General features: G+C 46.4%; 4 protein-coding genes and 1 pseudogene across 5 annotated transcripts; 4 read left to right on the forward strand and 1 right to left on the reverse strand.

Moving 5' to 3' along the window:
* The window catches only part of LOC109734156 (uncharacterized), a 6979-nt pseudogene extending 1091 nt beyond the window's left edge, over positions 1-5888 (forward strand).
* An 8485-nt stretch (positions 5889-14373) lies between these two features.
* LOC109734152 (uncharacterized) lies at positions 14374-19083 on the forward strand. Its single transcript, XM_020293370.3, has 4 exons — positions 14374-14578; positions 14722-14836; positions 15637-18638; positions 18820-19083. Exons 2-3 carry the CDS (start codon positions 14825-14827, stop codon positions 18616-18618), a joined length of 2994 nt encoding a protein of 997 aa, XP_020148959.1. The 5' UTR covers positions 14374-14578; positions 14722-14824; the 3' UTR covers positions 18619-18638; positions 18820-19083.
* Positions 19084-20378: 1295 nt separating this feature from the next.
* On the reverse strand, positions 20379-22110 carry LOC109734149 (noroxomaritidine synthase 1). Its single transcript, XM_020293368.4, has one exon. It carries the CDS (start codon positions 22057-22059, stop codon positions 20515-20517), a length of 1545 nt encoding a protein of 514 aa, XP_020148957.1. The 5' UTR covers positions 22060-22110; the 3' UTR covers positions 20379-20514.
* A 14114-nt stretch (positions 22111-36224) lies between these two features.
* Positions 36225-41239, forward strand: LOC109751895 (probable N-acetylglucosaminyl-phosphatidylinositol de-N-acetylase). 2 transcript variants are annotated; one of them, XM_040400152.3, is made up of 11 exons: positions 36271-36543; positions 36622-36827; positions 37619-37962; positions 38266-38336; positions 38982-39046; positions 39130-39174; positions 39261-39341; positions 39833-39900; positions 40058-40106; positions 40567-40724; positions 40954-41239. In XM_040400152.3, the coding sequence occupies exons 3-11, from the start codon at positions 37778-37780 to the stop codon at positions 41015-41017; spliced, it is 786 nt and encodes a 261-aa protein (XP_040256086.1). In that variant the 5' UTR covers positions 36271-36543; positions 36622-36827; positions 37619-37777; the 3' UTR covers positions 41018-41239. The 2 variants fall into 2 exon arrangements, with proteins under 2 accessions (XP_020166360.1, XP_040256086.1); XM_020310771.4 differs by lacking the exon at positions 36622-36827 and having other exon boundaries at positions 36225-36543.
* Positions 41240-42065: 826 nt separating this feature from the next.
* Positions 42066-44440, forward strand: LOC109751894 (probable polyol transporter 4). The gene is made up of 2 exons (XM_020310770.3): positions 42066-42567; positions 42780-44440. Exons 1-2 carry the CDS (start codon positions 42330-42332, stop codon positions 44150-44152), a joined length of 1611 nt encoding a protein of 536 aa, XP_020166359.1. The 5' UTR covers positions 42066-42329; the 3' UTR covers positions 44153-44440.
* The last annotated feature ends 27446 nt before the right edge of the window (positions 44441-71886 follow it).

The following is a 71886-nucleotide window of genomic DNA, read 5'->3' on the forward strand; positions in this document are numbered from 1 at the left end:
CTATGTGGGGGACAAATACACATGGCGCAATCAGAGTTGGGATGCTAAACGCTTTGTTAAAGAAAGATTGGACAGAGCAGTGGGGACGAAGAGTTGGTGCACAAGATTCCCTAATTAACTTCAAAGTTTTGGGGACCCATACCACTCAGATCACATGCCAGTAACCATCCAAATGGAAGAATATGGGAGATCACATATGCCTAGGAGAAGGATTCATGGCTTCAGGTTTGAAGCCAGATGGTTACAAGAAGAGGAGCTTGTGGTTAATAATGCTTGGGCCAAAGCTAGCATGCAAGGGGAACATAATACCCAAGGGATGTTACATAGGGTAGAAGGAGAGCTAGGACTGGGATGCTAATGTTTTAGGCGATCTCCAAAAGCGTATTAAAACCCTTAAGAAAGAACTAGAGGAGGTACGCAGAGGGGACATGAACCAAGAAGGGGTCAGCAGAGAGCACTTATTAATGGAGAAGCTAGACTGTTTGGAACAACAACAAGATACGCATTGGAAACAACGAGCCCATATTAAGTGGTTGCAAGATGGTGACAAGAACACATCCTTCTTTCGTGCTTTTGCCTCCGAAAGAAAGAAAAGGAATACCATTAAGAAGCTCAAAAGGGAGGGTGACAGTTGGGTGGAGGGGCAGGAACATTTGAAAGAGCGTATTGCAAACTATTTTTTAAACATATTCTCCTCCACGACGGCAGGAGATAATGGGGAAATTATGAGAATGGTGCAGCCAAAGGTGATGCCAGAGATGAATGACATGCTATGTGCTGAATAATACAGAAGAGGACGTGAAAAGAGCCTTAGATAACATCGGTGACTTAAACACCCCAGGACCTGATGGTATGCCAGCCATTTTCTTTAAAAGAAGTTCTTTACATATTGAGAGGAGGAGATATGCCTGAAGGATGGAACGATACTCTAATAGTGCTTATTCTAAAGAACACCAACCCAGTGAGCATAAAGGATCTAAGACCTATAAGTCTGTGCAATGTGGTGTATAAGGTGGTCTATAAGGTAATCACAAATAGACTCAAAGTAATTCTCCTCGACATCATCTCCCCTAACCAGAGCGCCTTTGTACCCGGGAGACTAATTTCAGATAATATTCTATTGGCATATGAACTAACACATTTCCTACAAAGAAGAAGAATGGGTTTCGTGGGCTATGCGGCTCAAGCTGGACATGAGCAAAGCCTACCCAAGATATCTTGGTGTTCCATCCTATGTGGGTAAGGCCAAAGCACGAACCTTTGAGTATGTAAAAGAGAGGGTGTGGAGAAAGATCCAAGGATGGAAGGAAAAACTCCTATCGAAAGGTGGAAAAGAAATCTTCATTAAAGTGGTAGCACAAGCAATCCCGGCGTATTCCATGGCTTGCTTTGATCTAACTAAGACCCCATGTGAAGAGTTGAGCACTATGATAAATAGATACTGGTGGAGCCAAGTGGATAAAGAGAATAAAATACATTGGGCTAGTTGGGAGAAGATGACGAAGACGAAGAAAACATGAGGCTTGGGACTTAGGGATCTCCATGCCTTCAATCTGGCCAAGACAAGCATGGAGGCTCATTCAAAACCCAGCTTCCTTATGTGCGCAGGTCCTGTCAGCAAGATACTACTCAGATGGCTCAACTCTTGAAGCCAGGCCTAGAAGCGGCATATCCTACACATGGCGCGGTATACTAAAAGGAGTAGATCTGCTCAAGAAGGGGATCATATGGAGAGTAGGCAGTGGTAGCAACATCAATATTTGGTCTGATCCCTCGATTCCAAGAGGATGTACTAGGAGAGTCATCACATAATTAAAGTAAATGATTTGATTGATCCTACACAAACAATTGGGATGAAGACTTAGTTAGACAAACCTTTCTCCCTGAAGATGCAAATATTATTCTACAAATCCCAATTCATACACATGATGATGATTTTATAGCATGGCATTATGATAAAAAAGGTATATTTTCGATGAAATCTGCCTATAGAGTTGCTGTAGACACCGCGGCTCACGAATCCATTTCAGGACTAACTTGTTCCTCAAGTGCAGATGAAGATACATGTGGTTTCAATTGGCCAAAGTTGTGGTCGCTTCCCCTCCCCAACAAGGTTCTTCAATTCTTGTGTGGCGCAGGTCCACAAATACCTTACCGCTGTGTATGAAGCTCCAGCAAAGAGGTATGCATATTGACACTCGTTGTCCTGTCTGTTTTCGGTTGGATGAGGATGGTGGCCATTGTTTCATTAAGTGTAAGAGGGTAAAGGATGTGTGGAGGAAAGCTCGGTTGGAGCATGTCAAATTACAAATTCTAGCTTGTACAGATGCCTTGAGCTGTATGGAGAAAATTTTGAACCTCAATGAAGAAGAAAAATAAATAAATCATGCCTGCTTCTTTGGCGATGGTGGCATGAGAGGAATAGAGCAAATGCAGGAGATGAAATTAAACCTTCTGATGAAATATGTCACTCTATTAACTATCTTCTTATGAAATTTTCTAAGGTAAGGCGAGAAGGGAGAATACAAGAGCAACAACAAAAAGAAAGATGGTCTAGACCTCCACCGAAGATCTTGAAAATCAACACTGATGGCGCCTACCTGAAGGAATCAAATTTTGGAGGTTGGGGCTTTGTTATCAGGAACGATTGTGGTATGGTAATAGCAGCTGGTGCAGAAAACTTGGAGCAAGTTTCGGATGCGCTTCATTCGGAGGCAATGGCAATGTTGCATGCCATAAACACAGCTATCCAGATGGGTTGTCACTGTGTGATAATGGAGACTGACCCTGTGCAACTTGAGTCAGCAGTGAACAAATGAAGACTATGATCTCTCTACATTAGGAGCTATCTTCAAAGATATTAAAGCCCGTTTGGAATCTCTCCGCTCCTCCATTCCGCGGAGTTGGTGGAGCTCGGTTTCGACAGCTCCGTTGAAGTGAGCTGAAGTGTGGTCTGCTCCGGGAGTGGAATTAAGAGGAGCCGATAGGAACCGAACACTGCCTAAGTTTAAGCTGAGAGTGGGCTTCAATCATGTACCTGTTGTGTCTTGTCCTAGAACTTTTAATGTAGTGGCACACTGTTTAGCAGCGTATGGTACTAAACTAGGAGCTGACATATGTGAGATTTGGCTCGATGAGTGTCCAGACTTTGTAAATGACGCTGTTGCTGGCGACTTGTCCAGCGCTGGTATTTAATGGAATGCTTCGTGTCCTCTTTCAAAAAAAAAAGCTCTAGGCAAAACCTGCTTCTACGTATGGCCCACCTCTTCTGAACTTGTGGGCTTTTTTTTTGGGTTGGTCTGAGATCGTGTGGCCCTTCGAGCTGGGCCTGACAACAATAAAGATGTTGTGCACCATGGCCTGCAGATCCCCGACGCCGCCGACCTCCTCCGCCTCTTCGCCGCCGTCCGCGCCGCCTCCGGCTACGCGTCGTCGGCCCCCGCCAGCGCCGGCGCCTGGATTCACCGCCCTCGCCTCGCCCGTCAAGCTACTTTACGCCTAGTACCTCGGCGCCACCACCGTCCGAGAAGCAGAGGATGGAGCTCCTCTCTGGCGCCAATGGAGATCCGCCCATGGACTGCAACGGAAGGGGGAAGTAGCATCAGCATCAGCATCTGAAGGTGGTGTTCAAGAGGAAGAGGGAAGACGTGGCAGGGATGCTGGACTGGATGAGGGGGGCTCGCCGAGACTGTGCGGCCGCCGGATTGGCAGATGGATATTTCTCGGTGGCGTTGGCGGTGGCCAGGGAGGCGGCTCAATGCGCAAGCTTGATGAACGGAGCGCTCTTACAGGTGATTCCGATGCTTTTGTCGAAAATGTTTGGCATCTTCATATTCAGTCATTGCAGATGTAAACATAGCAACTGAATTGGTTATCATGTAGGAGTATTGTACTAGTATAATATACTCCCTAGAGCATTCAGATCATATTTCTTTACGGAGGGAGTAATTGGTAATGCTGGTTAAACAGCATGGTAATGCTTCTATGTGATAGTGTGAATGGCACACTTACAATGACCTAGTCTATTCATTCAATCATTCAGTCATGACTTAAAGAATAAACAGCCTTGTAAACTTCTTTCTTGGCTAAAGAAACCCTGCAAATGGACCGTTGCTATTCTTTTATAATTTTGATTGATAGCGTAGGTTGGATGATGGGAAAGGAGCTTTTATTTGTTTTTTACGGATATATATTTGTTTTTTTAATGAAATTAACTACTTCAATCTTCATCTGGTGACCTAGTATATAGATAGAGCGAAAATGCGTAAACTTGTCCCATTGCCATCTCAATGTGTTAGAACTTCTGGAGGGATATGTGGATGCTGGCAGAGGGCAAAAATCTGTCCTAACCCTCCTTACGCATTACACTGCAGACAAGTGAAAACTACAGTATACCTTTAGTTCTCTATTAAATTGCCAAATCATTAAAACTGGATTTCGCTCTCCCTCCCTACTGTTTGGTGCATGAGTCAAAAGGGAGAGATATATAGGGTGAAGGGGTCAAAAATAATTTACTTGCTTCATTTCTTTAGAGATGATAGTCTTTAAATGAAGCAAATATATAGGGTGATAGTCTTTAAATATATAGGGTGAAGGGGTCAAAAATCTTATCTTTCTAGTTAGATAAGTCCAAATTTGAGTAGGCCTGTTGACCTTACTTCAACGATGGTTGGTGTTCCCGCACATGAAAAGCTTTGCTTTGTGATGTTTCATGCATAACTTTCCAGAACCTATACATTCCACACTCATATCACTGATCTATTTTTTTTCCTGGCGCAGGAAGTGAGTTGCAACTTGCAACTGCTGCAGGATACCACTAATGCCAGAGTTGATGTCCAAGGCAGTCAAAACCATCAACTTCTGGTTCGGCATCCTGAATGGTTCGGATACTAATAAACAAACAGTTGTTGAAATTATGAATGGAGCCTCATTGGTCATAGAATGGGAGAGCAATTTGAATGGACATAGTGCAAGAAGCAGCTAAACTCTTCTGGTGGTTGCCTTTCTACAACTCAGCGAAGGAATAAAATACTAGTGGGCTCCAATTATCAAGCAGGGTGCCACAGTGGACCACGTCCTGCCTGCAAATTGCGATGATCCGAAAACCTTGAAATGGTTGGGCACAGAACTCTGGCCTGCAAAATACAAGAACAACAAATCACCATTTTACGTTGACCCAATTGGTGAAGGCAGTGAAGATGTTTGCAGCTGCAACGTTCCAGGATCAGTCGAATGTGTTAGGTTTCATATTGCAGAAAGGCGACTTCAGCTGAGACGTGAACTCGGTTCGGCTTTCTACCAGTGAGGATTTGATCGTATGGGTGAGGAGATCGCACTTTCGTGGCAGATGAAGAGGAGGCAAATTTTAAGGCTGTAATGCAGAACAACATGCCATTTTCAGGAAGAAATCTATGGAACCATCTCCACTCATCATTCCGCTGGAAGCGAAGGCAAGAACTCGTGAGCTATTATTTTTTATTTAATTTGATTTCTGCTTAGGTGGAGGTGTTACCAGAATAGGATCACACCAAAGAAGATAGATAGTGATGATGAGGAAGAGACAAAGTTTAGATTTTTAGGAAACCGTCTTGGGCAAAGTGCAACCAAGTATGACAGCACCAAGCGCACCGTTTGCATTCAAAGTACTCACTGCATGTCGTTGCTGATCAACATTCTAGGAGGCTGGTTGAAGCCTGTTAATTCCAGTTTTCTCCCTCCCTGTTATGCCCATTCAATGATTTGGTTATGCCCATGACATTGCACATCAGTTGCTGTGAGCAAAGAATCAGACCATTTTGCTTACTGTTTTCAGAGCCTTGCCAGCAATCGAAGCTTTGACACTGATCTGTCAGCTCTCATATGGACTTGTATCCCAGAAGTAAAAAATGCACTGGTATTTTTTGAACAGGGAACTGCAGGGGAGGCCCCGACAGTAAACTTCATTTGTACAAGTGAGAGAATGGGAGGATATATAGAGCTGATCCAAGGCAGTTGTAATGGGCTGAGAGGATTAACAAGTATACATTGTGGAATAGTATGTTTAATGTTCAAAAAAGCAGAAAGCGTAAACGAAGCAGAAGGCCACAGCTTAGAGCAATGGGCGCTTAAGCGTTTTATGAAATTGGCTAGAATTTGACAGATTTTGAATAATATACACAGTAAAGTAGGAAACATGGCACATGGGTAATTGATATAGCATCTAAAATACAATTCACACCATAGCAAATACACTTCAGGTTCACATTGGCAAGCAAAATAACAACTAAAATGCAGTCCAGTTCAAATAGTCATAACCTAATATAGATCATGTGCCAGAATTCTGCCAGAATATGAATGAAATAGTTCCCGAACAGAGTCTAATAATAATGGCATATTGCCATTATTGCGCAAGCAGACAAGCAAAAGCAGTTCAAAACCAGCCAAATTTAAGAAAAAAACGCTTAACCTACCGCTTAGGGCAAAAGCTAAGCAGTTTGCCATCGCTCAGCGCTTAAGCACGCTTAAGCGTCGCTTAAAAACGCTTTCTTGAACACTTAATGTTATTATAAGAAAGAACCTGACTGACTGGTATCATCATGTATACCTGCTTTCATCCCCTCACTTTTTATCCTCTGTGGATTGACATGTACATTGACCAGTAGGTATAAGTATAACTGACAGTAGCCCGTTCTGGTTGTATTTCTCTAGAGTGATGGCATAGGAATAGTATGTTGAGGTTAGTCTTCTGCAACTAATGTTGCAGTTGTTCTTTGTAAACTCAGCATATTTTATTTCTTTGGGAATTTGTTCTTTCAGGCAGCAACATTTTTCTTTTCTTGTGAGCTATAAATGTCGAATATCATCAACCTAAGCAACTTATTTACTCCTCTGTCGCAACTTATTTGAGTCAGCATTATTATAGTCTGATGTACTCCCTCCGATCCATATTAATTGTCGCAGCTTTAGTACAACTCCATCGGAGGGAGTACTACAATTTAGTTCCAATCGAACAGCTTGCATACTTTGAATTTTGTCCATTAGCAGTCTGACGTACAGTTTTCACTTTTAACCTATCAATTGATGTTATTATTGGCCTAAGTAACTTAGTTCTCTTTCGTCAATCAATCGATTGTCAGTACCATGACCAACATTTTATCATCATTTTGGCCACTAGCAGTCTGATGTACATTTTTCATAGTACTGACGCATTATGTCAACATTTTATCTCCTTTTTTGTGGCAATTCAGTAGTGTAGTCTGCTGTGCAGTTTCGCTGATTCCAACCAATCAATTCCAGTTACACCTTTTTATATTGTACTAACAATGGTGCTTGCATTCTTCGAATCTTTGCACTGCATCACATGTATTTTCATCATAAAAGTCTAGAATTGGGATTATGTATGCAAATTGTTGGATATACTTCCTCCACGGCTGTTTGCGGCAGTCTTATTTTTATGTTTTTCATAAAATAGAGAAGAAAATAAATCTGTGAGTCCCTCAAGCACACCTTTTTGTAGAGAATGATTTGGTGCATCGATAATTGATTGATCGTGCACTAGGCACATATATATAGGTGCGACCGGTATCTTGTCTCCTAAGATACACGTACATACAGAGGGAGACAAATACTACAGGTACTGCATACAGAACCCGGACCTACGTACATGTACACATGTTCAACACCCCCCCGCAGTCGAAGCGTCGCCGGTGACGCAAAGACTGGACCGAAAGCCCTCGAAAGTCGAGGTGGGTAGTCCCTTCGTCATCACATCGGCGAACTGCTGATCGGTGGGCACATGGAGAACACGAACACGACCAAGTGCGACGTGCTCCTGGACGAAGTGGATGTCGACCTCAATGTGCTTCGTCCGTTGGTGATGGACAGGGTTGGCAGCGAGGTACACCGCGGAGACATTATCACAGTAGACGAGCGTCGCCTTGGTGACCTCACATAGCAACTCCTGGAGTAGCTGTCGTAGCCAGGAACACTCCGCGACGGTGTTGGCCACGGCCCGATACTCGGCCTCGGCGCTCGATCGTGAGACCGTGGGTTGTTGTTTAGACGACCACGAAATCAGAGAGGGCCCGAGGTAGACGCAGTAGCCGGAAGTGGAGCGTCGAGTGTCAGGACACCCAGCCCAGTCGGCGTCGGAGTAGGCAACAAGGCTGGTGTCTGGCGAGGCCGTCAGGGTGAGACATGGCTGTGGTGCCACGTATGTACCGAAGTATACGTTTCACGAGAGCCCAATGGGTGTCACGAGGAGCATGCATGTGAAGGCACACCTGCTGGACAGCATACTGAATGTCCGGACGCATCAGTGTGAGGTACTGAAGCGCACCGACGATGGAGCGGTACAAGGGAGCGTCGGACGCCGGAGAGCCCTCGACGGCGGACACCTTAGCCTTCGTATCGACAGGCGTGGAAGCAGGCTTGCAGTTAAGCATGTCCGCTCGCTCCAGAAGCTCGTAGGCGTACTTCTGCTGGTGCAGGAAGAAGCCAGTAGCCCGGCGCACTACCTCGATGCCGAGGAAGTAGTGGAGAGCCCCCAAGTCCTTGAGGACGAACTCTGTGCCGAGGCGAGCTGTGATCTGCTGAAGAAGTGCTGGCGAGGACGCAGTCAGGATGATGTCGCCGACGTACAGTAGGAGGTACGCGGTGGCGGGGCCCTGGTGGTAGACAAACAGGGAGGCATCGGACCGTGTGGACCGGAACCCCTGTTGCTGAAGGAAGGCCGCGATCCGCTGGTACCAGGCCCGAGGTGCCTGCTTCAACCCGTAGAGAGAACGGGAGAGCAAGCACACGTGGTCCGGATAGTCGGTGTCGACGAAACCAGTCGGCTGCTGACAGAACACCTGCTCGTCGAGATGGCCATGCAAGAAAGCATTAGACACATCGAGCTGGTGGACAGGCCAAGCGCGAGAAACAGCAAGCTGGAGAACAGTGCGAATCGTGCCCGGTTTAACGACCGGGGCGAAGGTGTCGGTGATGTTGGAGATCGTTGCAGAAATTAAAAAAATTCTACGCATCACCAAGAACAATCTATGGAGTCTTCTAGCAACGAGAGGGAAAAGAGTGCATCTACATACCCTTGTAGATCGCGAGCGGAAGCGTTCAAGTGAACGGGGTTGATGGAGTCGTACTCGTCGTGATCCAAATCACCGATGACCGAGCGCCGAACGGACGGCACCTCCGCGTTCAACACACGTACGGTTGGGGAAGACGTCTCCTCCTTCTTGATCCAGCAAGGGGAAGGGAGAGGTTGATGGAGATCCAGCAGCACGACGGCGTGGTGGTGGAAGCAGCGGGGATCTCGGCAGGGCTTCGCCAAGCTCAGCGAGAGGGAGAGGTGTCACGGGAGGGAGAGGGAGGCGCCAGGGGCTTGGGTGCGGCTGCCCTCCCTCCCCCCTCTTTATATAGAGCCCCTGGGGGGGCGCCGGCCCTAGGAGATCCAATCTCCAAGGGGGGCGGCCAAGGGGGTGGCTTGCCCCCCAAGCCAAGTGGGGCGCCCCCCACCCCTAGGGTTTCCAACCCTAGGCGCAGGGGGAGGCCCAGGGGGGGCGCACCAGCCCAACAGGGGCTGGTTCCCCTCCCACTTCAGCCCATGGGGCCCTCCGGGATAGGTACCCTTCCGGTGGTCCCGGTACAATACCGGTGACTCCCGAGACTTTCCCGGTGACCGAAACTGGACTTCCTATATACAATTCTTCACCTCCGGACTATTCCGGAACTCCTCGTGATGTCCGGGATCTCATCCGGGACTCCGAACAACTTTCGGATTTCCGCATACTAATATCTCTACAACCCTAGCGTCACCGAACCTTAAGTGTGTAGACCCTACGGGTTCGGGAGACATGCAGACATGACCGAGACGACTCTCCAGTCAATAACCAACAGCGGGATCTGGATACCCATGTTGGCTCCCACATGTTCCACGATGATCTCATCGGATGAACCACGATGTCGAGGATTCAATCAATCCCGTATACAATTCGCTTTGTCAATCTGTACGTTACTTGCCCGAGATTGAATCGTCGGTATCCCAATACCTTGTTCAATCTCGTTACCGGCAAGTCACTTTACTCGTACCGTAATGCATGATCCCGTGACCAAACACTTGGTCACATTGAGCTCATTATGATGATGCATTACCGAGTGGGCCCAGAGATACCTCTCCGTCATACGGAGTGACAAATCCCAGTCTCGATTCGTGCCAACCCAACAGACACTTTCGGAGATACCCGTAGTGCACCTTTATAGCCACCCAGTTACGTTGTGACGTTTGGTACACCCAAAGCACTCCTATGGTATCCGGGAGTTGCACAATCTCATGGTCTAAGGAAATGATACTTGACATTTGGAAAAGCTCTAGCAAACGAACTACACGATCTTGTGCTATGCTTAGGATTGGGTCTTGTCCATCACATTATTCTCCTAATGATGTGATCCCGTTATCAATGACATCCAATGTCCATAGTCAGGAAACCATGACTATCTGTTGATCAACGAACTAGTCAACTAGAGGCTCACTAGGGACATGTTGTGGTCTATGTATTCACACATGTATTACGATTTCCGGATAACACAATTATAGCATGAACAATAGACAATTATCATGAACAAGGAAATATAATAATAACCATTTTATTATTGCCTCTAGGGCATATTTCCAACAGGTGAAGTCCACGTTGGCGCGCTGGCGAAATCCGTGCACCACCCAACGCGCCTTGTAGCGCTCGAGAGAACCGTCGGGGCGAGTCTTGTGGTGGAAGACCCACTTGCCAGTGATGACATTGGCACGGGGTGGCCGCAGGACAAGCTGCCACGTACGGTTGCGCTGCAGGGCGTCAAACTCCTCACGCATCGCAGCTAGCCAGTTTGGATCCCGAAGGGCTGCGCGAGCGGAGGTGGGGAGCGGGGACGACGTTGAGGTAGAAGCCGCGCATGCGTACTCGTCCGATGAGTAGCGCGTGCTGGGACGCAGGGTCCCAGTCCGAGCCCGAGTGACCACACCGGTGAGGGGTGCGGCCACGGCGACGGGAGCCGCCGAGGGAGCCACGGCGACGGGGGCCGCGGCGGGGCCGGCCGAGGGGGCCACGGCGACGGGGGCCGCGATGGGGGCCGCGGCGGGGGCGGCCAAGGAGGCCGCTGCGTCGGGGGCCGCTGCAGGGGCCGCAGCGCCAGGGGCCGCCGGCGCGGGGAGCGCGGGCAGGGCCGAACCCGAGGCGCGGCTGGCGGTCCACCAGAAGACTCCGAAGGTGATGGTACCTGCTGAAACGGGAACACGAGCTCATCAAAGTACACATGCCACGAAGTGAAAATGCAGTGGGATACTGGATCATAGCACCGGTAACCTTTGGTGTTGGGAGGATAGCCAAGGAAGATGCAAGGGAGTGACCGGGGTGCGAGTTTGTGAGGAGCAGTGGACGCGGTGCTAGGATAATAGAGACACCCGAAAATGCGAAGACCATCATAAGATGGAACCGCACCGAAGAGGAGCTGGTGAGGGGTGTAGTTCCAGCGGGAACGACAGGGGCGAATGTTAATGAGGAGGCTGGCAGTCGCGAGCGCGTTCGGCCAGAACCGAGCAGGCACATAGGAGTGGAACAGCAACGTGCGGACACAGTCATTAAGCGTGCGAAGGACGCGCTCGGCGCGACCATTCTGCTGAGACGTGTAGGGGCAGGTGAGGCGAAAGATGGTGCCGTGGGACGCAAGTAAATTGCGGACGGCAACGTTGTCAAACTCCTTGCCATTGTCAGTTTGCAAGGCGAGAATGGGACGGCCGAACTGTGTGGTGACATATGAATAAAAAGCGGTGAGTGTGGCAAGAGCGTCGGACTTGCGATGGAGAGGGAAGGTCCACACATAATGAGTAAAATCATCCAATATCACCAAATAGTATAAATAACCCGTGTTGCTAGCAACCGGGGACGTCCAAACATCACTATGCAATAACTGAAACGGAAAGGTGGAAATGTAGACTCGCTAAAGGGAAGACGAACGTGCTTGCCAAGACGGCAAGCCTCACAAGTGTGATCGTCGACCTTATTACATGAGAAGGAAAAACTCTGAAGAATCTGACGCATAACGGTGGAGTTGGGATGACCGAGACGGGCATGCCAAAGATCGACACTGGCGGCGAAGGCGGCGGGGCGACGGGTGGTGGTGGCGCCGGAGAGATGCACTGGATAAAGCTCGTCCGGGCTATCACATCGGTGGAGCACCATCCGTGTACGGGCATCCTTCACAGAAAAACCGATATCGTCAAATTCAACAGTTATAGGATTCTCACGAGCAAGGCGACGAACGGAAACAAGATTAGTGACCAAGTCAGGAGACACAAGAACATTAGACATATGCACAGGAGTGGAAGTAGAAGGAAAAGACATATGATCGACGTGAGTAATGGGTAGGGAGGAACCGTTACCAACGGTGATATGGGTGGGAGTATGAACGGGAGTGGTAGATGTGAGGTTACCGGGATGAGCAGTCATGTGAGCAGTGGCGCCCGAGTCCATGTACCAGTCACCACCGCCACCATAGGAGCTCGGTGACGGGGCGGAGTGCAGTGCAACGAGCAAGGCCGGGTCCCACGGCGGCGGCACCTGAGGAGGGTAGCACCCTCCGTAGGCCGGCGCGGGAGCAGCCCCGAAGGCCGGAGCGGCGGCGGCGGCGCCGTAGGCGGGCGCGGCCCCATAGGCCGGCGCGGCGGCGCCGCCATAGGCCGGCACGGACCCGTAGGCGGGCGCCGGCCGGGGGGGGACCATAGCCGCTGTAGGGAGCGGCGTACTGCGCGGCGAAGAGGGCCTGGTGACCCGCCGGGCGGGGCCCAAGGATGCCCGGAGCCGGAGCCCGAGGGACCGGCATGGAGTACGCGTGGACGACGCCGGTCCACGGGTTGGTGCCGTACGTCCATGGGGGAGTCACCTGCTGCTGCTGACGAGGCCCCCCCCCCCGCCCCCCGGCGCCTGTTGCTGCTTGCGGCCGCCCCCGCGGCGGTTGCCGCGGCGCCTGCCGCGGCGCCTGCCACCCGGCTTCTGGGGGGCAGCGGGGAGGGGCGGGAGGCGCGGGCGGGAGGGGGAAGTACCCCGGAGGCGCTGGTGGCGGCGGCTGCTGGCACGGCGCGGGTGGGGCGGTCGGTGGAGGGGCGCCACGGGAGGTGCCGGCGGCGAGGGCGTGGTGCTGCACACGCTTCTTGACCCCCTTCATCCGGCGCTCCTCCAACCTCAAGTACGCCACAAACTTGGGGAAGGAGGGCTCCGGCATCAAGGTGAGGTTAGAGGCGGCGTTGCCGAAGTCCTCGTTGAGGCCGGCGGTGAGCGTGCTGAGGAGGAGGTCGTCGTCCACCTTGGCTCCAATGTCACGGAGCTCATCCGCCAACGTCTTCAGGCGACGGCAGTAGTCATCAATGGACTGTTCATCCTGGTGACAGTCAAAAAATTCCTGCTGCAAAAAAACGCGGCGCTGAAGCTTGTTGTCGGTGAAGAGGCCGTTCAGCTTGACCCACAGGGCGCGGGCGTCGTCGCCGGCGCTCACGACGGTGTGGAACAAGTCCTTGGAGATGGTGGTGAAGAACCACCGGATGATCGTGGCGTCGATCGTGGTCCACTCGGCGTCGTCCACCATGGCGCGTGAGTCCATGGTGCCATCCACGTGATCCACGAGATTGTTCTCGCGGAAGAGCAGCGTGAAGTACGTATTCCACGCGAAGTACGTGGAGTTGGAGGCGTCGAGGATCACGGGGACGCGTGCATGGACGTTGATGTCGCGGATCTCGGCAGGGTCGACGGCGAAGGGGTTGGAGTAGGTGGAGGCGTTGGATGACATGGCGAGGAGATCGTGGGGAGGGAGGCGGCGGCGCGGCTGAGGAGAGGCAGCGCGGCGGCGGGAGGCAGGCGGCGCGGCGGGAAGGGGCGGCGCGGCGCGGAGGGGAAGGCGCGCGGTGGGGAGGAGGGGTGGTGGCGGCGGCTTGGGGCGGGGGCGGGAGATCGCAGCGGCGGTGGCCCGAGGCGGCGGCTAGGGTTAGCGGAAGCTGGAAGATCGACTTACGATAGATACCATGTAGAGAATGATTTGGTGCATCGATAATTGATTGATCGTGCACTAGGCACATATATATAGGTACAAGGAGTGCGACCGGTATCTTGTCTTCTAAGATACACGTACATACAGAGGGAGACAGATACTACAGTTACTGCATACAGAACCCGGACCTACGTACATGTACACATGTTCAACACTTTTGATACTGCTTCGAATCCAGTCCAAGGTCTAGACCCCTGCTTTATTCAAAGCAAAAGAAAAGGAAAAGGAAAAGGAGGAAGAAGCTGATAGTTCAATCTTTATTCTTGAAGTAGCTCCAGCCTCAAGCAAAGAACCAGCTACGGATGCTTTGGCCAGAACTAAAGCCAAAGGAAAAACAAAAGCAAGCACGGCATTGCATACCAGCAAGTCGATCGGCAACACTTGCACAACTGTTCCCCACTATCCTCATTCATTCGTTGCTCCTCCTTCACCTGTCATAAACGTATAAATTGTTTCTTCTGCAACCTCATCATAGATCAGATCATGAGATGTGCCAGCCAGCCTACTGATTAAGGTACTATCAAAACTATTAATACGATTCTTCTGCTACATATATATATATTTCCCATCTTAATTGCTTTGCAGTTTCTTTTCTTTTCAAAAGAACCAGTATTTTAATTATGCATTGACTAACAATTACGCTCTTCTGGTAACTAGGTGCCACCTGCTAATTGATTCATCTGGAGGTGCAAATTAATCAATGGGTTAGATTTCCGGAGCTTCTTGTCTCTGCAAGGCCTTCACTCAAACATCAGTCATCATGCGTCGGCAGGTATTAATTTCTGTGCTACACATGCATGCATGCAATCCTCACGGTGCAGATTAGTACTGTATTACTTTCCTCTGGTGGCATGTTATGTTAGAGATGTCTTAGTTGGCTCTTGAATAAAATTGTCACACCTTCAAGATTTAATTATGTGTTCATTAGCTCCAAGGATCAAGCAACGATGGCTTAATATTAACACACACACACACACACACACACACAAATAAAGGATGCAACTATTGCTGAAATTAATTAACCCTTTAAATCTTGAGGCTTAATAATAATATTACAAGAGCTAGGAGGCTTAGATAGAAGGGGACGGACCCTCCTCCAACCGTCATCAGATTAATTATGTGCCCCATCCCCTGGATGCAGGACCTTGCTGTCCTCCTTTCTCTAGGAGGTCATGACTTGGCCCTCCTCCAAACGCCACCAGTTTAATTAACATCTCTGCCTCCTCTCCCAGCTAGCTCAGCACTGCCACTGCTATGCTCCGGTCTCTGGCGGGTGGCTGCTAGCACTGACCTTCAAACCAGAGCATACTGGATTTGGGTCGCACACCAATGATGACCTGCCGCCTGCCATGGCCGACAGTACGACTGGTGGTCCATCTGATTAACACATATACACTGGAACTATGCTCCTGGGTTACTGTGGGCCTACATGAGTGCCTGCAGTCCATAACTCCATATAATTAGTGCCGATCCTAATCAAGAAAAGTAGGTGCACCTTTTGCATATATGTTGCTAGACGAAAACTGCTGTAGTGAGTGACCTCAACTAATTACCATCAACTTACTAATGCAGAGGATTTATGTGGACAACATTGAAGAAGCAGTGCAACAGTTAATCCCTTATCTGGAGGATACAAGCAGTACTGCACACAAGGCCATCTATTTTGATGGATGGGATGGGTTGGCTGCTTCGGCGGTGCTTAGAGCTATAGCTGAAGACCCTCCACCATCTCTGCTGAAGATATTCAACAAGATCATCCACATCGATTGCTCCAGGTGGAAAAGCCGAAGAGCTCTCCAGAGGACAATTGCACAAGAAGTTCTTCCTCATCGGGTAATGGATATTTTTGATAGGCAAGATGAAGAAGATGATTTCTGTGGGATAGACGAAGGCTCAAGAGCTGAAATAGGATTCATTGGGAGAGAGATCCTTCAAGTCCTTATGGCGCACAGATGTTTAGTGGTCTTTCATAACGGAAGCAATGATATGGTTAATTTAAGCGCTTTTGGCGTTCCTCAACCAGAGTTTTTTGGTACTAAGATATTGTGGTCATTTCGAGAAAGGCTTCGGCTCAACCCAGGAATTAGTGAGAAGGTGGATGATTCCAATCTTTTTCTTTATGCACACAATGATGAGCTGTGGAATTTTCTGCTTAAAATAGAGGCTAGAGAAATTGTTGGGTACACAAATAAGCTTGGTGAAGCAGTTGAAGAGTGTTGCTTGTATTTGCTGTCATTAAATTCTCAGGGAGGCAACATCATGGACTATGACTGGGCTACCCATGCTTCTAACTATTGGGTCTGTGATGGGATTATAAAAGGAGATCAGGATGATGAAGCATGGGAGGTTGCAGCTGCTCTGCATCAACAAATAAATATAAAGGATTATTCATCTAATTCACTGCCCACTTTTGGTGATGAACTGAACACGCCTCTTGAACGGTGGATATTATCCAGGTATAACTCTGTTTTGTATCCATGGTCAACGTCCTTTTTTCTTGCTGGAACCGCAAGCAGATCTGATCCTCCATCAAGACCCTTACCTAATGACACGTTTCATCAATCGAACATGCTTCGTGTGCTCAAGTTATGCCGTTGCACCTTCTGTTTTTCTGCACCTCCTTTCGGTTGTTGCCGCAACTTAAGGTTCCTCGGATTAGATGGCTGCAAGGATCATCGAGTAGAAGAAGATGAGAAGCAAGATAGACCAGCAATGGAATGTTTTCAGAGCCTATGGGTACTAGACATATGCCACACAGATTGGGAATTTGCCTTGTCACCGGAGATAACAGAGCAGATTGCTCGGAACATTAGAGAGGTACACATAAAGAAGGGAAGAATTTGGCAACACAGTTTTACATGGCGACAACTGCAAAACCTTCACAAGCTTCGAGTAATTGAGCCTACGTCACCTTGGGGGACAGGCCAAAATGATGAATTCACCAATATGGTTAAGTTGGAGTTCCTTGACCTATCTGGGGATAGTACAATACAAGCTTTGCCAAGTATGTCAGGGGCTACTAGCCTCAAGATTCTGATTCTCGATGATTGTGTTAAACTGGAAAGTGTGGGCCCGGAAGGACTACCGCCATCACTTGAATCCTTCAGCTTAGATTGTTGTACAAGAGGGGATCAGAATAACAATGCTCAAATTTCTCATATCTCTTTGGCTGGTTGTGCAAGATTGGTGAACTTCAAGTTGCGTGGATCGCTTCCAAATCTTGAGGAGCTAGATCTATCAGGCACATTGGTCAAAACACTTGACCTGAAAGATAAGGTGGTGCAGGCCCCATGCCTCAAGCAAATTATTCTGTTGGGATGTCTGCAGCTCCTTGCCATATTATGGCCTAAAAATGGTATGCCAAAACATACAGTGTTGCGCATTGATTCTTTAGTCTGTCTTGTTCAAGCAGAACTTCTTCAAGCATATGCTACTATAATGGACATAAGGTTTCTTCAGACCTTGGTATTAGAGAGTAATGTTGAGTTCTGTTGGAAGAGTAGTAGGTTTCATCTAAATTTATGTGTCCCATGTACCAACAAAGTTGAGGAGCAAAGCTATAAGAAGACTACCATTGGTAGTGGTGGGCATATAATGGGTCCTCCTCGGCTGAAGTCAATAATACCCAATGCTTACATCACCTACATGGATGTCGTTGTTGACAACATGACTATTGATGATTGCTATAATAGTGCACCGCAGTTTCAGCCGTTGGGCTCCCATGTGGAGATTGGTGATGGAATTAGTTTCACTAGAATGGAGAGCACACAAGTAGTGAAGGCTATCATCTTTGTGATGGACAAGACTGAGTTGTTGCATGCGCACGACAATTCTTCCATCAGCACTGTCATCCCTGAACATATGATGTCCATGGGAGGTGAGAAACTTATATGGAAACATCTGAAATCTTGTCACATTGTGAGATGTCCCAAGTTGCACACAATCTTCAATATTATCTGGGGATACAACAAATTTAGAGAACTAGTAAACTTTTGGGCAGCTGATCTCCCGATGGCCCATTGCATTTGGAGCAGACAAAGGGCACGGGATATTGAGGACCCTGTTTCCTTTGCGAAACTGCAGAGCATACACCTGTCCTCCTGCCCAAGGCTCACATTTGTGCTCCAGTTTTCCAGGTTATACACCTTGAGAAGGTTGGAAACCCTCCACATCGTCTTTTGTGGTGATCTAAGGCAGGTGTTCCCCGTGGAGCCAGAGATTCTGACAAGCATAGCTACAAGCTACCGTAAAGATGTTCTGGGTTTCCCAAACCTGAAGCATATCTACTTCCATCAGCTCTTCAAGCTGGAACATATATGCCAGGCCAAGATGTTTGCTCCCAAGCTTGAGACTATCAGGGTCAGGGGATGCTGGGGTCTCAAGCGCCTCCCCTCTGTTGGCCGAGATAGCCGCCCTATCGTGGACTGCGAGGAGGACTGGTGGGAGGCGCTGGAGTGGGATGGGCCGGAGGCTGGCCACGACCCTTCCCTCTTCCGGCCGCGCCACTCGGCGTATTACAAGAAGCCCCTGCCTAGAGTCTCAGTTCTACGGTGAGCTGACCAGGCGCTATTCAGGTACACACAGTCATGTGTTCTCTCTTATTTTTGATCTTGTTTCATGCATCTGTCATAGTATATTCATGGTGCACAGAGAGAGAGAGAGAGAGAGAGACCTTGGGTGATTAAATACCCTGTTACATACTATCTAATTTGCTTCCATTTAATCAATATTATCATCATTACATGTGCTGTGTAGGTTTGGTTGTTGCAAAAAGATGGCGACATCTTGCTGCCGTCGACTGCTGCTGTTGCCGCAACGGTTCAGGTGTTTGCTTCCGAGATTGTGGCTGTGTATTTTCCCAAGAATAAATTGGTTCTGGTTTGATGCTGTGTGTGTGTGTGTGTGTGTGTGTGTGTGCAGGCTTAATTATTTTCAGGTGAGGAACAATATATGTGTGTTGTTTGGTTTGGTTTGGTTTGTGGTTGCAATAAGAAGTGCTTGATGTGTCTGTGGGTGTAATGAGAGTGCTGCTTGCCAAAGCTAGTGAAACAGCATAGTTAATATAGTGTTGCCTCTGAGTTTCAATCAAGGGCAGGGATTGAAGTTGTGGAATCCAATCACGGTCCTTTTGGCTTGCTGTGTGTGTTACTTGGATCTTCAAGTGGCCGGCCGGGACAAGCGATCATTTCGTACCAGAGCAGAGCAGAGCAGAGGAGAATCAAGCAAGTGCAATGTGTGTCCCATATCCCGTACGTACGGCACAGGGTACAGCTTCAAGCTGCATTTCGTTCCAGTAGCTAGCTTTAGCCTTTGTGCAGATGGGTGTTGCGGCCAGTCTCTGCTCTCTGGCAGACAAGAAGCACGGCGCACGAGACGACGGGCCTTCAGATCTGCACGGCAACTCCGGCGAGGGTATGGAGAGAGAAGATCAAGGCCCTCACCAGCAACTGCTGTGGCAGGTATCGACCTGCTCTGATTCCTGGACGGTCCGGCGGGAACGAACTCAGTTTGTCATCGTTAGCTGAAGCGAACTCAATTTGCAGATGGGATGTTTATGTTTTGTAGCACTGACTGACCTGTTGATGATTATTTCAGTTGTCCAAAAAAAAAGGTTCATATCCGGTTGAATTCCATTGAACAAATCAAATCCTGTCAGATTGTTGGTCACACCTTCCCGCAGAAAAAAAAAAACGAAGTTTGTTGCTCACACCTTAGGGGAAGTTGTAGTCATCAGTATCTACTTCCTCCGTTCCTAAATATAAGTCTTTCTAGAGATTCCAATATGAACTACACACGGATGTATATAGACATAGTTTAGAGGGTAGATTTACTCACTTTGCTCCGTATGTAGTCTATATTGAAATATCTAAAAAGAGTAATATCTAGGAACGGAGGAAGTATCTCACATGCAGGCACCGGCGATTCTACTCAACAGGCTTAAACAGGCTCAAGCCTGCCCTAAAAAATCACAAAAAAAAAAATTACTACCAAGCACACTAGTTAGGCCTAGCCAAGAAAATAACAACTCCCAGCCATCTTATCGCATCACGCTGCACTACCTCCAATAAAAATTAGCGTATTTGAAGTTGAGCCTACCCTCCATTTGCATCCTAGATTCGCCACTGATGCAGGCTATAAGTCAACAAACTTTAGGTTATATAAGTAATAAGTTGTAGGCCTTTAGGTTGTACTCACTCCGTCCCAAAATAAGTGACCCAACTTTGTACTAGCTTTAGTACAAAGTACAAAGTTGAGTCACTTATTTTGGGACTTAGAGAGTATATGATACGTAGGGTCTATGTATACATATCAACTTTTATTTGTACTCATATATAGCAAAACATATACACACAAAAATCATATAACAGTACACATACAAATACTCTGAGGTCCCGAACCCCGAAAGGCTCACGCAAGGTACAATTGCAGACAAGAAAAAGAGACAAAATGTTACATATCTCGCTTCTTCAACTTCACTATGAGTCCATTTTTCATCTGCAGCACACAAGACATCTTCGGCTGGACTCTCTGCCCTTCAACCACCTCCATGTCGAAGTTCCACACCATTGCCGCAACAATAGTATTCATCTGCATAAATGAGATGTCCTTGCCAAGGCACAGCCTCGGGCCCGAGCTGAATGCCAAAAATTTGTGAGACGGCACGTACCGCAGCTTCTTGCCATCCTCTGAGAGCCATCTATCCGGGTTATACTCCAGGCAGTCTTTTCCCCACACGCCTTCCATTCTCCCCATGGAGTGGAGAGAAATCAATAAGGTGTCACCGGCGTGCACTACATGGCCAGTCGGCATCACGTCGTTGGCGACCGCCGTCTTACGCTCGATGGGGACCGGCGGATGCAACCTGAGAGACTCGTGTAGGGCGGCTCTCATGTAGACGAGAGATTTGGTCTCCTCCGGTTCAAAGATTACCATGGTGCTGCTGTTGTTGGCGCCTGTGGCTGCTTTCCGTGATGCGATGGGTGATAGTTCGTTGCGGATGGCCGACATGACATGAGGGTTTTGGGCGAGGTTGTAGAAGACCCATGTCAAAGCTGTGCCGATCGTGTCCCTCCCAGCGATCATGTAGTTGATGAGCGTCGCGTGGAGCAAGCCATCGTTCTGCTGGTAGTCTAGATCGTCGATGTAGGAAGACAGAATGTCCACGGAAGAAGGATCTCCCTCGTTTGCAACATGTTCCTTCTTCCTCCTCTCCACCATCTCCTCAATGAACCCACCTAGAACCGTGTGCGCTGCGGCGAGCTTCCTTTCCGGGCCGATGTTTAGCCGCCTCATCGCCTTCCAGCAAGAGGCCGGCACGGTGTGCCGGAACAAGGCCACCTCCATGACCGTGTCCATGGCGGCCGCTGCGTCCATGGGGGGCATGTCCGGGGAGAGGAGGCCAGGGTCCACGCCGAAGAGAGGCGCGGCGGTCATGTCGAACACGAGCCTCGTTGTCAAATCTTGCAGGTCGAACGGGGTCGCGGCGGTCGCCATGTGCATAAGCACCGGGAGGAGGCCATTCTCCACCTTGTCACGGCAGCAAGCGGTCATACGGACAAGCAACCGTGGGTTGCTCAAGACTCTCTGGGCTCTTGCCCGCTGCCGACGCCAGGGCTCGCCTTCAGTCGTGAAGAAGCTGCCACCGGCGATGTCAAAGATGGCGGCGAACTCCGCGCCCTTGGGGAAGTTTGCGTGGTTCGTCGTGAAGATGTGCCGGACGTTGGCCGGCTCGCATGTGATGAAGAACCGCAACCCGGTCCCAGGCGGGCCGTGCGCCCTGAAGTTGTGGCCTGCTTCGGCGAGGACGGCGGCGAGGTAGTCGTGCAGGTTGTGGAAGTTGGCAATAAGGTAAGGGAACACGCCCACTATTGGCCAGTTTGTGGGGAGCGCTGGTGGGTTCTTTGGTCTACTAGACCTGAGGTACAACATGTAGAGGGGAACAAGAATGATGGCGAGTGTGGAGATGAGCAGCTCTTGCGAGAACGAGATCGACATTTTTTTCAGTAGCTAGTGTGGGGAGATGCTAGTGCTTGGGTGTATGCTCCATGGACATGGCGATGGCTCCATTTATAGAGAGAAGTTCCCTCTGTGTGTTTATTCATAAATGCTAAGGGCCGAAATTAGTAAAAGTGTGGAAGGTTTAGTGCTGTCAGTTGGTTCGATGGATGCATTAATAGAGTCAACGATGAGAGTTCCTTAACAAGATGCTGGTAATCCTTGATACATATCTCCAGAACGCCAAATCCTTTTTTTTTCTTAACCCCATGCACTAACTAAGATGTTATAATCAATGGAGCATGATCTATATAGTCCCTGGTATAGAAGACTACATTGTCTTCAATTAATTTGATTTCGTGTAGGAGTATCGCTATCCAGTCCATGATGCATACCCGGCCCCCGGCCATCTTCCACCACGATCTCAAGTCGATGCATGCATATGCATATGGTCTACCATTCGGCATTTGCCCATGCTGCTAGTTCGGGATGAAAACAACGTATATGCATGCAGCTGCTATATATCATGGCCAGACTTATTTCAGGCATTAATCGCCGCTGGTCGGTGCATCCACCCCCCTAATCGCCATTTTATATTGTACTCCCTCTGTAAACTAATATAAGAGCGTGCTAAACGCTCTTATATTAGTTTACAGAGGGAGTATCAAATATTCAAATGGGGTATGTATTGTCATAAAAATGGGATGTGAACATAAGGAGGTTTAAGGGTGTTGATCACAGATCAGTGCAATTACAAGGCATCTAACCAGAATTGCATGCCTTCTTTAAGGCTAGTCCTAGGCTCTATGTATAATGAGTGCAACAATGTTTTAAACAGTCCTCTGCAATCATTTTTTTAGGGATTACAAATTTTTTTTAGGTGGATTTGTTATCAAGGACGAATCCATTTTTGGGCCAGATACTCCAACAGCCCATGATCATGATTTTCATGAAATCCTCGTAATTATATCCTCTTAGCTTCTTGTACAATCAGTCACCACTGACGGGTCGACAAAGGCTCGTCGGTGGTTGGTCTTGGCACCGTCGACCAAAAAGTAGGTTGTTGGCGATGACTATCAGGCGATAGCTATAACACCCTAATTTGTGCTCATTTGATTTTTAAGTTTTTATTTGGCTTTTAGGATTTTATGTGGCAATCGGATTTCATTTGGGTTATTCAAACTTTTGACCAAGTGATGGTGTTGAAGCACCTTTGATCCAAGACTAGTCCATTCTATTATACAGAAAGTTCCTGTGGAGGTCCAGCTACATGGAGCCCCTCATCCCTTTAATATTGATTTAAGATCGGTGCTCTCCAACTAACTTTCTACATGAAAATTTCTCTCTTTTATTTCTCTCAAATGAATCAACATATGGACTCCAAACTTTGCATATCAAACAAACTTTAGAACTTCAATGTATGAGAAAACTTTCAAATTTTTTGGTCCGACAAAAATATAAAAAATAAGATTTTTACTGATTAAAAATTTATTTTAAGCATTTAAAATGCATGTAAAAAATTCAAAAGTTTTTTCTCCACATTGCAGTTACAATGTTTTGTAGTCCTGCAAAGTTCGAAGTTAATATGTTGTTTCGTTTGAGAGAAACAAAAAAGACAAATATGCCTGCACGGATCATGATGCAAAAATAAATGGTTAAGATAAGGGGTACCATGTAGCTCGACCTACAAAAAACCATACTGCTATATTATATACTAGAGGTTAACGCGCTCCAGCGCACCATTATTCATTAATGGGATTAACTATTTTTTCTATAGCAGGTTATTATGGCCAGTGTCTTGTTTTGGTTCCTCTAGCAGATTAACTGTTTTGTTATTGTGTACATGAGCAGCTCTTGCGAGAACGTAATCGACATCATTATCAGTGTTGTGAGGATCATATGCTTAGTACTTGGGTGTATGCTGCATGGACATGGCGGTGGCTCCATTTAGAGCATCTCTTTACAGCGCCGAAATAGCATTTTAGCCCGCTGGGTTGGTGTTTTGCTTTACGAGAAGTGTAAAAACACGGAGCCCAATTCGGCGGCCTCACCTGCAGCAGCCCAGATTTTGCAGGCAAGCGGGCGCCCTAAATAAGCAGCGCGTGATGTCGTTTTCCCAGCGCGCGCTGAACCTACTTTGCCGCATGCGGGATTATGGCGGGGCTGCTAGAGCGCCAGTTTCGATCGCGCGCGCAATATACTCGTTTTTTCCAGCGCGCGGCTAATCTAGCGCCTCTATTGGAGATGCTCTAATGCTAAGGACAGAAATTAGTAAAAGAGCGGTAGGTTTGAGGCTGGTCATAGTGGGTATGTTACTAGTCTAAGTTACTAACTCTATAGTGCATAGTACATTTATTATGTTACGGTATCTATCTATGTTACTATAACCATCTCTCTCTTCTTTAATTGCCTGCCACATAAGCATGTTTGCAAGTCCAAGTGCATGATACTACTTATGTTACCCCACTATGGCCAGCCCGAGGCTGGCATTTTGTTCGATGGTTGCATTAATAGAGTCAACGATGAGAGTTGCTTAACTCGATGCTGGCAATCCTGATAGAGTCGACTATGCATGCCAAATCCATTTTTTTATGTGCTTAACTCCATGCTGCATTAACTAAGATGTTATACTCAGTGGAGTATGATCTATCGCGGAGATCCATAAGGCCTTGGTTTAGAAGACACTGTCTTTGATTAATTTGGTTCCATATATCACTATCCAGTCCATGATGCATACCCGGCCCCCGGCCATCTTCCACAACGACCTCAACTCGATGCATGCATATGCATGGTCTACCATTTGGTATTTCCCCATACTACTAATTCGGGATGAAAACAACGTGTATGCATTCTGCTGGTAGATATCATGGCGAGATTTGTTTCAGGCATTAATCGCCTCTGGTCGGTGTATCCACCGCTACAGAAAATTATAGCTGATCGGTCACGGCGGCGAAAAACAGTAGGAAGGCCCATAATCTCCATTTTATATTATATCTAATGCCTAATGAGATATGTATGTATTATCTCAGTGCTTGTAGGCGTCGCTAGGTGGTCTGCGGATCTGGATGTAATTTTTATTATTTTTAATATTCGTTGTAATATCATGCTTGATAATGATTAGATTGGAAGTTTTTCCAAAAAAAAGGTGTTGATCACGGATCAGTGCAATTACAAGGCATCTAACCAGAATCGCACGCTTTCTTTAAGGCTAGTCATACCTCTATGTATATTGAGTGCAGCAATGTTCTAAACAGTCGTATGCAATCAATTAAAAAAATTGAAAATTGAGGGGTGGCAATCATTTGTTGAGGTAGATTTTTTTACAAGGCACCTATGAACATCCAGAAATTGGTACAGGGTGTAGAAGAGGAGTTCGAGAACTATGATGCCCATAAGCTTTTCAAAAGCTTTATGACATTGCAAGCAGTCATGGTTGAAGTGATGAAAGATCAAGGAGGAAATAACTACAAGATGCCGCATCTGCACAAGGATCGCCTACAGAATGGTGGAGAGGAAATAATCGGTGTATACTGCAACGCTGAGCTACTTGCTGACACGAAGGCCATTATAGAACAAGGGGAATAGACAAAGGAAAGGGTAAGGGAAAAGGAAAAGGAAAAGAAAGGATAGGAGTATGCCATGTGTCATGTGTATATTTTGTGTATGCCATGTGTATGGATTTATTGGATTAATTTGAATTATTTGAATTTATTAGATTTATTTGGATTTGTAGGGAGTAAGAAGAAGAAGAAGCTAAGAACTTGTAAGAAGAAGAAGAAGAAGAGAAGAAGAAGAAGAAGCATATGCTAGGAGCTATTCTTCTTCTTCTTCTTCTTCTTCTTCTCATGTTGTATAATGTTGGAATTTATTGGAATTTGGATTATTTGAATTAATTTTTAATCTGCTCCTAGATGATGATCTAGAATACTCCCTACTCCTTAGTTGAATAACCACATAGTCCAATAATCATCTTCTTAGTTCAAAACATTTTATTCACATAGTCCTAAAATTTCCACACACAGATTGGACAAGCAATATTCCTAAAATGTCTGTGATTATAGTCTATTTGGTCAATGCAAATTAAGCACTCGTGAAACAAGTCTATTTGGTCAATGCAACTATGTGGTGCTAGTGCCTTTCGTCTTTGTGGTTGGGCACAATTTGGCACAATCTGGTCAACTGACCAAAACAAAAGGTGGGCAGATGTCTTGAGATGCTGTAGTGTATTCTGAATTTCTCGAGATGCTACAGATTGTTGGAAATATGCCCTAGAGGCAATAATAAATGGTTATTATTATATTTCTTTGTTCATGGTAATTGTCTATTGTTCATGCTATAATTGTATTGTCCGGAAATCGTAATACATGTGTGAATACATAGACCCCAAAGTGTCCCTAGTAAGCCTCTAGTTGACTAGCTCGTTGATCAACAGATAGTCATGGTTTCCTGACTATGGACATTGGATGTCATTGATAACGGGATCACATCATTAGGAGAATGATGTGATGGACAAGACCCAATCCTAAGCATAGCATAAAAGATCGTGTAGTTTCGTTTGCTAGAGCTTTTCCAATGTCAAGTATCTTTTCCTTAGACCATGAGATCGTGCAACTCCCGGATACCGTAGGAGTGCTTTGGGTGTGCCAATCGTCACAACGTAACTGGGTGACTATAAAGGTGCACTACGGGTATCTCCGAAAGTGTCTGTTGGGTTGGCACGGATCGAGACTGGGATTTGTCACTCCGTGTGACGGAGAGGTATCTCTGGGCCCACTCGGTAATGCATCATCATAATGAGCTCAATGTGACTAAGGCGTTAGTCACGGGATCATGCATTGCGGTACGAGTAAATAGACTTGCCGGTAACGAGATTGAACAAGGTATTGGGATACCGACGATCGAATCTCGGGCAAGTAACATACCGATTGACAAAGGGAATTGCATACGGATTGATTGAATCCTCGACACCGTGGTTCATCCGATGAGATCATCGTGGAACATGTGGGAGCCAACATGGGTATCCAGATCCCGCTGTTGGTTATTGACCGGAGAGGCGTCTCGGTCATGTCTGCATGTCTCCCGAACCCGTAGGGTCTACACACTTAAGGTTCGGTGACGCTAGGGTTGTAGAGATATATGTATGCGGAAACCCGAAAGTTGTTCGGAGTCCCGGATGAGATCCCGGACGTCACGAGAGGTTCCGGAATGGTCCGGAGGTGAAGAATTATATATAGGAAGTCCAGTTTCGGCCACCGGGAAAGTTTCGGGGGTTACCGGTATTGTACCGGGACCACCGGAAGGGTCCCGGGGGTCCACCGGGTGGGGCCACCTATCCCGGAGGGCCCCGTGGGCTGAAAGTGGAAGGGAACCAGCCCCTAGTGGGCTGGGCGCCCCCCCTTGGGCCTCCCCCCATGCGCCTAGGGTTGGGAACCCTGGGGGGGAGCTTCCCCCTTGCCTTGGGGGGCAAGGCAACCCCTTTCCGCCTTGGCCGCCGCCCCCCCCCCCCCTTGGAGATCCCATCTCCTAGGGCTGGCGCACCCCCCCAGGGGCCTATATAAAGGGGGGGGAGGGAGGGCAGCAACACACAGCCTTGGGCGCCTCCCTCCTCCCCTGCAACACCTCTCTCTCTCTCGCAGAAGCTTGGCGAAGCCCTGCCGGAGACCCGCTACATCCACCACCACGCCGTTGTGCTGTTGGATCTCCATCAACCTCTCCTTCCCCCTTGCTGGATCAAGAAGGAGGAGACGTCGCTGCACCGTACGTGTGTTGAACGCGGAGGTGCCGTCCGTTCGGCACTCGGTCATCGGTGATTTGGATCACGGCGAGTACGACTCCGTCATCCATGTTCATTGGAACGCTTCCGCTCGCGATCTACAAGGGTATGTAGATGCACTCCCTTCCCCTCGTTGCTAGTACACTCCATAGATGCATCTTGGTGAGCGTAGGAAAATTTTAAAATTATGCTACGATTCCCAACAGTGGCATCATGAGCCAGGCCTATGCGTAGTTACTATGCACGAGTAGAACACAAAGCAGTTGTGGGCGTTGAGTTTGCCAATTCTTCTTGCCGCTACTAGTCGTTTCTTGTTTCGGCGGCATTGTAGGATGAAGCGGCCCGGACCGAACTTACACGTACGCTTACGTGAGACAGGTTCCACCGACTGACATGCACTAGTTGCATAAGGTGCTAGCGGGTGTCTGTCTCTCCTACTTTAGTCGGAACAGATTCGATGAAAAGGGTCCTTATGAAGGGTAAATAGAAATTGGCAAATCACGTTGTGGTCATACGTAGGTAAGAAAATGTTCTTGCTAGAAACCTACAAACCACGTAAAAACTTGCAACAACAATTAGAGGACGTCTAACTTGTTTTTGCAGCAAGTGCTATGTGATGTGATATGGCCAGAAGATGTGATGAATGATATATGTGATGTATGAGATTGATCATATTCTTGTAATAGGAATCACGACTTGCATGTCGATGAGTATGACAACCGGCAGGAGCCATAGGAGTTGTCTTTATTATTTTGAATGACCTGCGTGTCATTGAATAACGCCATGTAAATTACTTTACTTTGTTGCTAAACGCGTTAGCCATAGAAGTAGAAGTAATCGTTGGCGTGACGACTTCATGAAGACACAATGATGGAGATCATGATGATGGAGATCATGGTGTCATGCCGGTGACGAAGATGATCATGGTACCCCGAAGATGGAGATCAAAGGAGCATGATGATATTGGCCATATCATGTCACTATTTGATTGCATGTGATGTTTATCATATTTTTGCATCTTATTTGCTTAGAACGACGGTAGTAAGTAAGATGATCCCTTATAATAATTTCAAGAAAGTGCTCACCCTAACTGTGCACCGTTGCGAAGGTTCGTTGTTTCGAAGCACCACGTGATGATCGGGTGTGATAGATTCTAACGTTCGAATACAACGGGTGTTGACGAGCCTAGCATGTACAGACATGGCCTCGGAACACATGCAATACACTTAGGTTGACTTGACGAGCCTAGCATGTACAGACATGGCCTCGGAACACGGAGGACCGAAAGGTCGAGCATGAGTCGTATAGAAGATACGATCAACATGGAGATGTTCACCGATCTTGACTAGTCCGTCTCACGTGATGATCGGACACGGCCTAGTTAAACTCGGATCATGTTTCACTTAGATGACTAGAGGGATGTCTATCTGAGTGGGAGTTCATTAAATAATTTGATTATATGAACTTAATATCATGAACTTAGTCTAAAATCTTTACACTATGTATTGTAGATCAAATGGCCCATGTTGTCCTCAATCTCAACGCGTTCCTAGAGAAAACCAAGCTGAAAGATGATGGCAGCAACTATACGGACTGGGTCCGGAACCTGAGGATCATCCTCATAGCAGCCAAGAAAGATTATGTCTTAGAAGCACCGCTAGGTGAAGCACCAATCCCTGAGAACCAAGACGTTATGAACGCTTGGCAGCAGCGTGCTGATGATTACTCCCTCGTTCAGTGCGGCATGCTTTACAGCTTAGAACTGGGTCTCCAAAAGCGTTTTGAGAAACATGGAGCATATGAGATGTTCGAGGAGCTGAAACTGGTTTTTCAAGCTCATGCCCGGGTCGAGAGATATGATGTCTCCGACAAGTTCTTCAGCTGTAAAATGGAGGAGAACAGTTCTGTTAGTGAGCACATACTCAGAATGTCTGGGTTGCACAACCGCTTGTCTCAGCTGGGAGTTAATCTCCCGGATGACGCGGTCATTGACAGAATCCTCCAGTCGCTTCCACCAAGCTACAAGAGCTTTGTGATGAACTACAATATGCAGGGGATGGAAAAGACCATTCCCGAGGTATATTCAATGCTGAAATCAGCTGAGGTAGAGATCAGAAAAGAACATCAAGTGTTGATGGTGAATAAAACCACTAAGTTCAAGAAGGGCAAGGGTAAGAAGAACTTCAAGAAGGACGGCAAGGGAGTTGCCGCGCCCGGTAAGCCAGTTACCGGGAAGAAGTCAAAGAATGGACCCAAGCCCGAGACTGAGTGCTTTTATTGCAAGGGAAGTGGTCACTGGAAGCGGAACTGCCCCAAATATTTAGCGGACAAGAAGAAGGCCGGCAACACCCAAGGTATATGTGATATACAAGTAATTGATGTGTACCTTACCAGTACTCGTAGTAGCTCCTGGGTATTTGATACCGGTGCGGTTGCTCATATTTGTAACTCAAAGCAGGAACTACGGAATAAACGGAGACTGGCAAAGGACGAGGTGACGATGCGCGTCGGGAATGGTTCCAAGGTCGATGTGATCGCCGTTGGCACGCTACCTCTGCATCTACCCACGGGATTAGTTTTAAACCTCAATAATTGTTATTTAGTGCCAGCTTTGAGCATGAACATTGTATTTGGATCTCGTTTAATTCGAGATGGCTACTCATTTAAATCTGAGAATAATGGTTGTTCTATTTATTTGAGAGATATGTTTTATGGTCATGCCCCGCTGGTCAATGGTTTATTTTTGATGAATCTCGAACGTGATGTTACACATGTTCATAGTGTGAATACCAAAAGATGTAAAGTTGATAACGATAGTCCCACATACTTGTGGCACTGCCGCCTTGGTCACATTGGTGTCAAGCGCATGAAGAAGCTCCATGCAGATGGACTTTTGGAGTCTCTTGATTACGAATCATTTGACACGTGCGAACCATGCCTCATGGGTAAGATGACCAAGACTCCGTTCTCCGGAACAATGGAGCGAGCAACCAACTTATTGGAAATCATACATACCGATGTGTGTGGTCCAATGAGTGTTGAGGCTCGCGGAGGATATCGTTATGTTCTCACTCTCACTGATGATTTAAGTAGATATGGGTATGTCTACCTGATGAAACACAAGTCTGAAACCTTTGAAAAGTTCAAGGAATTTCAGAGTGAAGTTGAGAATCAACGTGACAGGAGAATAAAATTCCTACGATCAGATCGTGGTGGAGAATATTTAAGTCATGAGTTTGGTGCACACTTAAGGAAATGTGGAATAGTTTCACAACTCACGCCGCCTGGAACACCTCAGAGAAATGGTGTGTCCGAACGTCGTAATCGCACTCTATTGGATATGGTGCGATCTATGATGTCTCTTACCGATTTACCGCTCTTATTTTGGGGTTATGCTTTAGAGACTGCCGCATTCACTTTAAATAGGGCTCCGTCGAAATCCGTTGAGACGACACCGTATGAATTATGGTTTGGGAAGAAACCTAAGCTGTCGTTTCTAAAAGTTTGGGGATGCGATGCTTATGTCAAGAAACTTCAACCTGAAAAGCTCGAACCCAAGTCGGAAAAATGCGTCTTCATAGGATACCCTAAGGAAACTATTGGGTATACCTTCTACCTCAGATCCGAAGGCAAGATCTTCGTTGCTAAGAACGGGTCCTTTCTGGAGAAGGAGTTTCTCTCGAAAGAATTGAGTGGGAGGAAAGTGGAACTTGATGAGGTGATAGTCACCCCTTCCGAACCGGAAAGTAGCGCAGCGCGGGAAAATGTTCCTGTGGTGCCTACACCGACGGGGGAGGAAGTTAATGATGATGATCATGAAGCTTCGGATCAAGTTGCCACTGAACTTCGTAGGTCCACAAGGACACGTTCCGCACCAGAGTGGTACGGCAACCCTGTCCTGGAAATCATGTTGTTAGACAACGGTGAACCTTCGAACTATGAAGAAGCGATGGCGGGCCTGGATTCCGACAAATGGCTAGAAGCCATGAAATCCGAGATAGGATCCATGTATGAAAACGAAGTATGGACTTTGACTGACTTGCCCAATGATCGGCGAGCCATAGAAAATAAATGGATCTTTAAGAAGAAGACGGACGCGGATGGTAATGTGACCATCTACAAAGCTCGACTTGTCGCTAAGGGTTATCGACAAGTTCAAGGGGTTGACTACGATGAGACTTTCTCACCCGTAGCGAAGCTGAAGTCCGTCCGAATCATGTTAGCAATTGCCGCATATTATGATTATGAGATATGGCAGATGGACGTCAAAACGGCATTCCTTAATGGCTTCCTTAAGGAAGAGTTGCTATGATGCAGCCGGAAGGTTTTGTCGATCCTAAGAATGCTAACAAAGTATGCAAGCTCCAGCGCTCAATCTATGGGCTGGTGCAAGCATCTCGGAGTTGGAACATTCGCTTTGATGAGATGATCAAAGCGTTTGGGTTTACACAGACTTATGGAGAAGCATGTGTTTACAAGAAAGTGAGTGGGAGCTCTGTAGCATTTCTCATATTATATGTGGATGACATATTATTGATGGGAAATGATATAGAATTCTTGGAAAATATAAAGGCCTATTTGAATAAGTGCTTTTCAATGAAGGACCTTGGAGAAGCTGCTTATATATTAGGCATCAAGATCTATAGAGATAGATCAAGACGCCTCATTGGTCTTTCACAAAGTACATACCTTGACAAGATATTGAAGAAGTTCAATATGGATCAGTCCAAGAAGGGGTTCTTGCCTGTATTGCAAGGTGTGCAATTGAGCACGGCTCAATGCCCGACCACGGCAGAAGATAGAGAAAAGATGAGTGTCATCCCCTATGCCTCGGCCATAGGGTCTATTATGTATGCCATGCTGTGTACCAGACCTGATGTAAACCTTGCCGTGAGTTTGGTAGGAAGATACCAAAGTAATCCCGGCATGGAACACTGGACAGCGGTCAAGAATATCCTGAAGTACCTGAAGAGGACTAAGGATATGTTTCTCGTTTATGGAGGTGACGAAGAGCTCGTCGTAAAGGGTTACGTCGACGCTAGCTTCGACACAGATCTGGATGACTCGAAGTCACAAACCGGATACGTGTATATTTTGAATGGAGGAGCAGTAAGCTGGTGCAGTTGCAAGCAAAGCGTCGTGGCGGGATCTACATGTGAAGCGGAGTACATGGCAGCCTCGAAGGCAGCACAGGAAGCAGTCTGGATGAAGGAGTTCATTACCGACCTAGGGGTGATTCCCAATGCGTTGGGCCCGATGACTCTCTTCTGTGACAACACTGGAGCTATTGCCCTTGCGAAGGAGCCCAGGTTTCACAGGAAGACCAGGCATATCAAGCGTCGCTTCAACTCCATTCATGAAAGTGTTCAAAATGGAGACATAGATATTTGTAAAGTACACACGGACTTGAATGTAGCAGATCCGTTGACTAAACCTCTCCCTAGGGCAAAACATGATCAACACCAGGACGCAATGGGTGTTCGATTCATCACAATGTAACTAGATTATTGACTCTAGTGCAAGTGGGAGACTGTTGGAAATATGCCCTAGAGGCAATAATAAATGGTTATTATTATATTTCTTTGTTCATGGTAATTGTCTATTGTTCATGCTATAATTGTATTGTCCGGAAATCGTAATACATGTGTGAATACATAGACCCCAAAGTGTCCCTAGTAAGCCTCTAGTTGACTAGCTCGTTGATCAACAGATATCATGGTTTCCTGACTATGGACATTGGATGTCATTGATAACGGGATCACATCATTAGGAGAATGATGTGATGGACAAGACCCAATCCTAAGCATAGCATAAAAGATCGTGTAGTTTCGTTTGCTAGAGCTTTTCCAATGTCAAGTATCTTTTCCTTAGACCATGAGATCGTGCAACTCCCGGATACCGTAGGAGTGCTTTGGGTGTGCCAAACGTCACAACGTAACTGGGTGACTATAAAGGTGCACTACGGGTATCTCCGAAAGTGTCTGTTGGGTTGGCACGGATCGAGACTGGGATTTGTCACTCCGTGTGACGGAGAGGTATCTCTGGGCCCACTCGGTAATGCATCATCATAATGAGCTCAATGTGACTAAGGCGTTAGTCACGGGATCATGCATTGCGGTACGAGTAAATAGACTTGCCGGTAACGAGATTGAACAAGGTATTGGGATACCGACGATCGAATCTCGGGCAAGTAACATACCGATTGACAAAGGGAATTGCATACGGATTGATTGAATCCTCGACACCGTGGTTCATCCGATGAGATCATCGTGGAACATGTGGGAGCCAACATGGGTATCCAGATCCCGCTGTTGGTTATTGACCGGAGAGGCGTCTCGGTCATGTCTGCATGTCTCCCGAACCCGTAGGGTCTACACACTTAAGGTTCGGTGACGCTAGGGTTGTAGAGATATATGTATTCGGAGTCCCGGATGAGATCCCGGACGTCACGAGAGGTTCCGGAATGGTCCGGAGGTGAAGAATTATATATAGGAAGTCCAGTTTCGGCCACCGGGAAAGTTTCGGGGGTTACCGGTATTGTACCGGGACCACCGGAAGGGTCCCGGGGGTCCACCGGGTGGGGCCACCTATCCCGGAGGGCCCCGTGGGCTGAAAGTGGAAGGGAACCAGCCCCTAGTGGGCTGGGCGCCCCCCCTTGGGCCTCCCCCCATGCGCCTAGGGTTGGGAACCCTAGGGGGGAGCTTCCCCCTTGCCTTGGGGGGCAAGGCAACGCCTTTCCCCCTTGGCCGCCGCCCCCCCCCCTTGGAGATCCCATCTCCTAGGGCTGGCGCACCCCCCAGGGGCCTATATAAAGGGGGGGAGGGAGGGTAGCAACACACAGCCTTGGGCGCCTCCCTCCTCCCCTGCAACACCTCTCTCTCTCGCAGAAGCTTGGCGAAGCCCTGCCGGAGACCCGCTACATCCACCACCACGCCGTCGTGCTGTTGGATCTCCATCAACCTCTCCTTCCCCCTTGCTGGATCAAGAAGGAGGAGACGTCGCTGCACCGTACGTGTGTTGAACGCGGAGGTGCCGTCCGTTCGGCACTCGGTCATCGGTGATTTGGATCACGGCGAGTACGACTCCGTCATCCACGTTCATTGGAACGCTTCCGCTCGCGATCTACAAGGGTATATAGATGCACTCCCTTCCCCTCGTTGTTAGTACACTCCATAGATGCATCTTGGTGAGCGTAGGAAAATTTTAAAATTATGCTACGATTCCCAACACAGATGGTACATGCTCTTTTAATCATTTCGTGTATTTGAGGATCCAAACAGCTTTGCATACGGTTTACACCAGGTCAAATGGTCAAACAACTTTCAAAATTCAGTTTGATGTTCCATGTAAATATTCAGAGTAATTCATAATATTGTCTGCATGATCTTTTCTGAATATTCGGAGTAATTCGCAACACAAGTTTGCAACAACAACAAAAACAGCATTAAGTGTTAACACAACACTGGCATATGCAAGAATCAAACTTTCTTATGAATAAAAAACTGAAGTTTTACTAATTCAATCTTTAGCAAAGACTAAATATACAAATGCAGTTTTTAGGAGAGACAAGATTTACTAATTTGGTGAGTCGAAGTCTAAACATTTCTAAATCTACACACAAGTTGTTTGAAATTAACTTGCAGGGCATCCTGTTGGCTTTCTTCCTGCGGGTCAACGTCTTCACCTTCATCAACTTCGGGCAGCGCACGGGCCTCATCGTGCACATCGAGGACTCGAACCTCATGTCGGCTGCTCCGTCGTGACCCTGTTCCAGTTCGGCGAGGCAGCCATGAGCCACACCAAGACGTGGATGGAGGAGGCCTGGAGCATCGAGGAGGTGGCCTTCAACGTCCTCGGACGGGACTGACGGTGGACTGCTTCATCCCGCCGGCCGACATCAGGCCCGGCTCCGTCGGCGAGGCCTGGGAGCTGCCGCCACACGGCGACCACGCAAAGTCCATCGCCATGCATCCAGCCCATGTCGCGCGCGGCCCACGAGGTCACGTAGGCACAACGCGAGCCACTGCTGCCTGCCCCCGCGCCTCCTCCGGCGACGGGGAGGACGTGTCGTCGCTGCGCACGAGCGGGAGACGCAACGGAAGGAAGAAGAAACAATTTTTGGTGTGAACAAGTCTCCCACCCTGATGAGAGTCCATGTACATTACGCCTCCCTCCTCTCCTTTGTGCAACGCTTATACTCTCTCTTATATTTCCTTACGGAGGGAGTAACTATCATATTTTATTTGATAAAATGGTCCACATTTCTCTTGTCAATTGATAAATGGGAACCAATAGAAAAAAAAACATCAGCGTTTAGTTGAATATACTACTCCAACGACATATATTTTGGAACAGAGGTAATATAACTAAATCAATTAGATATGGGAAAAATACGAAAGTGCCCTGACAGAAATCTGAAATTACGGCCTCCTCTGTTCTGTTCTGCTCGTCCAGAACACACCGCACGCCCACTCGACTGCTCCGCCGCCGGAGCTCCGCCCTCCCTCCCGCCGGCGCCGCCCCCCTTGCAGTTCCTCCACCGCGCGTGCCCGCCCCGTCCTTCGCTCTCTTCCGCGTGGCCCCGTCCCGCCCTGCCTTCTCCTCGCCGCGCCGCCGTCCGCTCGACCCCATCTCGCCCCGTCCGCGAAGGAGACGACCAGCAGCAGCGGCCCCAATCGACGGAGGGACGGAGGGAGGGAGGATCCTCTCAGGTGAGCTTCTCTCTCTCTCTCTCTCTCAAATCTGACGCGCCATGTCTCAGGTTAGTTCCGCTGTTTGGACCATTTCAGGGCTTGATTGATGTGTGCTGCGATCTACTATTTGGTAGTATGAACTCTAGCACGGGGAATGGATCTGGGATGATGGGCTTACCAGTCACAGACCACTGCCCTCACAGACCACTGCCCCGAATTTTGAGGCAGTAAAACAACACTTTCATGCATTTGTTATAACTCCAAACAGTCTGAACAACAATTTCTGTGAACTACGATAGATGGTAAAGCTACTGAACTTGTAGCAATTGGCTTCATCTTGCAAAACAATTTGCAGTAAACTAACAGATGGGTAGTAAGAAAAAATACAAGAAGAATATAACTGAAGATTATAAGCATTTTAACTGAAGAACTTACAGAGTTTTCATCAATTAAGTGCCACTTTAACTTTTACCAGTTAGATATAACATTCTCTACATATCGGTAAATCAACTTTCAACATCGATTGATTCTCTCATTGGTGAAAGAATCACAGGCTAAGGATTCAGAGTAAGGTAACATACAATACTTTTCTCCCGAGTACCAGTTCAAAAATCGAACTGTAAACGGGATGGCCAACAATTAGAATCAGCTAGCAGGCTATAATCCTGTTTCCAATCCTTGAAGAAGAAAGAGAATACAGGAAGAAGAATGACACATATATTTAAATAACAGATTATGCTATTGCACACATATGACAATCTGTGAGCAGTGGATTCAGTTATTTGAGGAAAACAGATTAATATTTTTGTGCAGTCTATATCAGTAGTGTCCCATCTAAGTGGTGCTTTTTATAGAGGATTTGTTTTGGTATTATTATCAGTATTTCTGGGCAGTTCAAGTTTTTGACAAAGTTTGATTTTTTTGGCATCCGATAAGATGACATGTTCAGAAACCTTTTTGTTATTTTTGTTAGGTTTTTTTGGGTCTCTTTGTACCTATCATGTCTGCCATCTAGCAAAGAAACATGATCAACTGTAATCTGTGGCATTTTATCAAATGGCAAAACTAAGATGGTGCATTTGATCAATTGCAGAGAAAGATGGGGCATCTTTACCGTAGAAGAGAAAATATGGAGCATTTTATCAGTTAGCCTTGTTCCAGTGCTGTCCATTCCTGGTACGTTTTCTTCACCAAGAGGTCGTCGGAGCTTCTGCAGCAAGGTAAAACTGGAGGCCAGACTCAGTGGGGATCCATGGCGTGGATCTGGATGCTCTTGGTGGCTGGAGCCGTCCTCCTTTGGGCGGTTTCCCTTGGGCGGATCCTCTCCTCCCCGACGCCCTACTCCCTGCCTCCAAGCCCTCGCTTCCTGCCCCCTCTTGGCGACAGGAGGAGCAGGAACGTGCTCCTGGTGCTCGCCCACCCTGATGACGAGTCCATGTATGTTACAACTCCACTGCTCTTCTTCATGTATGCTGTGCGTACCAGGCGCTCGACAAAATTCATGTCGCGTCAAATCGTGGCAGCTGTGTAGATCACGTATAACAGCTGGTATTAATTGACTGGAATCCAGTAGCTTGTGGAAATTATAATAACCAATAGTTTGACTCTGACTCAAAAAAACTGGCGCCCGTCCAACTCCAATCCATGTGCTGCCTGAGCTTCAGTGTGGATATTATTTCGCTTAGTTTTATTTGGTGCTTTGGTTGATTTATTCTTGATGTTGATCTGTATCTAATGCAGGTTTTTCACTCCAACTATTCTTTTCCTCAAGTCAAAAGGCCACAGCATTCATGTTTTGTGTATGTCTCTGGGTAAGATTGCGACCCTGTTGTTAAGTATGTCTATTTTGTGTATATCTTTATGTATGTCCAGGAGCAGTCATCTGTCCGCCCATTTGTTTGGCCAAAATAGATCATATGCACCCAGGACTATTTTATATGAAAATATACATGAACATTACTGGATTGTTGTCAGATGTTCGGACACACCATCCATTTTTTCCATCCAAGAGCATATATAGGAAACCATTGATTCATTCTATGTATGCAGCAACACTTAGAAAAGAAATATTTCAGCATCACCCGCATAACATGTTCCACAGTCCAATTTCAAAATAACGGCATCTGTTATGCATGGACAATGGTCTATATGTGTGGTGATGATTACTGATTATTATTGGCAAATTATAAACATATCGCCAACGTATGAAGGGGGGATTTGGGAATGCAATTTAGTTTTCTATACTACTTGATAGGCCGTTGACTAATAGGTGACTAGAATTTATGTCTTTTGTATGAAACATAGAATCTTCTGCCTGCCTTACTAAAATTATAGATAAATAGCTGCACATTTAGAAATCTATTTATTTGGCGTATAGTACGAATACAGAACTACTTGTTTGCATATTAGAGCTGTGCCTAGCTAATCTTTCCGAGTGGTTACTACCACTTTTACAGGTAATGCTGATGGTCTTGGAGATACTCGTAAACAAGAACTGTATGATGCATGTGCAACTCTTAAGGTACTCGGGTCTTCCACTTCTCCATAGTGACCTCTGGGGAGCAAGCTATTTCTCAGCTCCTGATATGGCTCCCATAATTGCAGATTCCAGCTGAGCAAGTTGCAGTCTTGGACCATCAAAAGTTGCAGGTTATTTAGTTTGCACTCATTTTTCATACTCCAGATACTATTCCAAACACACAATGACAGTTGAGCATACTCAATGTATGTTGTAGGATGGGTTTCATGAGAAATGGGATCATGGACTATTAGCCGAACTTACCATGGAGCAGATCCAGCTGTGGGATATCGACACAGTAATGACTTCATCTCTCCTCACATGAACCCCTGACCATAATGTACTTCTTTTACCAGCTGTAGTACTCAGTTGTAGTGTTATGTCTTACATTGATTTTGTCAGTTCTAAACATATATGAAATGTGTTGATCTGAACTAGATATACAATAAGAAATGCTTGCGAAGTATGTACCAGACTACCACCACACCACTACTTCTGTAGTTTATTTACTTCCCCGAGTAACTGAATGTTTAAAGGATTTTTTTTCACAACCTTTCACTAGTTATAATTATTCCAGATAAAAACCAAAAATATCTGACAATATATTAGCTATCCCCAGTTCTAAATTTCAACGCAAGTCCACTGCATACAGTTACTAAGTAGTGGACATCATATGATTGTGCGGTTCAAATGCTCTTATCTGCATTTCTTTGGACCTCAAACTGATTTGCATTTTCCCCCTTCTTCAAGTTTGCCTACTTACTGCTGCAATATGTCATGTTGTTTTAGATTGTGACGTTTGATTCCTATGGAGTATCAGGCCATCCGAATCATCGTGATGTTCATCATGGCATATGGTTAGTTAAATTCTCATTTTGTTGCTACAGTGCACCAGTTTCTCACATTTGTCTTATGATTGTTTAGAATACATATATATGTGTTTATCATATTTATGTGGTAGTTTTGGGCTCTGTTGTTCAGGAATCTAAACAGTTTTTCTTTTTGTATGAACAGCAAACTTCTTCATGAGAATCAGCGAGGAAATATTGAAGCATGGGAACTTGTAAGCCTTGGATCACATCCTCCATGTTTTGCTATTAGATCCTTATAGCCACCTTTTTGTTCTCAAGTCTGAACGAGCATGCAAAATACTTTGTTGGTTTTCCGTATGGTGTGCTTAAAAAATTTATCTCGCCATTTTCGTAGGATCAGTAAGGTAGAAACCAATAATACTATGTAATATGTTCTTTGCAAAATGAGATATTGGCTGAGTGCCAGATATGTAATATGTAATATGTAATATGTTATTGGTACCAAGCTAGATAATTTCCAATTGAATAACATATGACATAAGGAATAAATAATAGTTGTGTTCTTATGAAAGGTTTTTGGACAATGCCAGTCGATTTGACATGAATTTTTATTCTTTTGTTTGTATGGATGTATTATAGTTCACAACCTGTCTTTCTTTGATAAATGAGCGGGAGCTAACATGATTCGTGTTGGTTTCTTTGGAAATGCAGGTAAGCCTGAATATGTTTCGCAAATACAGTGGTGCAGTTGACATTTGGTTGTCATCTTTGATCTCCTCAAGTTCAAAGCAACTGATGTATTGCTTAGTTAACTGTAGCCCATCCAGAACCTTTGAGGCAATGGCTGCACACAGAAGTCAGTGGGTTTGGTAAGTAGAATCAGTTTTTTGTTTTTTAATTTGACACATAATCTCATTTCCTGTTGTAAAAACTTGCACTTCAACTGAATGGTAGAGGTCAATTTCATTAGTCTGAACTTTGCCAAAAAGTATATTTTCAACAGAAGCTCTAATGACCAATTCAAAATTCTCAATGTTATTAGGTTCTGTGGGACGTGCATCATATTAATTCAAGAAAATCAATGCATTTTTTATGCAGGTTCAGAAGATTGTTTGTTAGGCTCTCAAGTTACACATACGTAAACATGCTCCAGAAAATTTAGCATTTGATGGTGAGAAGTACCGTCTTGTCGATCTAGATTGTAAATGTGCCTTACGGCACACTTTACAAAAGCTTCCTATGATCAAGGACAGCAGTTACGGATCATATCCTTTACTGCATAATGAGAGTTTATTGTATACAATCTGTTCGTGTTAGTACAATGAGACTGAAACTTTTAACCTCAAGTGATAGTTCTTGCTAAAAGTCTTATTCAGCAAGGGTAGTTGATTGTGTGTGTTTTAGTTGTAGCTCTCCTTTTCACAATTGTTCCTGTTCCTAACACCTAAGGCGTGCATCCATCTTTGTATTTGATGCATTACAATTTTGCAGCGCACGAACCAGTGAAACAAACACAGTACGCAGATTCTTAACAAAAATGTCAGGGGGCAAATTGCAAAGATTTAATGACAAAAAGGATTCATAATCAAGGCATACCAGTTGAAAGACGAATTGAGGCTGATATTCTGCCCCTAAATTTTAATTTAGGCTCTCTTTATCTGAAAAATGTATATATTTTTGAGAAGTATAAAAAATATTCTGAACATATTTGAAATCATCTACCTGTGGAACAGATATGAAATGTTTTGATCTGTACTATAGATGTAAAATAAGAAATGTTTGAGAAGTATCTACCAAACTTGCACCATATCACAAATTCTGTAGTTTTATTTACTTACCCAAATAACTGAATGTTTGAAGGAAAATTTTCACAACCTTTCACTGGTTATCCCTTTAGTTTGTTACATTGATTGCTTGCATTGATGTGAAATGCTTAGTGGCAAAATCTAATTATTACATTTTTTTTGAATTGTTTGGATTGTTTACCACATGTGTCACATGATAAATCTAATTATTACATTGATTGCCACGGTTGGGATGTTTAGAGGAGTAGATTAATTTCAAGTACTACTAAATCGACGACAATTAATATGGATCGGAGGGAGTAGGTATCTCCTCTGAACAAAGAATACTTGGGTACTTCCTATCGTGGCAATGTGTATGTTCAAACAAACAAAAAAAAAAGCTGCCGAGCAATGCAAATCATGTACGGTAGTCAAAGGGCCAAAGTGAAAATGTACCCTTTGAAAAATGCTGCTCCCGTGTCCCGACGAGGCGACGCCTTCCTTCGTGTTGAACGGCGACCAAATCGCGTGCGTGCCGGGAAAAAGTATACGACAAGAGAAAGCATGTGACAAGGCTGCCCTCGTGCTCCTTCTCCGTCTCTTCTTCCTTCGTCAGATCCAGCGCCCCATCCACGCCGCCGTTGGAGGTTTCTCCGCCGGCTTGCTGTTGTAGGAGGGAGAAAGCAGAGCATGGGGCTGCGGGGCGCCGAGCCGGCAGCGCTTAGCGGCAGCATGCCCAGCCTGCCGGGATTCTTCGGCCGGCAGAGCAGGTACCTGCGCATGGACGACGTCGCGCTCGCGCCCCCGCCGGAGCACGAGGAGGAACTCGGTGGCGGGGCCGTCCGTGCCGAGCGGCGCCGGAGCAGCACGAGATACGTCTTCGCCTGCTCCGTCTTCGCCTCCCTCAACTCCGTGCTCCTCGGCTACGGTACGCCACCTCGCCTCCGCCGCAACCGATCCACATCTCCGGCAGCTAGCTAGCCGTCTCCTCGGTCGCACCGGCGATGCAGATTCCATTGTTGTTCCACATGAGTTTCTTGGCGATCGTGATCACTTCTTGGCGAATGAATCGCGTTGACTTGCTGCGAGTTAATTGCTTCGTTGACTTGATTAGAACTGTTGCTTCTTCTTCAATCTCAGATGTTGGAGTAATGAGTGGGTGCATTTTGTTCATCCAGAGGGACCTCCACATCACGGAGGTGCAGCAGGAGGTGCTCGTCGGCTGCCTCAGCTTCGTCTCCCTCCTCGGCAGCCTCGCCGGGGGACGGACCGCCGACGCCCTCGGCCGTAAGCGCACCATCGGGCTCGCCGCCGCGGTCTTCCAGGCCGGGGCCCTCGTCATGACGCTCGCGCCGTCCTTCCGCGTGCTCATTGCCGGCAGGCTCCTCGCCGGCATCGGCATCGGCTTCGGCGTCATGATCGCGCCCGTCTACATCGCCGAGATCTCCCCCGCCGCGTCCCGGGGCTCCTTCACCTCCTTCCCGGAGATCTTCATCAACCTCGGCATCCTCCTCGGCTACATCTCCAACTACGTCTTCTCGGGCCTGCCCGACCACCTCGGCTGGCGCGTCATGCTCGCCGTCGGCATCGTCCCGTCGGTGTCCATCGTCTTCGCGCTCCTCGTCATCCCGGAGTCGCCCAGGTGGCTGGTGGTGCAGGGCAGGGCCGCCGAGGCGCGTGAGGTGCTTCTCAGGGTCACCGACGGCGAGGAGGAGGCCGACGAGAGGCTCGCGGAGATCGAGGCGGCCGCGGCCAGCGCGGCGAGCTCCGGCGAGACGGTGTGGCGGGAGCTGTCGAGGCCCTCGCCCACGATCCGCCGGATGCTGGTCACCGGGCTGGGCATCCAGTGTTTCCAGCAGATCACCGGCATCGACGCGCTGGTGTACTACAGCCCCACCATCTTCAGGGACGCCGGGGTGACCACCGAGAGCCAGCTCCTCCTCGCCACGGTGGCCGTCGGGTTCTTCAAGACGGCGTTCATCGCGCTGGCCATCGTGCTCATCGACCGCGTCGGCCGGAAGCCGCTGCTGTACGTGAGCACGGTCGGCATGACCACCTGCCTGGTCGTCCTCGCGGCGACGCTCTGGCTGCTCGCGCACGGGGCGGTGCCCAAGGCCCTCGGCGTCGCCGTGGCCGTCCTGGCGGTGTGCGGCGACGTGGCCTTCTTCTCGGTGGGGATCGGGCCGGTGTGCTGGGTGACGAGCTCGGAGATCTTCCCGCTGCGGCTGCGGTCGCAGGCGGCGGCGCTCGGCGCGGCGGTGAACCGGGTGACCAGCGGCACGGTGGCCATGTCGTTCCTGTCCGTCTCCCGCGGCATGACCGTCGCCGGCGCGTTCTCGGCGTTCGCGGCCATCTCGGCGCTGTCCGTCGTGTTCGTGCACAGGTTCGTTCCGGAGACGAAAGGCAAGACGCTTGAAGAGATCGAGCTGCTCTTCGGCGGCGGTGAGGGGGAGAGTGCGAGTCCAGGGGAGGTGGAGCTCGGTGACTCGGAGCACCTGGTGCGGAAGGGATGAGATGGTCACCGTGGTGGTCTCTCGGACTCTCTCAGTTCTCTGATGGTTCAGTTTGGAACTGTCCCATCTGAATGTTTAGTTTCAGAATGTGCATTTGATTCATTTGTTTATTTGGTCATTTAGGACAGAAATTATACACAGCAACAGCCTCGCGGCTTCAATTTTTTTTTTTTTACTTTCAGAACACAAACGAGAATAGCGGTTGGGGCAGGAATGAGATGCTCAATGTAGTAGTGGTGTCGTATATCACAAGAGATGAGGCAGCAATATGATGATGTTTCAGTGTGTAGTTTCTGCATGGCACTGAAATTATGGACGCGTTTGGTTGCTCGCATTAGACCCAGTCAGACCCCCGCGCGCAGTTTTCGGCATGTTTGATTGGCTGAGTCGCATGAATCTCAAAGCAGGCCTCAGCCTAGCTCTGGAGGAATGGCAGAATCAGCCGTTTTTTGCGACTCAGGCTGGCTTGAGCCACGCGTGGCGAGCGCCTGCACGCCTTGGGACGTGCGGGAGACGACGTGACTGCTCTTAACTCCGCACGCTCTCTCCCGTCACCTTCCTCGCCAGTTCACACCCACTCCATCTCTCTCACCTCACCGCCCGTTCGATTTCTCCAATGGCCACGCCACCGTCTCACCGTGCCCCACCCACTCCTGTCGTCGCCGACAGCAATCCCATCCAAGAGAGGTGGGTTGCCGGCCTCTTCGCAGCCGGAGTAGATCTGGCGGCTGCACTACGCGCTCCCTCCCCTTTCTGCACCAGGCCGCCGCCCCGGGCCAATGCAGCGGCGGCCTCTGTGGCTCCGGCTCCGCCACCGGAGCCGGTGGTCCTCTCCATCGGCTCGAACATCGCTGGGATCCAATACCCACCGGCGCCGTCCTTTGCAGGCCCCTCTTATGGGGTCTTTTTACCCCCCATAGGAGGGTTTTCTACTCTGCGTCCGGTGCAAGGGGAGTGGAGCTCAAGGACACCGGCGTCATCTTCGAGCCGGCGCAGGCCGAGGTGCACGGCCGTGACCCTGGGAATGGTCGGGTCCTCTTCATCGGCGGCGGCAGCACCCCTCTTCCCACCAGGGTTTTCACCCCGGTCGGCGTACGCTACACCGCCAACCCCCACTGTAAGCTCTCAAATCCCCTTCTGCTTCTTAGTTAGGGTTCTTAGGGTAGTTCATGTGCTATATTAGATTGTGGCCCGTACATTTGACCCGATTCGATTCGATATGATTGGATTCTACTAGATTCGACTGGATTCGATGATAATCCACTGTTTTGGGGATGAACAAGAGTGCATGCTTACTTTGTTCATCCCACATGCCTAGATTGTTCATACTGTACTGGAAGTTTGCATCGCTTTAGTGCCACATTGTTACTTTCTACTGCCAAATTGTTAGTTTGTAGTGGCCACATTGTGTGTTCTTGATGCTGTCACTAGTGTATATGCTACTGTTGTCAGTGGTTACTGATGTTATTCATGCTACTCTTTTGCTGCTGTTGTTGATGCTACTATTCTTGTTGTGGTTATGTTGCTCTTGTTGCTAGGGTACGTGAGTGCATGTGGCATGCAAGTAGGACATAACTGAATGCCAAAAATAGTATGCAAGTAGGACATGTGAGCGGTGGCTTCATCTGATCAGTGTTATCACTGATAACTGTAACCACTGATCAGAGTAGCACTGATAATGTGTTAGTACTTAGTAGTGATCATTGTAGGCTGTGTTCAGTGAGCATACATCAAGTTCTACTTGTTAGCTTTGATCATGTGTCATATGCTCACTGATGGCCATCTTGCTGAGAAGATAATGAAGATGGAGTGGAAAAGAGCTGGCGGTGGTGCGTAGGTCGTCGCTGGCGCAGAGGGGGTGGAGGACCTCATCCCCACCAACCGGTGGCTGAAGAGGGTGGTGCTTGACGGTGTCCTGGACTAGGGGGTACTCACCACGTCGTCTCCCGACCAGCTGGATCGGGCCGAGGACCCCCATGGCGGTTCACTCATGGGCCAGTTCGGACAGCCCATGCCGCATACAAGGGATATTCCACAAGACTTGATGATCAAGACAAGGACTCCTCTCCACCTACGTATTCGACTAGGACTCTTGTTATCCTAGGCCTCCGGTATGTTATATAAGCCGAGGCCAGGCTAGTCGATAGATGAGCATGACATTATTCATCATACCCTTAGGTTTTAGACCACAATATATGATCGAGAAAGATCAACTCTTGTAATCTCTATACTCATCAAGATCAATCAAGCAGGAAGTAGGGTATTACCTCCATTAAGAGGGCCCGAACCTGGGTAAACATTGTGTCCCCTGTCTCCTGTTACCCATCGATCCATGACACACAGCTTGGCACCCCCTACCCGAGATCTGCCGGTTTTGACACCGACAATGGTGCTTTCATTGAGAGTTCCGCTGTGAGATCAACAAAGGATGAATGGCTCGTTTGCAGATTAACTTCGACGTCGGTATCTTCGTCACCGGCTCGGCTGGTCACCTTGGTTCGACCGAGGACTGCACTCCGCGTCAGATCGTCATGTGCGGACGTTGACCTTCATCAACATCAACTCCGATCTCTCTCAAGATCATGGAGGAATCATTCATGGAGCCCGGGGGCTCAACGTCAACATTGCCCTTGAGCGACCGTGCTGTTTTTCTGGACAACAAACTTGTATCTGCCGCCACCGCCTCCTCGAGTGTCGTTTTAACGATTTCTTCGGTGGAACTGTGCGGAATCAAGTCTACAACAACCATGCAAAATTTTGTCGAGTTCCGATGGAGGAATCTCCGCCAATCTACGATATACCGGAGCCGTGTCAAATCTGGACGAGTTTAGGGCGTAGTCTTCAGAGCCCAGCTCGGAGGTCCTTTGGAAGATCCAACCGTTCATCTGCTGCGGAATTCCCATATCTACCACCCCTCAAAATTTCAGCTCGATCCGCCGGTTCAAACTCCGGGAACCTTCCGATGAGTGGACCAATTTTCGGATCTATTTTCTGCGCGAATACAAATCCGGTCCGAGTTCATGTTTCTTCATGAACGGGATATTAGACAACCTTTTTGAAGGAATTTTTTCTAGGGTATTGTGCGTTGTTATTAAACATGTACCCATAAAATTTTAAGTCTCCTCTGAGGTAATCTTCACCATCACGCTGGTGTCAAACCAGTTCGGCAATATTGCTTCACGGCTGCTGACCTGCACTAGACACGTCGTTGCTTTGTTGAGCCGAGCTCAACTTCTTGGGATCATCATCTCGGCGAGCCGAACAAGAGTTCGGAATCGCAAAGGATAAATCATCGCCAACATCGCCGCCCCACGGATCACACGGAGCGGGCACACCGGCATCGCCGCATGGTCACTTCATCAAGCCGACATTGACCGTGTCACAAGTTACGACCTGCATCAGCATGGCTACACTGTTGCTTCTTCAAGCCGATGTCCATCACGTCGAACTGCTTCAACACCTCGGCTGACATGGCAGCTGCAACGTCTCTTTACCGACCAGCTCCGTCACCACGGCTGGACCGGGGGCTTCACCATATCTTCATCAAACCTACTCCGGTGACTTCGGCGTCACCAGCCGACCTGCTTCGACTCATCGGTTGACATGGAGGATTCGACACCTCGGCTGGACCGGGGATTTTGCGATTTCTTCATCAACATACTCCGGTGACTTCGGCGTCACCAGCCGACCAGCTACGTCACGTTAGCTGGACCGGGGGCTTTGCCTCGGCGAGCCAACCTTTGCCAGCATCGCCATGCCGTCGCTTTATCGCCCATCAGGCAATGGGTGTACGGATTGGGTCCCAATTTTTGGGAGTCACCTTACTTCGGATTGCTACAACAAATAAACCAGGTGCTATTAATCCTAGTAATTTTTGCTTGTTTGGGTTTATTTTTACCGAGGAATTATTACTCTGGTTTGTTCAATCATCTGTACACAGGTCTATCAAGTGGTGGCCGCATTAACGACGGTCGCACGATGGTTCGATCAGTTTCCGTACACAGTTCGGTGAACGCCGCATCCGGAACTCGGACCGACCTGTGAATTCAGGCTTTGCCACGCCTTTACCGCATCACGCCGTCGCCCTGCGTCGACATTGACTTCGGCGCCAGGCCACATATCTTTAAATAAATTATTTTGCATAAATTAATTGCGCGAGGATTTTATATATTTATATTATTATTGTTGGACTGCACTATTTTATATGTGTAGGTAATCGACTTCGACTGCGTCACGCGGTCACTTCGGCAAGCCGACGTCGTCATCCAAATCGGCGTCAATCGGCTCGCGTGATCACCTTGTTGGTCGAATTGCTATATCGACATGTTCGGTTGCCTCGGGACTTCGGCATCGCTGAGGGAGATCTACCTCATCGAGTGTTCGGCACATAGGCCATATTTCTTTTATTACTCACTTGGCATAAATTATTAATTATGCAACAATTTTTTAATTTATTATTATTAATATTATCTCCGGTTTGCAGTATTTTCTGTGCACAGGTAAGTGATCCGGGTCAGGCAGTGGTGTCACCTCGGTGTACTGACATACCATGTCACCTCGGCTGGACCAGGGGCTTCGTCATCACTTCATTAACCCACGCTGGGGACTTCGGCATCACTCTGCCGGCCTGCATTGGCCGTGTTATGTCACCACTTCGGAGTGCCGAGCTCTTCGCCCCGCCACCTTAGGACCGGCTTGGGGGATGGAACCTTGTCCCGTATCAAGCTTGGACCGCGTTATCAATGTTGAACACATTAACCGGCTAAGTCGCTTTCATGCTCAAAGTCTTAAATTTTTAACTTGTGTTCGGTTCGACCTTGCTCATATACGTTGTTCGTTAAAAGAAACTCCCTTTACCCATGTTAACTGGGGGCTCTTAAAATTTACATGAGCCGTTTTATAGTAAATGTGTTTTCTTCTTGGTCGTTGCAAAGTCTTTTTCTACCGCTCCTTTTTTGACTCGAGTGTATGGTCAATAGCCGGATAGCCTAGCTTCTCTCTAAAGCCGCTCGAGTTTAGTTTGCTAAACTGGCCTCGGAGAAGCACTCCGCCTTCGAGATAAGGATCTTGAAGCCGTCGGCTGACCCGCTTGAAGTCTTGAGATCAGATGTGTCATGTTAAAGCACGACAGAAGCACAATTTTTTTTAAAGACCAATTTTCGGATTGGCACCAAATGACTTGATTTAGTTCGGACGTTAAGCTTTTGCATAAGTTTTTGGCTTTTCGAGCTTATGGCACTTTTTAGCTATTTGAATGTTTTTCTTTCAGGGAGCGGGGCATCCTCTTGATCGAGGTACCCTGCATAATAATTCAGCTCGGGAGATCTTTTTCGACCCACAGCTCGGCATCTTTCCCGCCGCACTACACCTCGGTGTTGACAAAATACACGCCACATCGGGGCTAGTTCCCGAGCAGTGCAACACCAGACGCCTTTAAAGCATTGGCAATATTAACCGGGGGGGGGGGACTGAGACAACCAAACCCACCAAAAGCCAAGGTACTCCGAGGAGTCTTCGGCAAAAACATTCTCGGATATTGCTATATATGCATCAGTTTCGAATTGAGTCTTCGGTCAATAGTTGGATTGCCCGACTCCTGTGCTTGCCTCCTACGTTCCGCTTTGTTCGGCTAGGTGTGCAAAGGGAGAACCACTGCGATTGTGCTTCCAGCTCACATGGTTAAGCACCTCAGTGGAGAAAGCCGAAAACTGACTGTCAGAATAAGCGTAAACTGGTCAGCGATCCGATGACTGTGTTAAATGACGGGCCGTTCATAACATTAGCCGAAGTGTTTACGGTTCAACGTCGGCTGTCGCCGAACACTAACCAGGGGCTAGTAGCTAGCCTCTCAACTTTAAGCTCCTATGACTAAGTGAAAGTTATAAAGCCCGCATATCTGATTGCATCGTTTCCGCTAACACAACCGCCTCCGGGCACCGAGACGTCGGCTAAGGGTTGTCTTGTTATTGCGGAAACACCCTGCGTAGTATCTACAAAGGGGTAGAAGCCGATGATGGGCCACTTTCAACTGATAAATGGTCGCAATGGAGTCAAAATAAACATATATCATCAGTATTTGTATTCAGTATACAAGCGCTGCCTTCCGTAATTATCGTTATAAAGCCATAAATTTGCATCAATTTTACTTAAGATTTCTGCCAAGCTGGGTTGCCTGGCTCATGTGCTTACCCCTACGTTCCCGATTGTTCGTCTAGGCGGTAAAGGGAGCACCCCTGTGATTGTTACTACCGGGTCATCCGGGTTAGTACCTCAGACTAGGTGAAGCCGAAAGCTAGCTATCTTAAGAATATAATTGGTCGGCAACGACGGAAGTGAAAATTCTGGTTCATCATAGACCACAGAGTTCGGTAACTTTCCCCCCAACTAAATCCTCAATATTTTCCTCCCACATCGATCGGAGTTGAGGTTTCATGATCATAATCAACATGACAGCCTGGGAATAGAAACCTATAATGGAACTATTTTTCCCAGAAGATGTTTTATAACCTATCTCTCTGTGCACCTTTGTTTATAAAACCATATGGACGGATTGCCTTGTTTTCTGTAAATCTTTTGCCATTATAAAGGCTTTATAAAGTGGGACAAACACTCCGTGGCTACTGGTCGAGGAGGTTGTAGCCGATGGTCGGTCAACAAAGTTTTGTACAATGCGGATCTGAGCATTAATGATCTAAAGTACTTGGGTACATAGAATCATTACACATAAATTGTGAGCAAAAATCAATTTTTTCGCAGCCAATCTTTTAGAGTCAATGGCACAGTCTCTTTGAGAAAACTGAGCAACTGACATAATGCTCTCATAGTTCCTTATTGGGATTGATTTCCTATCTATTAAGCCCCTTGAGGCCGACCTTGGCGAGCTCAGCTTTCGTTAGCTCTAAATCCTTTATGAGATATTTATTCTCTTTCCGAGAAGTTTGTGTTAAACACAACAAAATTTTCTGTCAAACGGATATCGATCCTTAATTCGGTCACCCGTGCCCACATTAAGGCTCGGGGGCTACTGGGCTTCACGCTTATCATTTACAAATATTAAAGGGGCACATCAATCCCCTGATCTAGTGTTGCCACCCGACCAGTGGCTCGGGGGCTACTGCATTGCCTATTCAATGCAGATAATTCATAGTGACCAGTGGCTCGGGGGCTACCGCATTGCCTATTCAATGCAGATAATTCATAGTGACCAGTGAATCCAAAGAGTTTACACGTCAGGCAAACGCGTCTTCGGACAACAATAGGTACCATCTGGACCTATCTGGCATCACGCTAATATATTACGGCAACTTCTCAAGACCCTCTCTCAAGAGTCTGTTCGCCGATCACTATTTCCCCTAATATATTACACCGCGTTTCTATTCCTAAGTATGCTGCCGAGATGGGAATTGATCCTCAGGCCGATTTCACTAATCGACCTGAGTCTCAGGAGCTACTGGGGTCAGCGGTTTGATTTTATCCTTCAGGTGCATCTCGGATTTTAGGCCGACACACACCTTGAGGGCTACTGGCTATATATCTCGTCAATAAATAAATTGCATCAATCGGAAATAAAATCCGCAAACAATCAGCCCGATCCCGAGGTGGCGCATCACCTCGGAAGCAGTCCGGCATAAAGCTCGGTTGCGAGCGGCTGGCTCCATAGAGAACTTTTCAGCATTAAGCTCGGATAACCTCCTTCAAACTTTTTCAAGCCAAGGTGATCTATGACACCTGGATATAGTCCAGCGTTGGAGATCGGATACAGTCCAGCATTGGAGCTCGGATATAGTCTGGCGTTGGTGCTCGGCTGCAAGAGATACCTCGAATGCAGTCCAGCGTTGGAGCTCGGATGCAAGAGGACACTGCCGCACGGGAACAACTTCAAACCCGAGGTGTGGCGTAAAAAATAACAAGGCATTGATAAATGCCGAGAACTTAAAGGGGCTCCTCGGATACCCGACGTGTAAACTCTTCGGATTCACTTCGGCGATCCTCAAGATCAAAGATGACAATATTTGTTGAACCAGTTTTCAAGACCGACGACCGAAGATGAAGAACAGTTCGAAAGAATCGAGGAGCGTCCCCAACTTGAAGACCGGTTCAGGGGGCTACTGACGGTGTCCTGGACTAGGGGGTACTCACCACATCGTCTCCCGACCAGCTGGATCGGGCCGAGGACCCCCATGGCGGTTCACTCATGGGCCAGTTTGGACAGCCCATGCCGCACACAAGGGATATTCCACAAGACTTGATGATCAAGACAAGTACTCCTCTCCACCTACGTATTCGACTAGGACTCTTGTTATCCTAGGCCTCCGGTATGTTATATAAGCCGAGGCCAGGCTAGTCGATAGATGATCATGACATTATTCATCATACCCTTAGGTTTTAGACCACAATATATGATCGAGGTAGATCAACTCTTGTAATCTCTATACTCATCAAGATCAATCAAGCAGGAAGTAGGGTATTATCTCCATTAAGAGGGCCCGAACCTGGGTAAACATCGTGTCCCCTGTCTCCTGTTACCCATCGATCCATGACACACAGCTTGGGACCCCTACCCGAGATCTGCCGGTTTTGACACCGACAGTGCTCCCTGGGAAGGTGGAGTTCATGAGGATGCCGCTGGGCGCTGGCAGAAGGCCGAGGACGGGGCACGAAGAAGGTGCACGGGAACCTATGAGGTTCTATGTGCAGATCGCTGACTAGGAGGCGGTTCAGGCCGGTGATGAAGCAATGGCTGGTCAGCGGCCCTCCTCGCATCGTCAGCCTCTCTGCCAATAAGTGGTGCGAGTTTTGGGTCCAGGTACAGATGTTCAAGGGGCACATGGTGCTGGGGCGTGGCTGGGAGTACTTTTGCGGCCGGCACAAGATCGTCCCTGGCGACCTTGTCGCCTTCAAGCTCTCCGGCCTGGGGCTGAAGGTGCAGATCTAGAACGCCAACAGCTCCAACATCTGCATCGTCCGGTGCACCAGGCACAGCTGCCTTGGCGACATCACTCAGGGCCTCTAGTTCGTCAGTCAGTCTGAACCATGCGTATTACTCTGAACCATGCGTAGTACTCTGTACTTAAGTAGTGTAGATTTTAAATGAAGCCCAATCGTCTCTTTTGCTATTAACATGTCCATATTTTGCCCAGGGAGCAGCGTCTTGGGGTACAGCAGGGGCATGGGATGCCCTGCTGTTTTAAACTTATGCCTAGTAGGTTATGATCTGCATGTTCTTTGCTTGTTCTTGCTGTTTTTGGGCTGTTGTTGATCATAGTGTGTTGTGTGTTGTCAAATGGGTGGTAACTCCACCATATTTTAAAGGGGTGAGCAGATCATAAACTTTCACACAACCAAACAGCTGTGATTTGCATCTGCTCACAGCTAAAGCACAAACACATGCAACCAAACAATTTGCAGCCATCTGGGCCTTGACGCAATGCAGGCAACCAATCAACATGCAGATGTTGGTTTTTGGCCTGCATTTGCTCAGCCAGGCCCAGTTGGGACAAGTATGCAAAGTGCCAAAAAACGATGCATTTAACCAAAGGCCCTATGTATTGTCATTTCTCAATTTCATCAGTACCATTCGTACCATGATTACTCCGAGTCTCAGCTGACTCCCAGCTCAGGACGTAGATTCATGATGAACCCTAATCCGCCACGAAACATCAGATACCAAACCGTGTGGAAGCATATTAGAAGAGGCAAACACACCAGTGATACATCAACTTGCATAGTAGGACCACATTGATTCGTAAAGTTGAAAAATACATGAAACTGGTGCTCTGGTGCGGAAAAGGGATGAGAGGGTCGCCATTGTGTCAGACCAAAGTCCAATAATGGTTCGAATGCACATTTTTTGATTTTCATTCTTGTCATATAATCCCTCTATACTGAAATATATGTCGTTGAAGCAACTGTAGTTCAGCTTCTCCAGCGACATATATTTGGGTATGGAGGGAGTAGGACAGAAACTATACATAGTTAACAGCCTTGCAGCTTCAAAATTTGGTTTCATAAGAGTAGAAAACAGAGTAACAGTTAGGACAGAAATGAGATGCTCCATGTAGTAGCATATCATATATGACAAGGGATGAGGCAGCAAATGTATGCTCCATGTAGTAGCTTCAAATTTTGAACAAGTAGTATTTGTACCTTGATCACTCTGAACCTGAGCTGACTCCAGCTCAGGATTTAAAGATGCCCAATCGTCGTGTGGAATCAAATTCAGGAGCAGAGGAACCATATGAAAACATCTTCTTTGCCAACTTGGTCTTTAGCAAGCAGCACACTTCATTGATTCCACCTCGTCCTCTTCTCCTTTGTTTCAAAGATCAATGACCGATACTTTTGCCATTCACAAATTCACACTAAATTCATTAGCAGGTAGACCATCAACGGAGCTTGCTGGCACCAATGAGTTGACGGCGGCGTGCTGGAGTTCTTCAGTTCTTGTGAGAAAGAATGAGTACATGTGCATGGACGACATGCTCCTGCAAGAGTACCAACGCGACCAGGTTTTTCCATGACGAGCACCTACTCCCCGCTGCCGTTGCCCTGAATATGACGTGCACCTTCTAGGGATTCGATCCATTACTCACTCAATCAGTAGTGGATATAGAGGATTCGGTAGCTAGGGTTCACAGCAAGAAGAGGGGATCAGGGAAACAGAGCCGGGGGATGGGAAGGAGAGATATGCGCCCAACGGTGGCTGCCTGTCTAGTGATCCAACAATGCCCCAAACCCTAGCACAACACACCATTTGTCGGTGTCAAAAAGGGCAGACCTTAGGTAGGGGGGCCCGAGTTGTGAGATCGGATCGATGGTAAAAGGAGATAATGGACACAACGGTTTTACCAGGGTTCAGACCCTCTTGAAGATATAGAACCGTATGTCATATTCTTACTTATATTTGATGTATCAAAGTACAGAGTTGATCTACCTCGAGATCGTATATTGTAGACTAAACCCTAAGGCTACTATTGGATTAATCCAGTTCAGCATGAAATTAAATAATTCATCATTTAGTTGGTTTTTCATTAATCAACCAAAAACTATTGTGGGGGTGTAGATGCACTTCAAAAAATATATTTATCCATGGAAAATCCAAGAGATGGAAAATGAATAATATCATTACACTTGCAAACATCTCATATGCTTTATAATTTTGTATCTTCTCGCGTCTAAAATACAGTCATACCATCTAGAGATCTCTATCAAGCAAATTACTGGTATTGTAATAGACATGAGCACATACAAATACAAAACGCATTTAATGACAAACATATATATTTACACAAGAGTGTATTTTTTCTATGTTATTTATCTTAGATCTATGTTGCTTAGATTGAACATGAGGTCTAGTTAAGTATGCTCAAAAATAATTTAAAAAATAGAACTAAGATTTTTTTTGGAAATGATGGTTTAAATCTAGCGCAAGGTTGTATCTATAAACCTCATAATCGTAACATAAAATTATGCATTTTACTTTTTAAAATTTCATTATTATGGTGTCCATTGTGCTATGTGTACTAGAAAAATATATGTTAAAATAAATATAACTCAATAAGTAAAAAAGATGAGTATAAATAAATGAGAACAATTAATTTAGTTCCAAACCATTATGTTGTTGAATTCGTGGCTCAAAACATCGCATGAAAACTCTAAGAGAATATCCCTAATAATTCATCTTGATATTATTCATCAAAATCAGCGTGGCTTCATCAGCAAGATCCGCATGGTAGCAATACCTGCTTGAGGTGAGACACATGATCCGACAATGTCTTGCTAAAGACCAAGATATCATCGAAAAAGACTACACACAACAGCAGATGCAATGTGGTTGTCCTGGCTCCATTAAAAGTGGACGGTCTGCATGCTAAGCCAAAGGACAGAACCAAGAATTCCCAATGGCCTAAATGTGTGGTGAATGCTGTCTTATATTCCTCGCCTTCAGCCATGCGGATCTGATGGTATCCTGCGCGCAAATCCAACTTGGAAAACCAACGGGCACCCACCAACTCATCTAAAAGCTCATCGATGATCGGTACCAGGTATTTGCTGATGATAGTCATAGCATTCAGGTTTCGATAGTCCACGTACAAGCGCCAGGTACCGTCTTTCTTCTTCACGAGCACGGCAGGCAAAGAGAAAGGGCTGGTGCTCTTCTGAATAATTCCAGCATTCGGTAGTTCCTTCACCTGCCTTTCAATTTCAGTCTTCTGTTCAGGTTTGTGGCGATATAGCCTCAAGTTTATTGGTTGAGCACCTTCCATATGGGGCATCCGGTGATCACAGGCACGTCGGAGTGGTAGGGTGCATTTTTCCTCAAATACATCGGTGTACTTCTCGAGAACTCCGAGAATTGCAGTGGGTATGGCATTGCCGATAACACCTTGATCTGCTACAGTGTTGAGGTGCACAACATAAGCTACTGCCCCTTACGTGCAAGAATCCAGAATTTCCTTAGATGATATGGTAGCACATTGTTGCAGATCTTGAGCGACAACATTTAGTCCAACAGCACCATTACTGGTTGTGACTGAGAGGTGACGAGCTTCCCAATCAATGTACATGGGGTTGTGCTTCTTGATCCAGTCCATACCTAGTATTGCATCATACACTCCTAAAGATACGATTTTGAAATCTGTGTTGAATTCCTGACCCTGACACATCCATTGACATTGTGGAATATAACTATTGCACATCAGCAGAGCACCATCAGCTACTTTGACCTTGCAGGGTCGATCTAATGGCGAGACCCCCTCAGCGAGACATTGTTCCACAAAGGAGGATGAAAGAACATGCGGTGCCCCCATGTTTGGTTTTGGTAATTGATGACAATCTCTATGGACTAATGGTTGCCTTGAGTTATATTTGAAGGATTTGTCCATAGGAATTTCTTGAAGTTCATGTGTCGGTTTCAAGGAATTTATGTGGTGACCAAGGTGTTATTAAGGAATTATCCAAAGATTGGTCATGTGAGAGTTGAGCTTATTGCAAGCATGTCTTGGAGAAGAAGATTGTGTGATCATTCATGTATATCTTCAAGACATCATCCAAATGAAGAGAGTTGAAAAGATTCATGGTTGATCAATACTAAGTCAAGGGTGAATCAACTTGATTAACTCACAAAGCGTAGAAGATGTACCGAGAGGGATCAAGCGATCCCATGGTGTGGTAAGCATTGTCAATTACGCTTTGTGTACTAACCCATGATCTTCGTGAGAGTTCTTTGTGGGGTTAGGTTGCGGTGTGCAAGTTCAAGTGAAGCATCATGAAGAGATCAAATGCTTGAAGCTTGCCGTCCATTGTGGTGACAATGGACTTGTGAAGATGTTGCGGTGTGCAAGTTCAAGTGAAGCATCATGAAGAGATCAAATGCTTGAAGCTTGCCGTCCATTGTGGTGACAATGGACTTGTGAAGATGTGCGGAAGAGTGGCTCACCCATAGTGGAGCATGGGGGAGCAATCAACTAGTCTTCATCGAGCCAATGCAACCAAGAAAGGTGGTCCAACTTGAGGGAGTCAAGATCGTCATCATCTAGCTCAAGTGGACCATGTGCAAGGCAAAGGTTTGCTCTTGATAGGTTTTCTATTTTATCGGTCTCATGATGGTAGTTGGGAGACTGGGTTATAGGATCGATTGCCGTACTATCAAGGGGGGCTCTCGATGAGCAGCTTGATCGTATCGTTCATAGAGAGCTCAAACCATTGCATCCTTGCATCATCTTTATTGGTTCTTGTTTGGTTCTTCTCTTTGTGAGTTTTGGAGCTTATGGTCATCTTGATGACAAGCTCGAGTTCATCGAAAACGGAGTTCACTCGCATCTTCTATGATGTTTTCGATGGTGGAGGTTATGCCGGTTCTTCTCGGTTGGAGGTTTCACTCCTCTATTTGATGCTACTCGTCTTCCTCAATCCAACAAGCTTGAGTTTGCTCAATTCGGAGCTCATATGCAGAAGTTATGGCAGTTTTGGTTTCCTAGCGGTAGTACCGCGGGCCGGAGCGGTAGTACCGCTTGGGTGCTATAAGCGGTAGTACCGCTCCAGAGCGGTAGTACCGCCGGTGGCCCCCAGCCATAGTACCGCTACGGTCTCGTACTAGTACGCCTCGATTCGAGGGGTCTTTTTTCGTGTCGGGTTTTACGGTACTAGCCGCGGCAGTGGGGGCCGTAGTACCGCTCGTATGCGGTAGTACCGCCCTGCCACCGCGGTAGTACCGCTCTGGGCCCAGCGGCAGTACCGCGAGGGGGAGCGGTAGTACCGCTTATAGGGGCAAGCTGTAGTACCGCTGGCCAAGCGGTAGTACCGCTCTCTGCGGGGCTGAAGTGGGGGTAACGGTTGGATTGTTCCCCCCACTATATAAGGAGGTCTTCTTCCCCAATGAACCTCATCTTTTGAGCTCGTGTTCTTCCCCCATTGTTGACCTTCTTCGAGCTTGCTAACTCTCAATCCCTCCATGGATTCTTGCTAGTTTTTGAGGGAAAAGAGAGAGGAGATCTAGATCCACATTTCCACCAATCACTTTCTCCTCTATGTGAGGGGAACCCCTTGGATCTAGATCTTGGAGTTCTTGGTGTTCTCCTTCTTGTTCTTCCTCTCTTTTTCCTCCCTAGCATTAGTTGCTTCGGTGGGATTTGAGAGAGAAGGACTTGGGCACTCCGTGTGCCCTTGCCATTGCATTTGGTGCATCGGTTTGAGTTCTCCACGGTGATACGTGGAAGTTACAAGTTGAGAAGCTTATTACTCTTGGGTGCTTGGTGCCCTTGAGCTTGTTCCTCTTGGGTGCTTGGGCGCCCTAGACGGTTGGTGGTGTTCAGAGCTCAATCATTGTGGTGTAAAGCTCCGGGCAAGCGTCGGGGTCTCCAATTAGGTTGTGGAGATCGCCCCGAGCAATTTGACGGGTACCGGTGACCGCCCCCAAGGGTTGCCAAAGTGTACGGGTTCGGTGACCGCCCCCAAGGGTTGCCATTTGTACGGGTTCGGTGACCGCCCTCAAGGGTCCCTTAGTGGAATCACGGCATCTTGCATTGTGCGAGGGCGTGAGGAGATTACGGTGGCCCTAGTGGCTTCTTGGGGAGCATTGTGCCTCCACACCGCTCCAAACGGAGATTAGCATCCGCTAGGGTGTGAACTTCGGGATACATCGTCGTCTCCGCGTCCCTCGGTTATCTCTTATCCGAGCCCTTTACTTATGCACTTTACTTTGTGATAGCCATATTGTTTCTTGTTATATATCTTGCTATCACCTAGTCGTTTATCTTGCTTAGCATAAGTTGTTGGTGCACATAGGTTAGCCTAGTTGTTGTAGGTTTTGTGCTTGACAAATTAACCGCTAGGTTTATTCCGCATTTGTTCAAGCCTAAACCGTAATTATTTTAAAGCGCCTATTCACCCCCCCTCTAGGCGACATCCACGATCTTTCAGAGGATGTGCTTCCAAAATCCACCGGTAAAGAAACCTCGCGGCCTTGCACCCAGGTGAAGGAAATATGCCCTAGAGGCACTAATAAAGTTGTTATTTATATTTCCTTATATCTTGATAAATGTTTATTATCCATGCTAGAATTGTATTAACCGGAAACTTAGTACATGTGTGAATACATAGACAAACAGAGTGTCCCTAATATGCCTCTACTTGACTAGCTCGTTAATCAAAGATGGTTAAGTTTCCTAGCCATAGACATGTGTTTGAATTTGATGAACGGGATCACATCATTAGAGAATGATGTGATGGACAAGACCCATCCGTTAGCTTAGCACTATGATCGTTTAGTTTATTGCTATTGCTTTCTTCATGACTTATACATGTTCCTATGACTATGAGATTATGCAACTCCCGAATACCGGAGGAACACTTAGTGTGCTATCAAACGTCACAACGTAACTGGGTGATTATAAAGATGCTCTACAGGTGTCTCCGATGGTGTTTGTTGGGTTGGCATAGATCGAGATTAGGATTTGTCACTCCATGTTTCGGAGAGGTATCTCCGGGCCCTCTCTGTAATGCACATCACTGTAAGCCTTGCAAGCAATGTGACTAATGAGTTAGTCACGAGATGATGCATTACGGAACGAGTAAAGAGACTTGCCGGTAATGAGATTGAACTAGGTATGATGATACCGACGATCGAAACTCGGGCAAGTAACATACCGATGACAAAGGGAACAACGTATGTTATTATGCGATTTGACCGATAAAGATCTTCGTAGAATATGTAGGAACCAATATGAGCATCCAGGTTCCGCTATTGGTTATTGACCGGAGAAGTGTCTCGGTCATGTCTACATAGTTCTCGAACCCGTAGGGTCCGCACGCTTAACGTTCGATGACGATCGGTATTATGAGTTTATGTGTTTTGATGTACCGAAGGTTGTCCGGAGTCCCGGATATGATCACGGACATGACGAGGAGTCTCGAAATGGTCGAGACATAAAGAACGATATATTGGATGATGTTATTTGGACACCAGATGAGTTCCGGGGTTCACCGGATAAATATCGGAGTGCCAGAAGGGTTATCGGAAACACCGGAGAAGTAATGGGCCTTATTGGGCCTAGGGGAGAGAGAGGGGCAGCCAAGGGCTGGCCGCGCGCCCCCGCATGGGCCTAGTCCGAATTGGACTAGGGGGAGGGGCGGCGCCCCTCCTTCTCTTTCCCCTCTCCTTCCTTCTTCTCCTAGTTGGACTAGGAAAGGGGGGGGGGTCCAACTCCTACTTGGAGTAGGATTGCCCCCCTTGGGCGCGCCCTATGAGGGCCGGCCGGTCTTCCCCTTGCTCCTTTATATACGGGGGCAGGGGGGCACCCCATAGACACACAAGTTGATTTCTTAGCCGTGTGCGGTGCCCCCCTCCACAGTTTTCCACCTCGGTCATATCATCGTTGTGCTTAGGCGAAGTCCTGCACCGATAACTTCATCATCACCGTCACCACGCCGTCGTGCTGATGGAACTCTCCCTCAGTCTCAGCTGGATCTAGAGTTCGAGGGACGTCACTGAGCTGAACGTGTGCAGATCGCGGATGTGCCGTGCGTTTGGTACTTGATCGGTTGGATCGCGAAGACGTTCGACTACATCAACCGCGTTACTTAACGCTTCCGCTTTCGGTCTATGAGGGTACGTGGACACACTCTCCCCGCTCGTTGCTATGCTTCTCCTAGATAGATCCTGCGTGATCATAGGAATTTGTTTGAAATTCTACGTTCCCCAACAGTGGCATCCGAGCCAGCTCTATGCGTAGATGTTATATGCACGAGTAGAACACAAAGAGTTGTGGGCGATAATAATCATACTGCTTTCCAGCATGTCATACTTTGATTCGGCGGTATTGTTGGATGAAGCGGCCCAGACCGACATTACATGACCGCGTTCATGAGACTGGTTCTACCGACGTGCTTCGCACACAGGTGGCTAGTGGGTGTCTATTTCTCTAACTTTAGTTGAATCAGGTGTGACTACGCCCGGCCCTCGTTGTGGTTTTGATGCGTAGGTAAGAACGGTTCTTGCTAAGCCCGTACCAGCCACGTAAAACTTGCAACAACAAAGTAGAGGACGTCTAACTTGTTTTTGCAGGGCTTGCTATGATGTGATATGGTCAAGACGTGATGACATATAAATTGTTGTATGAGATGATCATGTTTTGTAAAAGTTATCGGCAACTGGCAGGAGCCTTATGGTTGTCGCTTTATTGTATGAAACGCAATCGCCATGTAATTGCTTTACTTTATCACTAAGCGGTAGTGATAGTCGTAGAAGCAATAGTTGGCGAGACGACACCGATACTTCGATGGAGATCAAGGTGTCAAGCCGGTGACGATGGTGATCACGACGGTGCTTTGGAAATGGAGATCAAAGGCACAAGATGATGATGGCCATATCATATCACTTATATTGATTGCATGTGATGTTTATCCTTTATGCATCTTATTTTGCTTAGTACTACGGTAGCATTATAAGATGATCTCTCACTAAATTTCAAGGTATAAGTGTTCTCCCTGAGTATGCACCGTTGCGACAGTTCGTCGTGCCGAGACACCACGTGATGATCGGGTGTGATAAGCTCTACGTTCACATACAACGGGTGCAAGCCAATTTTGCACACACAAAATACTCAGGTTAAACATGACGAGCCTAGCATATGGAGATATGGCCTCGGAACACTGAGACAGAAAGGTCGAGCGTGAATCATATAGTAGATATGATCAACATAGTGATGTTCACCATTGAAAACTACTCCATCTCACGTGATGATCGGGCATGGTTTAGTTGATATGGATCACGTGATCACTTAGATGATTAGAGGGATGTCTATCTAAGTGGGAGTTCTTAAGTAATATGATTAATTGAACTTTAATTTATCATAGAAAGATAGGGGCTTATAGATTCGCCTCCCAACCTTTTACCTCAAGGGTAAAGTCAACAATAATAGTTCATGATAACTTACATCCAATTGGATATATATATATCAGGATCTTTCCAACACAATGCGCTTGCCAAAGGATAAAATGTAAAAAGGAAAGGTAAAGATCACCATGACTCTTGAGGTATAAAACAAGAATAAAAGATAGGCCCTTCGCAGAGGGAAGCAGAGGTTGTCATGTGCTTTTAAGGTTGGATGCACAAAATCTTAATGCAAAAGAACGTCACTTTATATTGCCTCTTGTGACAGAGACCTTTATTATGCAGTTTGTCGCTTTTATTTCTTCCCTATCACAAGTTCGTATAAAGCTTATTTTCTTCGCACTAATAGATCATACATATTTAGAAAGCAATTTTTATTGCATGCACTGATGACAACTTACTTGAAGGATCTTACTCAATCCATAGGTAGGTATGTTGGACTCTCATGGCAAAACTAGTTTAAGGGATATTCGGAAGCACAAGTAGTATCTCTACTTGGTGCAAAGAATTTGGCTAGCATGGGGGGGGGGCAAGCTTAGCATGTTGGATGATCCATGACAATATACTTTATTTCGGATAGTTGTCTTCCTTATCCAACATCAACCTTTTAGCATGTCATATTTTAATGAGTGCTCACAATTACAAAAGATGTCCAAGATAGTATATTTATATGTGAAATCTCTCTTCCTTCAATATTCTTTCATGAATTGTTCAAGTGACCAATTCTGCGTTTGCTAACTTTCAATAAGTTTACTACCTATACTCATTATGTGTGAAGTCATTACTCCCCATGTTATAAGCATATGAAACATATATAAATTCAGATTTATGATATTCAATTCATTCAACCATTTACTCATAGGATATATGTGAAGCACGTGGGTAAATGACAAACTACTCCAAAAAGATATATAAGTGAAGAACACTGAGTAGTCAAATAATTAACTAGCCATGGGAGGATTTTTTTTCATTCGAGATTTCAGATCCAATGATTTTATTCAAACAGCAAGTAAAATTGAAAATACGCTCCAAGCAAAACACATATCATGTCACGAATAAAAATATAGCTCCGAGTAAGGTATACCGATAGTTTTGAAGACGAAAGAGGGGATGCCTTCCGGGGCATCCCAAGCTTAGGCGCTTGAGTCTTCCTTGAATATTACCTTGGGGTGGCTTGGGCATCCCCATGCTTAGGGACTTTCCACTCCTTATTCTCCTCATATCGATATCTCACCCAAAGCTTGAAAACTTCAATCACACAAAACTTAACGGAACTTCGTGAGATAGGTTAGTATGATAAAGAGTAAACCATTTACCTTGGTACTGTCAAAGACAAGGTTAATAATTGTTCTCACACAATGCCTACTGTACCATATCATTTCTACAATTTATATTGAGAAATATAAGCCATAGAAACTAGAAAACAAGCAAACTATGCAATGAAAACAGAATCTGTGAGAAAGAGAACAGTCTGTAATGATCTGAACAACAACCATACTTCTGGTACTCCAAAAATTATGAAATAAATTGGTGGACGTGAGGAATTTGTATTAATCTTCTGCAAAAAGAATCAACTCAAAATCGCTCTTCGTAAAAAATGACAGCTAATCTCGTGAGCGCAAAGTTTCTATTTTTTACAGCAAGATCACATTAACTTTCACCCAAGTCTTCCCAAAGGTCTTACTTGGCGCTTTATTGAAACAAAAGCTATAAAACATGATTACTACAGTAGCTTAATCATGTAAACACACAAAAACAGTAAGGGTAAATATTGGGTTGTCTCCCAACAAGCGCTTTTCTTTAATGCCTTTTAGCTAAGCATGATGATTTCAATCATGCTCACATAAAAGATAAGAATTGAAACATAAAGAGAGCACCATGAAGAATATGAGTAGCACATTTAAATCTAACCCACTTACTATGCCTAGGGATTTTGTGAGCACACAAAATATAGGAACAAGAATCAACTAGCATAGGAAGGCAAAACAAGTATAACTTCAAAACTTTAAGCACATAGAGATATAACTTGGTATTATTGCTACTCCTACAAGCATATATTCCTCCCTCATAATAATTTTCAGTAGAATCATGAATGAATTCAACAATATAACCATCACATAAAGCATTCTTTTCATGATCTACAAGCATAGAAATTTTCTACTCTCCACATAAGCAAAATTCTTCTCATTCGGAATAGTGGGATCACTAATTCCTAAAGTTGACACTTTTCCAAACCCGCTTTAGATGATAGTATTATTCATACTCCAAAAGATATAAGTGAAGTTCATGGAGCATTCTACAATTAATATAGACTAACCAATATCCAAGCTCAAAATATGTAAGTGAAGCACACGAAGCATTCTATTAAACCATACTCAAAAGATTTAAGTGAAGCACAAAGAGCAATTCTATAAGATCATACTTAAAAGATATAAGTGAAGAACATGAAGTATTATATAAATAAATGAAGGGCTATCTCATGCTAGCATGGTTTTTAAATGAAAAACAAAAACACAAAGGACACAAATCATGTGAACAAAACAAAAACCGAGGTATACCGATATTTGTTGAAGAAGAAAGATGGGATGCCAACCGGGGCATCCCCAAGCTTAGATGCTTGAGTATCATTTGAAATATTTACTTGGGGTGGCTTGGGAATCCCCAAGCTTGAACTCTTGCCTCTCTTTATTCTTCTCATATTGATAGCTCCTCGATCTTCGAACACTTCATCCACACAAAACTTTAACAAAAACTTTGTGAGATCCGTTAGTCTAATAAAGCAAACTACCACTTTAAGGTACTGTAATGAACTCATTCTTTATTTATATTGGTGTTAAACCTACTGTATTCCAACTTCTATATGGTTCATACCCCCCGATACTAGCCATAGATTCATCAAAATAAGCAAACAACACGCGAAAAACAGAATCTGTCAAAAACAGGACAGTCTGTAGTAATCTGGAAGTTTAGTAAACTTCTGTAACTACAAAAATTATGAAATAAATTTGAAAATTTGAACAGTTTGTACAGAAGTAATGTGCAAAAAGTTTCAGACACATTTGACCTTCCACTAATAAATGTAAAATCACGCGCTACAGCCAAAGTTTCTGTTTTTGTTCTGCACATAGTAAACAGGCAATCTAATCATCCTAAAACCAAAGCTTGGCACATTATTTTTATAATACAATGGATATACACAAGGGGATAATTATTTACACAGAAACTTCCATGAAAAATTCTACATTGTTTCCGTGAGCATGAACACAAGTGCTCAAGGTCGACCCTCACTTCTTCAATGCATAACTTTCCAATCACTTCTCTTTTTGAGAACTTTTTAGGCATGAAAGGCAAGTAATTTTTTTTTGTATTTTCATTCTTTAAATCTTTTTTGTATGTTTCACCCACAACTAAACAGAAACAAAATGGAAAAACAAAATCTACTTAGTGGAGAAAGCAAACAAGCATACACGAGAATATCAACCCCACACTATTGCCCCCGGCAACGGCGCCAGAAAAGAGAGGAGAATAGTTCTGTCAGTGACACTTAGAATGTCTGGGTACCACAACCACTTGACTCAACTGGGAGTTAATCTTCCTGATGATAGTGTCATTGACAAAGTTCTTCAATCACTGCCACCAAGCTACAAAAGCTTCGCGATGAACTATAATATGCAAGGGATGGATAAGACAATTCCCGAGCTCTTCGTGATGCTAAAAGCTATGGAGGTAGAAATCAAGAAGGAGCATCGAGTGTTGATGGTCAACAAGACCACCAGTTTCAAGAACAAGGGCAAAGGGAAGAAGGTGAACTTCAAGAAGAACGGCAAGCAAGTTGCTGCTCCAGTGAAGAAACCCAAGTCTGGACCTAAGCCTGAGATTGAGTGCTTCTACTGCAAAGGGACTGGTCACTGGAAGCGGAACTGCCCCAAGTATTTGGCGGATAAGAAGGATGGCAGTGAAAGGTATATTTGATATACATGTTATTGATGTGTACCTTACTAATGCTCGCAGTAGCGCCTGGGTATTTGATACTGGTTCTGCTGCTCATATTTGCAACTCGAAATAGGGGCTACGGATTAAGCGAAGATTGGCTAAGGACGAGGTGACGATGCGCGTGGGAAATGGTTCCAAAGTCGATGTGATCGCGGTCGGCACGCTACCTCTACATCTACCTTCGGGATTAGTTTTAGACCTAAATAATTGTTATTTGGTGCCAGCATTGAGCATGAACATTATATCTGGATCTTGTTTGATGCGAGACGGTTATTCATTTAAATCAGAGAATAATGGTTGTTCTATTTATATGAGTAATATCTTTTATGGTCATGCACCCTTGATGAGTGGTCTATTTTTGTTGAATCTCGGTAGTAGTGATACACATATTCATAGTATTGAAGCCAAAAGATATAAGTTTAATAATGATAGTGCAACTTATTTGTGGCATTGCCGTTTAGGTCATATTGGTGTAAAGCGCATGAAGAAACTCCATGCTGATGGGCTTTTGGAATCACTTGATTATAAATCACTTGATACTTGCGAACCATGCCTCATGGGCAAGATGACTAAGACTCCGTTCTCCGGAACAATGGTGCGAGTAACAGACTTGTTGGAAATAATACATACTGACATATGCGGTCCGATGAGTGTTGATGCTCACGGCGGGTATCGTTATTTTCTGACCTTCACAGATGATTTGAGCAGATATGGGTATATCTACTTGATGAAACATAAGTCTGAAACATTTGAAAAGTTCAAAGAATTTCAGAGTGAAGTGGAAAATCATCGTAACAAGAAAATAAGGTTTCTACGATCTGACCGTGGAGGAGAATATTTGAGTTACAAGTTTGGTCTTCAGTTGAAATAATGTGGAATAGTTTCGCAACTCACGCCACCCGGAACACCACAGCGTAATGGTGCGCCGAACATCGTAACCGCACTTTATTAGATATGGTGCGATCTATGATGTCTCTTACTGATTTACCGCTATCGTTTTGGGGTTATGCTTTAGAGACGGCTGCATTCACGTTAAATAGGGCACCATTTAAATCCGTTGAGACGACACCTTATGAACTGTGGTTTGGCAAGAAACCCAAGTTGTCGTTTCTGAAAGTTTGGGGGTGCGATGCTTATGTGAAAAAGCTTCAACCTGATAAGCTCGAACCCAAATCGGAGAAATGTGTCTTCATAGGATACCCAAAGGAGACTGTTGGGTACACCTTCTATCACAGATCCGAAGGCAAGATATTCGTTGCTAAGAATGGATCCTTTCTAGAAAAGGAGTTTCTCTCGAAAGAAGTGAGTGGGAGGAAAGTAGAACTTGATGAGGTAATTTTACCTTCTCCCGCATTGGAAAGTAGTTCATCACAGAAATCAGTTCCAGTGATTCCTACACCAATTAGTGAGGAAGCTAATGATAGTGATCATAAAGCTTCAGATCAAGTTACTACCGAACCTCGTAGGTCAACCAGAGTAAGATCCGCACCAGAGTGGTACGATAATCCTGTTCTGGACGTCATGTTACTAGACCATAACGAACCTACGAACTATGAGGAAGCGATGATGAGCCCAGATTCCGCAAAATGGCTTGAGGCCATGAAATCTGAGATGGGACCATGTATGAGAACAAAGTGTGGACTTTGGTTGACTTGCCCGATGATCGGCAAGCCATCGAGAATAAATGGATCTTCAAGAAGAAGTCTGACGCTGACGGTAATGTTACTGTCTACAAAGCTCGACTTGTTGCGAAAGGTTTTCGACAATTTCAAGGAGTTGACTACTATGAGATTTTCTCACCCGTAGCGATGCTTAAGTCTGTCCGAATCATGTTAGCAATTGCCGCATTTTATGATTATGAAATTTGGCAAATGGATGTCAAAACTGCATTCCTGAATGGATTTCTAGAAGAGGAGTTGTATATGATGCAACCAGAAGGTTTTATCGATCCAAAGGATGCTAACAAAGTGTGCAAGCTCCAGCAATCCATTTATGGACTGGTGCAAGAATCTCGGAGTTGGAATAAACGTTTTGATAGTGTGATAAAAGCATATGGTTTTATACAGACTTTTGGACAAGCCTGTATTTACAAGAAAGTGACTGGGAGCTCTGTAGCATTTCTAATATTATATGTGGATGACATATTGTTGATTGGAAATGATAAGAGTATTTCTGGATAGCATAAAAGGATACTTGAATAAGAATTTTTCAATGAAAGACGTCGGTGAAGCTGCTTATATATTGGGCATCAAGATCTATAGAGATAGATCAAGACGCTTAATTGGACTTTCACAAAGCACATACCTTGATAAGATTTTGAAGAAGTTCAAAATGGACCAGTCAAAGAAAGGGTTCTTGCCTGTGTTACAAGGTGTGAAGTTGAGTGAGAGTCAATGCCCGACCACTGCAGAAGATAGAGAGAAAATGTAAGTCATTCCCTATGCTTCAGCCATAGGTTCTATCATGTATGCAATGCTGTGTACCAGACCTGATGTGTGCCTTGCTATAAGTATAGTAGGGAGGTACCAAAGTAATCCAGGAGTGGATCACTGGACAACGGTCAAGAACATCCTGAAATACCTAAAAAGGACTAAGGATATGTTACTCGTTTATGGAGGTGACAAAGAGCTCGTCGTAAATGGTTACGTCGATGCAAGCTTTGACACTGATCTGGATGACTCTAAGTCACAAACCGGATACGTGTTTATATTGAACGGTGGAGCTGTCAGTTGGTGCAGTTCTAAGCAGAGCGTCATGGCGGGATCTACGTGTGAAGCAGAATACATAGCTGCTTCGGAAGCAGCAAATGAAGGATTCTGGATGAAGGAATTCATATCTGATCTAGGTGTCATACCTAGTGCATCGGGTCCAATGAAAATCTTTTGTGACAATACTGGAGCAATTGGCTTGGCGAAGGAATCTAGATTTCACAAGAGAACCAAGCACATCAAGGGACGCTTCAATTCCATCCGTCATCAAGTGTTGGAAGGGGACATACAGATTTGCAAGATACATACGGATCTGAATGTTGCAGACCCGTTGACTAAGCCTATCTCACGAGCAAAACATGATCAGCACCAAGACTCCACGGGTGTTAGAATCATTACAATGCAATCTAGATTATTGACTCTAGTGCAAGTGGGAGACTGAAGGAAATATGCCCTAGAGGCAATAATAAAGTTGCTATTTATATTTCCTTATATCATGAGAAATGTTTATTATTCATGCTAGAATTGTATGAACCGGAAACTTAGTACATGTGTGAATACATAGACAAACAGAGTCTCCCTAGTATGCCTCTACTTGACTAGCTCGTTAATCAAAGATGGTTAAGTTTCCTAGCCATAGACATGTGTTGTCATTTGATGAACGGGATCACATCATTAGAGAATGATGTGATGGACAAGACCCATCCGTTAGCTTAGCACTATGATCGTTTAGTTTATTGCTATTGCTTTCTTCATGACTTATACATGTTCCTATGACTATGATATTATGCAACTCCCGAATACCGGAGGAACACTTAGTGTGCTATCAAACGTCACAACGTAACTGGGTGATTATAAAGATGCTCTACAGGTGTCTCCGATGGTGTTTGTTGGGTTGGCATAGATCGAGATTAGGATTTGTCACTCCGTGTTTCGGAGAGGTATCTCTGGGCCCTCTCGGTAATGCACATCACTATAAGCCTTGCAAGCAATGTGACTAATGAGTTAGTCGCGGGATGATGCATTACGGAACGAGTAAAGAGACTTGCCGGTAACGAGATTGAACTAAGTATGATGATACAGACGATCGAATCTCGGGCAAGTAACATACCGATGACAAAGGGAACAACGTATGTTGTTATGCGGTTTGACCGAGAAAGATCTTCGTAGAATATGTAGGAACCAATATGAGCATCCAGGTTCCGCTATTGGTTATTGACTGGAGAAGTGTCTCGATCATGTCTACACAGTTCTCGAACCCGTAGGGTCCGCACGCTTAACGTTCGATGACGATCAGTATTATGAGTTTATGTGTTTTGATGTACCGAAGGTTGTTCGGAGTCCCGAATATGATCACGGACATGACAAGGAGTCTCGAAATGGTCGATACATAAAGAATGATATATTGGACGATGTTATTCGGACACTGGATGAGTTCCGGGGGTCACCGGATAAATATCGGAGTGCCGGAAGGGTTATCGGAACCACCGGAGAAGTAATGGGCCTTATTGGGCCTAGGGGAGAGAGAGAGGGGCAGCCAAGGGCTGGCCGCGCGCCCCCCATGGGCCTAGTCCGAATTGGACTAGGGGGAGGGGCGGCGCCCCCTCCTTCCTTCTCTTTTCCTTGTCCTTCCTTCTTCTCCTAGTTGGAATAGGAAAGTGGGGGGGGGGTCCAACTCCTACTTGGAGTAGGATTGCCCCCCTTGGGCGCGCCCTATGAGGGCCGGCCGGCCTCCCCCTTGCTCCTTTATATACGGGGGCAGGGGGGCACCCCATAGACACACAAGGTGATTTCTTAGCCGTGTGCGATGCCCCCCTCCATAGTTTTCCACCTCGGTTATATCGTCGTTGTGCTTAGGCGAAGTCCTGCGCCGGTAACTTCATCATCACCGTCACCACGCCGTCGTGCTGACGGAACTCTCCCTCTGCCTCAGCTGGATCTAGAGTTCTAGGGACGTCACCGAGCTGAACGTGTGCAGATCGCGGAGGTGCCGTGCGTTCGGTACTTGATCGTTTGGACCTCGAAGACGTTCGACTACATCAACCGCGTTACTTAACGCTTCTGCTTTCGGTCTACGAGGGTACGTGGACACACTCTCCCCTTCTCGTTGCTACGCATCTCCTAGATAGATCTTGCGTGATCGTAGGATTTTTTTTGAAATTGCATGATATGTTCCCAACAGTGGCATCATGAGCCAGGTTTATGCGTAGAGGATATGCACGAGTAGAACACAAAGAGTTGTGGGCGGTGATAATCATACTGCTTACCACCAACGCCTTATTTTGATTCGGCGGTATTGTTGGATGAAGCGGCCCGGACCAACATTACATGACCACGTTCATGAGACCGGTTCTACCGTCGTGCTTTTGCACAAAGGTGGCTAGCGGGTGTGTGTTTCTCCAACTTTAGTTGAATCGAATTTGACTGCGGTCGGTCCTTGTTGAAGGTTATAACAGCAAACTAGATGAAACACCGTTGTGGTTTTTATGCGTAGTTAAGAACGGTTCTTGCTAGTAACCCGTAACAGCCACGTAAAACTTGCAACGACAAAGTAGAGGACGTCTAACTTGTTTTTGCAGGGTATGTTCTGATGTGATATGGTCAAGACATGATGTGATATACGTTGTTGTATGAGATGATCA

This window comes from Aegilops tauschii, chromosome 2 (genome assembly GCF_002575655.3).
Source record: "Aegilops tauschii subsp. strangulata cultivar AL8/78 chromosome 2, Aet v6.0, whole genome shotgun sequence".
Lineage (NCBI taxonomy): Eukaryota > Viridiplantae > Streptophyta > Magnoliopsida > Poales > Poaceae > Aegilops > Aegilops tauschii.

Coding starts and splice junctions, on each gene's coding strand:
- LOC109751895 (XM_020310771.4), top strand. CDS start 37,778: ATGGCGTGGATCTGGATGCTCTTGGTGGCTGGAGCCGTCCTCCTTTGG. Junction 39,047..39,129: donor ATGCATGTGCAACTCTTAAG/GTACTCGGGTCT, acceptor CCATAATTGCAG/ATTCCAGCTGAGCAAGTTGC. Junction 40,107..40,566: donor ATATTGAAGCATGGGAACTT/GTAAGCCTTGGA, acceptor TTGGAAATGCAG/GTAAGCCTGAATATGTTTCG.
- LOC109734149 (XM_020293368.4), bottom strand. CDS start 22,059: ATGTCGATCTCGTTCTCGCAAGAGCTGCTCATCTCCACACTCGCCATC.
- LOC109751894 (XM_020310770.3), top strand. CDS start 42,330: ATGGGGCTGCGGGGCGCCGAGCCGGCAGCGCTTAGCGGCAGCATGCCC. Junction 42,568..42,779: donor CTCCGTGCTCCTCGGCTACG/GTACGCCACCTC, acceptor CTTCAATCTCAG/ATGTTGGAGTAATGAGTGGG.